The sequence below is a fragment of the Puma concolor genome, chromosome A2, assembly GCF_028749965.1.
Source record: "Puma concolor isolate L17-30 chromosome A2, mPumCon1.1.hap2, whole genome shotgun sequence".
Lineage (NCBI taxonomy): Eukaryota > Metazoa > Chordata > Mammalia > Carnivora > Felidae > Puma > Puma concolor.
This window is the reverse complement of record NC_141668.1, coordinates 155,674,561-155,745,379: the sequence shown is the minus strand read 5'-3', so window position 1 is coordinate 155,745,379 and position 70,819 is coordinate 155,674,561. Positions and strand designations below refer to the sequence as shown.

Sequence of the window (70,819 nt, the reverse complement as noted above, 5' to 3'; positions counted from 1 at the left end):
CATTTTGACTTCAAAACCTTGAGGACTTCACAGGCTCAGACTTTGGATTGCTGGTATAAGGGATGCCCCAGCACTGGAGCCACCTCAGGCTGGTGGCCCCCACGGTCTCAATGCTGCCACGGGGTTTCCTGCAGGGGGCCGTAGCATGCTCACTCAGCATCTCTCTCCACCAGCGGGGTGTGGCACATCCTGGGGCACACAGCCCGAGGCGTGGCAGCAGGGGGGATCCCCGTTGTCCTCACTCACAACTTGGGGCTCTGTCCCTAGAAGGGCTGAGGCTCTATTCCCTGGAAGTAAATCCAGCCAACCCAGAAGAGGGGTGGAGGGACCAAACCAAATCTCACCTCCTGGAGGGGGGTGGGAATCTCTACATATGTTCCTGGGAATTCTTCTGTAAAGATTGGTCTTTCGCTCGTATTTTTAATCCGCCCAATCATCTATTTCTATCAGTGTGAATTCATGTATGTTTATGTTATACTTTGGGTTATCATCCAATACTATGCTACTTTGTGGCTGAGATCGTCCCAGCTTTGGCCTTCGGGAGCTCAGTCAGGTTGGTCCCCACCGTGCATCATCTTTCTGGTTTTTAAGCCCTTCCTTACTTTCGGGCACTACACGATGCTCCGGGCTCATCTTGTATTATGCATTTCCTACCACCTCACCAAGGAGCCGCCATTCTTTTACTAGACAATGGTATTAAAAACCAAGTTGTGAGCACTGGGTGTGCTTGCTGCTTCCAGAACCTTCCGCAGACCGGGCTGGGTGGATGCGTGCATGGCTAACAAACGCAAGTCTGGACACAGACATACGTCCCCTGTTTCTGCATCTACCCATCTGAGCACACACTGAGCTCCCTGGGACCGTCTCCAGTCCAATCCAGCCCTCAGGATTCATCCCAGCCTTCTTCCAGCCTCCCTCTCCTACAGTGCGAACAACCTGGCCCCCACCTCTGTCGTCCGTGTACTTACTTGTGTGTTGCCCCCGCCCCCACCCCCACCCCGCACGCCTATGAAGCAACTTCAGAATGCTCCCCTCGGGGAACCACACTCAGCAATTAGATGCGATACCTGCAGACCCTTTCAGCTTGAGCCCGACCATGCCCGGGCAAAAACCTACTTTCCAAACTCAGTTGAATGGGCACTTTTTCCTCCAGGGGCTTCGGGGAGGTTCTGTCACGCATTTGTAGAGAGTTTGGGTCAGTCCTAAAGGAAGGCTCCCACCTCTGAACACACCCTTCAGCGTCCTTTGGAGGGAGCGCGATCACCTTCGAGTAAGCTTTCTCGGTAGAGGGCGCTGGAGGGACACGGCAGGAGGAAACCCTTCAGCCATCTCCAGAGTGGAGGGGGGCGGGGGGGAGGGCGGATGTGAGGACTGGCCTCGGGGCTGCCACTTTACAGCCTGGGTCGGGTGCTAACCCAGCAGCCCTCGCAACTCAGAGCTTGGAGCCCCGTTCGACTTGTGTGCCCCGCAGGCCTGCCGAGCGCTGGCACACAGCCCCCCCCCCCCCCCCAGGAAGTTCCGTGTGGCCTGCACGCAGTGACCTGTGGCCCCAAGGGTCACAGGCTCACCTGCAGCCCCCCCCCCCCCCCCCCCCGTACAAGCCTCCACGTGGCCCAGGCACCCAGAAGACCTCCTGTCCCCGCAGGTGCCCAGTGAACCACACCTTCTCCAAAGACACCTGACCCCTTCCGAATATGTCCTTGCTTGAAAGTCTCCTCCCGGGGCGCCTGGGTGGCGCAGTCGGTTAAGCGTCCGACTTCAGCCAGGTCACGATCTCGCGGTCCGTGAGTTCGAGCCCCGCGTCGGGCTCTGGGCTGATGGCTCAGAGCCTGGAGCCTGTTTCCGATTCTGTGTCTCCCTCTCTCTCTGCCCCTCCCCCGTTCATGCTCTGTCTCTCTCTGTCCCAAAAATAAATAAACATTGAAGAAAAAAAAAAAAAAAAAAAAAAGAAAGTCTCCTCCCGCTCCGCAGTGCCATAGAGAGTGGCCCTCTACCTATGGTTAGTCTTGTGGTATAGTTTATGTTTCTGTATCAACTTCTCTACTACCCTAGGGGCATCCCCCCCCCCCCCCCCCCCCGGAGAGAAGGTGGGTCTTGGGCTCAGAGGAAGCATCCTAATTTAATAAAGCTGCCCAAGTATGGCACCCACCCTTAGGTTGTATGAATTTCCTTATGTTTTAGTGCAAGTGATTCCCTACACGACATAGACTACCCTGCTGTGGGGTTCTGTTCTTCCTTAAGGGGTATCATACTGTATCTATTTTCAGCAACTTGAATTCTTTGCTCCACACTACGATTGGGAGATAGGTCCACGTTGATATACGTAGCTCTAGTTCAGAGGTCAGCAGTAAACGGCCAGGTAATAGGTATTTTTCGCTGTATGAAAGAGGCAAAATGGAGGGTATTATGTATGTGTTGATGTAACAAAAGGGAAACCAGATTTCTACAAAACTTTTCTTGATGCAATTCAAAAGGTAATAATAGTTGAATAAAAATTGTAATATGGGTCTAATAACAAGAAGACTGAAATTCTCTTCTTTTTTTTTTTTTTTTTTTGAGCCACCCAGGCACCCTGGTATTTTTTATTAAACTTTTAATGTCCATCATAATAAATCTGTAGCGATGATGTCCCCACTTTCATTTCTAATATGAGTAATTTGTGTCCTCTCTCTCTCTCCTTTTTTTTTTTTGCTCTGACATAATCGTATATTTCCACCTTTGATTACAAAATAAATGAGCATATGCTTAAAAACATCATTGCAAATCTTACAAACATTAAAAAGAGTATTAAGGTAATATCAACATCTTCGTGTTATCCTGATCCTGAAAACATATACACCAATTCTAAGGAGAAAACTATAATATTCCTTCACATAAATACAATAATTCTCAAAATATATTATCAAATCAAATTGGAAAAATGTAGAAAACTAATACCGAATTACCGGTAGCATTTATCCTGGAAAGAAATATTGGTTTTATATCCATTATATACTTCATTGGAATTTGCCACTTTATTTTATTTTTTTTAATTTAATTTAAATCCAAGTTAGTTAACATATTGAAATTCTTTTAGATTAACATCAAAGTTAATGTTCCCTATCTATTGCAATTGTTCATCTTTATAAACCATTCTTGGTTCTTGGGTTGTACAAAAACAGGTGATGGGTCAGATTTGGCTGCAGGTAGTAATTTGCTGACCCCTAGTTCATTCACTTGTACTGCTGTATAAAATTCCATTGGGTGACTCTAAAAAATGCATTCATTTATTCACAGGGAATGGAGGAGTTACAGTTGTTTGATATTAAAATGCTATTTCTACAAACAGTCTAGTTTGTATCTGTGCACTACATGTATAAGTGTTCTTCTGGGTAGCATACATAGAAATAGAACTGCCAATAGTTGAATAGGGCATGTGGATCTTTAATACTGAACTGCCTTCCAAGGTGGGTATAGTAATTTCTATTAAGTCAGCAGTGTATATGTATACGTGCTGGGCCACATGCGTATAAACACTTGGTATATTATCAGTGTTTTAGGTTTTCCAAATATGTGTATGATACTATGGCATTTTTACTTTAATTTTCATTTCTGGATTACAGGTGAGGTTGAATATCTTTTCAAATGCTCGTTGACCTTTCCTGCTTTCTCTTCTGTAAATGCCTGTTCATACCTTTTGCCCATTCTTCTATTGAGTTGTTTATATTTTTCTCATTGATTTGTGAAAGTTCTTCATACATCGATTAACCCCTTTTTAGTTCAAATGTGTTTGTGGCTCTGTGGCTTCTATTTTCCATGTTCAAGAGTGTCCTATGAGGGAAAAAGCTTAGTTAAGTGCATAGCTCTTCTTCTTGTGTCTTGTTTAAGCATGTACTTGAAAAGGTTTTGAAATTTTCCTTTTCATATTTAGGTTCTTAATCTACAGGAAATTAAGGTAGGGATCTAACTGAATTTATTGGATAGCACATTGTCCTGGATAAATGGATTGGTAGCTCCACCATTTCCTAATAATCTTTAGGGCTGTCTCTCTCATATATCACATCTCTACATATGGGTGGGTCTATTCTGGGCTGTCTATTCTGTTTCATTAGACAGTTGGTGAACACTGCTTTGATTTACTAGTTGTGTGTGTTTTAATTAAATGTTGATACCTAATAAGGAGAATTCCTGCCCCAACTTGATCGTCTTTAAAATGGTCTTAGTTACTTCTGTACAAATTTTAGAATCAAACTTGTCAAGTTCTATGAAAAATCTTGTTAGATTTTTTACTGAAACTGCATTGAGCTTTTAGATTAATTTGGGAAATCATGACATTTTTATGCAGACTTACCTAACCTGTTCATATGTCATAGTTCTCCTTTGGGAAATATTTGGGTCTTTCTAAAATGTCTTTTATAAAATTATAGAATTTTTCCATAAAATTTTCAACATCCTTTGTTAGATTTATTCCTAGGTCCCTTAATTTTTTATTGTTACTGCTGTTGTAAATGTCACTTTAAAAAAATCTTTTTTTTTTTAAAGAGCCTCTATAGAAATGCACATAATTTGGGTCTGTGCACCCTATATGTAGAAACCTTGTTGAACTCTTAATAATTCTTATCATTTATCTATAAATTCCTTGGGGATTTTTTTCCCTATGTAAACAATCATACTGTCTGTGAATAATGGCAGGTTTTCTTTCTCTCTTCCTAATCCCTATAACCATTTTGTTAACAACTTATTGGGCTGCCTAGGGCCTCTATTACAATGTGGAATAGAATTTCACATGTTAAATGATGGCTGGTACCCTTGTCTCATTTCTGATCTTTAAGGGTAAACTTCTATTGTTTCATACGTGTCACACACGTAGCTGAAAAAGAACGGATATGGAAGATATATATATATATATATATATTTTTTTAATTCCAACAAACCAACAAAATAAAGTTAAACCACTCAGTTTTCAAAATGAAGTAAAAGAGGAACCTGGGTGGCTCAGTTGGTTAAGTACCTGATTCTTGATATCGGCTCAGGTGATGATCTCATGGTTGGTGAAATCAAGCCCCATGTCTGATTCTGCACTGTCACCTCAGACAGAGCTGTTGGTACAGCACCTGCTTAAGACACTCTGCTTAAGATTCTCTCTCTCCCTCTCTCTCTGCCCCTCCTCTGTTTGCTCCCTTTCTCTCTCTCTCAAAGTAAGCAAACATTTAAAAAGAGTTTTAAATTAAAAAAAAAAAAAATGAAGAAAAGACTTGACCAAGTGGTTCAGAATGAGAATATCCAAATTGTCCATCAACATTATGAAAAGATACTCGATTTTCAACAATAATCAGGCAAACATAAATTTAAATCATAGTGAGATATTTCTCCATAACCGCTAGAAATGTCACATTTAAAAATAATAACAATATCAGGGGCGCCTGGGTGGCCCAGTCAGTTAAGCGTCCAACTTCGGCTCAGGTCATGATCTCAACATGTGTGAGTCCGAGCCCTGCGTCGGGCTCTGTGCTGACAGCCCAGAGCCTGGAGCCTGCTTCGGATTCTGTGTCCCTCCTCTCTCTCTGCCCCTTCCCCACTCACTCTCTGTCTCGCGCCGTCTCTCATAAAATAAATGTGAAAAACAATCTTTTTTAATAATAACAATATCAAGTGTTGTTGAGTACTGACACAATTGAAATATTCATAAACTTTCCAAAACTGTCGTATCTACTGAGGGTTCACATATGCATACTTTATAACCAAGGATTTCCACTCTTCGTTGTATACCCACCAAAAAGGCATAAAAAGGCACAAAAAAGATATGTCTAAATATATGGATAGTCTCATTATTCATAATAAGCAAAAACTGGAAACAAACCACACAGGCAACAACAGTAGTGTGGATAAATATATTGTCGTTTTCATTCAGTGGAATATACAGGGTTGAGAATGGAATGGAACAGCACGGATGAATCCCACAAATACACTATTTTGTACAAGAAGCATTGAAAGATAAACTGAGGTACACTAACATTTTTCAAGAATTTATTTCAGCCTATACCAATTCCAATCAGGCAGCCCACAGATGCAAAGTGGCTACAAGTGTGCTCCATCCACAGGAGCTAGGGGGGAGGTTTTTATAGAGAAGACTGAGAAGCCAAGCAAAGGAATTATTTGATTGGCTATAGCTTAAGCAGTGGCCTTATTTGGGAAAGTCTGGTTGGCTGTGCTACATAATTCTGAAGTTTCACTTTCTCAGATTCCAGGGCATTGACCCTGACTTAGGTTTCAGTTTGCTAATATATGCTACCAAAGCACTGAGCCACCTCAGTCTAATGGCCTCCTCATTTAATTAACAGAAGCAAAACAGGGCCCCTGGGTGGCTCAGTTGGTTGAGCCTGTGACTCTTGATTTCTGCTCAGGTCATGATGGCAGGGTCATGGGATCGAGCCCCGTATCAGGCTCGGTCATGAGCCTGGAACCTGCTTGGGATTCCCTCTCCTCTCTCTCTGCCCCTTCCTCTGGGTGCTCTTTCTCTCTCTCTCTCTCAAAACTAAAGAAACATTTTTTTAAAAGTTCACTGGTGGCCTCTCATTGACTATGCTTGCCATTTCTGGGCAGGAAGAGGATCTTCCTTCCTCTTGCTGGAACTAGGTAAGCTATGAGGAGTGGTAGTGCGTGAGAGCGCTCCCTTCATGGCTTCCTAACTCAATTTCGAGTAAGACCTCCTAATATTCTATTTTTTGAACTTGGTGGTATTTATACAAGTATTTGCTTTATAATTACTCATTATGCTCATATATATGTCTTGACCATTCTTCTTTTTTTTTTTTTAATTTTTTTTTTCAACGTTTATTTATTTTGGGACAGAGAGAGACAGAGCATGAACGGGGGAAGGGCAGAGAGAGAGGGAGACACAGAATCGGAAACAGGCTCCAGGCTCTGAGCCATCAGCCCAGAGCCCGACGCGGGGCTCGAACTCACGGACCGCGAGATCGTGACCTGGCTGAAGTCGGACGCTTAACCGACTGCGCCACCCAGGCGCCCCCTTGCCCATTCTTCTATTTCATACAACACTTTTGAAAAAAATAAAAGTCAAGATCTTAGAAGCCACAATGGACAGATATGAATGGCCTAAAGGTGGGTACTCACACCTATTTTCTTAAAATATGGTCACAATGGGGATATTCTAGCTGTATTTAGGACAACAGCGACTGCGGGCTCAAAAGATTTAAAGTAGGATGAATGAAATATATCAGAGATTAAACTGGACTGGCTTTCCAGGAGCCAACAGCAGGTGAACTGGGGGGTGTGGCGGTGAAGCGGTGGGCAGTCCCCAGTTCTCTAGCTGGGGACGAAACACAGTAAAATACCTTTCATTCTCTATGCAGTGTTTTATTCGCTCTTCAACCAGCCAAGGACATGGTTAAATCCTCTTCGCTTAATCCTAATAGTGCTGATTTTCATTTAAAAAATTTACTGTGAAAAAAATGTGTTATTTTGTGGAATATGCATATCTTCAGAATGTCCGTTCTACTTCAGGACAAGTTACTGCAACAGGTGAGGCTCCGCTTCCGGCGAGAGTGGGATGAATATCAAGGGGGCCTGTTAATCCAGAACTTCAGTCCCTTCAATCTGTAACCGGTGGGGACGCAGGTGGCGCGGGGGAGGGCCCGCCAGCCCTCCCCTGCAGGGGACCTGAACACTGCGTTTTCTTCCCAACGCCGCGAGGCTTGAAGTCTGTTTTGTGGGGTGAGAGGGCACAAACCCTAAGACTTGAATAATCTGAAAAATTACGTGTTCTTTGTTCCTTTACGTAGATTCTGGACCTCAACTCATCGGCGTACAGTTCAGATGGAAGGGTCCTGGCTTTTCTCCCTTGTCTGAGTCGGTCTCCAATGAGGGTCCTTGGCCCAGAGGGCCAAGCAGCGCCCTCCAGCAGCTACTACACGCCGCCCTCCGCTCCGCCCTCCGCTCCGCCCTCCGCTCCGCCCTCCGCTCCGCCCTCCGCTCCGCCCCCCTCCGCCAGGCCCCGCGCGCGCCCCAGCACACTTCCGGCCCGCCGTCCGCGCCCCCTCCATACTTCCGGCCCGCCCCCAGCCTCCTCCGCCTCTCGCGCGACTCCTAGCGAGCGCCCCGCCCCCCTCGTCCGCCGCCGCTGCCGCCCCCAGTGGTGGACCCGGATCTTTCCTAGGGTGACAGCGAGGGGCGCGAAGCCCCGCGACTACCGTCGCCCCATTTAGCAGCCCAAAGCCAGCACCAGGACCCCCGACTTAAATTCCAATTTCAGACCAGCAGCGAATCAACTATTAGTTGATTACACTAACTTTAGTGTAAAATTCGCTAAGAATATCATTCGTTGTTATTGAAATTGGAAGTTCAGATCCAGACCCTGTGTTTCACCTGGCAGCCCCACCTGGGATCGGCGGGACCAGCGCCCAAGGCTGCCTTGCTGCCTGCCTGGTGCTCCACTGAGGCCGCCCTGTCTCTACACTATTTGTGGGCGCCTGGGGGGTGAGGCGGGCGGGGAACTGCTGTGAGACCTGTTACTACCAACATATTTTAAAAATAATAATAATTATTATTGGTGTTTGGCTCCTTTTTTCGCCATTAACAACAGAAATAAACGTGTGTTTTGAATTTTAAAAATAAGAAACTTGAAGCCCAAAGATGCTCCAGGAGGGGACAAAGAGACTGAGCAGCGAGGACCACTGCCCACCCTGGGGGTCCCCGTCCTGTGGCCAGCGTAGGCCAGGAGCCGTGCGGAGTCAGAGGCCTCGCGGCCTCAAGCACCCCTGTACCCCAGCTATAGCCTGTACACCTTCTCGTCCAGCAGTTCCAGCGTGAGAGGCCTCTGCCTGGCGGGGGGGAGGAAGCAATTCCTGTGGCCCTGCCCAGGGTTCTGAAGTCACATGGTCTCACGCTGGTTCGGGTCTGTTCATTACCTAAGCCCCGGCCCGGGCTGTGAACCCAGGGGGGTGGGGAAGTTGTGTCAGTGAACAGATAATCAGTAATGGAAACTTTTATGCTATACCAGATAAGTCATCCTGTTGTCTTGAAGTCATGAATTCTCTGTTGAATAATAAAACCGGTGGTTCAAATGGAACTTTCAAAAGCCCCAAGAGTGAAATACAGGGATGAGGAGACTGATGAGGGTTTTCTCAATCTCTAGAGGAACTAAATTGTCTCTTAAACGTCTGTTTTGGTTTTATTTTCTCTCTTGCATTCAGCACAGGGACAGCGCAAAATCAAAGAAAAATAGTGGAAGTCATTTTAAACTTGACTTAGCAATTTCCTTGAGGAATGAGATCGCAGAAGCCAGAGTGGTCAGGTTTGAAAGAGAAGAGAGGCTTACTTTGACTATAAAAAGCTGGGACTGTAAAAGAAGGGCCTCACCCTTGAAAGCATTTTGTACTTATCCTAATGCAGTACCTACACGCCCGGGGGAAGTGGGGACAGATACTAGACAACATGGGACAGACTGTATGCCCAGGAGCCCAGGAAATTATTCAAGTTGGCCAATCTACGGTGAGCCCCTGAAACCTAGCTAAGCCCGCCCTGCTCGCCATATACAAACTGCCCCTTACAGCTCCAGCTTATTGTTACCTTGCCCCCCAGGGGTGCAGCCCTCTGGCAGCCTTCTGAACTGTAAATCGCAAAAAATTCTGCCTTTCATCTGAAGGTCCTCGTGTTGTACCATCAAAAGAAACTTTAAACCATATAAAACAGATCTCATCTCAAGATACTTAATCTAATTATATCTGCAAAGACCCTTTTTCCAAATACAGTCATATTCATAGGTGAACACTTGGGGGGGAACACAATTCAACCCCCACTCTACCCTCCTTGAGAAACTTTATATCTCATTTCTTGGATCATCCTCCTCTTCCCAGCTCTATACAATGGCGGGGGGGGGGGGGTGTCTCAGGACCGAGCCCTGTGACCTCTTCATCTCTCTGTGTCAGCACTCACTGCAGAGATAACCTCATCCACTCCCACGGCTTTAAGACTGTCTATATCTCAGTGACTCCCACGTTTGTATCTTCAGTCTTCCCGTAGCGGGGATTCCTACATCCAACCTCCTGCTTACTATTGCCACCCGGGTGTTTAATACACATCCCAAGCTTAGCATACCCCAAACCAAACATCTGATTTTCCCCTGCCCATCTGTTTTAATCCTTCAATGTCTGCAGCTCATCAAATGATACTTCCATTTCATTTTTCATTTCTGGCTCAGGCCAAAAGCCTTAAAGTATCCTAGACTCATCATGCTCTTAACATGCTACATCCAAATCATCAACATACCTATAGGTCTTACATCCAAAATGCATCTGGATGACCATGACCTCTGGTCATCTCCCCCATGACCGCTCTGGTATACATCTCTGTGGCATCTCACCTGTCCCCCTGCGGCAGCTTCCTGGGAAGGGGGGGGGTCTCCCTACTTTGTCCTTGACCCACTAGGCAAGTCCATTCCGTCCTCAGCTCAATGAGGAGACAGCAGAGAGCCTGAGTGCACAGGTCAGACAGCAAAGATTGCCACGGGAAGTCAGGCCTTATCGCCCTCCTCCCCAAAACTCTTCAGTGCACTCCCGTCACGCGTGGAATAAAATCCTGCAAGTCCCTGCTACCCTCAGCCGTGTCTCCAAACTCATGTGCGCCTTGTCTGCTCGCTTGATTCTGCCCACGCTTGTTTTCCTGCTCCTGCACAGACACACCAGGCTCACTTCTACCTCAGGGCCTTGACACTGGCTATCCCCTCTGATCTGAATGTGCCTCCCCCACATATATGCTTGGCCCAGTCCTTCACTTCCCACAGGTCTCGGTTCAAATGTCATCTCACGTGGCAGCCTTCTAGCACTGCCCCCTTTGAGCAGCCATCCCTCCTGCCACCCAGTCCACGCTCTTCCTCTTTCTAGCCCCTCACCCTGCTCTTTTCCTCCATAGCACTCACGGCTGCCTGACACGACCTTGCACATTTGGCTCACTGTCTGTCTCTGTGATGGCAGTCTTAGTTTTCTTTGCCACTGTACCCGTGGGGTCTAGAACACAGAAACTGACACTAATATATTTGGAACAACGGAGGAACACTCTAATGACGTCTGTTGGTGTCTTTTCATCTACCACATAGTGGACAAATGAGGGAGGCTCCTAGGGTGTCTGTCAGCACCTTGTGACATCACACAGAGGATTTCTTTCTTTTTTTTTTTTTTAATGTTTATTTATGAGAGACAGAGAGAGGCAGAGTGCAAGCAGGGGAGGGGCAGAGAGAGAGGGAGACACAGAATCCGAAGCAGGCGTCAGGCCCTGAGCTGTCAGCACAGAGCCCGACGTGGGGCTCGAACTCACAAACCGCGAGATCATGACCTGAGCCGAAGTCGGACGCTTAACCGACTGAGCCACCCAGGCGCCCCACATAGATGATTTCTTGGGGGATTGAGCAGAGGTTACAGAACGCTCTGCTGTTTGGGGAGAGAGCAGAGAGCGCCGCAGGGGAAATGATGATACAAGGAACCGCCAGAAGTGGCCGGACGGCCTTTGGCACAGGGCTTGGAAAGCCCTAAGCTGAGGATGGAGAGGACTTGCTTTCCTGGAATATATAAACCACCGCTACCCCCCACCACCCCCCAGATTCCAGGCAATTTGGTACACTGGAGTAAAAAGAAATTGCAGTCTGAAACGGCTAGATTCAGAGTTCCTGGTGCATTCGATCAGTTATAGCCAAAGCGAGGGGTGCACCTTCGGTTAACCACCGGTTCAGAAGCCTGGCTGGTAAGAAAGGGGCACTTGGGTCTCTGGGCCTCAGACTCAGGACAGGAGCCAGCAGAGGGCCTGGAGATCCGGCAGGGGCTAATACTAGAGCTAACTGCACGCGTCGTCAGCAACTTTCTGGACAAAAGCTGGGTACCAAGGGAGGGCAAGGCTCGGAAGTGATTTCGTCTCCCCAAAGCAGCTCCCCCGGTAGAAGGGTGGGAGGGAAGACAAACCACGGGGTGGACAAAGAAAATGCAGCCCTTCTCGCGATTTGCTGCAGTCATAGTCCGTAAAGGTGCCCAAAACACTGGAATAGCAAATGCTGAACCATCGCTCCCAGGGGAAATACAGACTTAGGTTCCCGCCAGCGTCTAGTACCGTTGTGTTCAACTGCTCAATACAGAACCTTATGTTGCTTCTGTCTAAAGACACCTTAGATAGCAAATATTGTTAATTTATTGACGCTGAACTCGCGGCCGTCGGCACGAGAACGCGTGCCCGAATGGAGCTTATCTAACACGCACATTCTCTCCGTGAGGCGCATCCCAGCCTGCTCGCGCTTAGTGCACTTGAACTCAGGGGCACCAGACAGAGCTTGGGCACTACGCCTCGTGGCCACTTCAAACCATGAAACCACCAACCCCAAACCACAAAACTCTGGAAAACATGGCACTAGTAGACCACGAAAAGGACATTTGTGTTCAGCGCGAGAGCTGGTGCAAGAAGGCAGAGGGTCGTCTTGTTTGTTCAAGGTCAGCGGGGCACATCCCAAGCTTTCCGACATGGCGGCCCCCTCCCAGCAGCAGAGCCAGGGCCCAGCTGACGGTCAGAAAGAGTGACAGCAACGGTCCCTGACCTTTGGGACCTTGGGAGGAGAACGGCCTCTGGGTTAGAAGCTGGGTGTGAGGAGGGACGTGCCCCAGCCATTGCCCACGAGGAAGGGAGGGACAGAACCCTTGCCAGGCAGAGTCAGTGAGATGAGCTCCTGTTTATACACTTAAACCCCCGTTTCCAGAGTGGAGGGGTTTCCGTGAGAGTCACCGGCCCAAGCGAAGTCCTGGGAATTGGTTTTGTAAAGCTTCAGGGACCAGCGGTGGCTGCCTTCTGGGCCCTTCTCTGCACCAGGCATGCCTAGTATCCCTCCTCATAAAAGCCCAAAGTGACTTGTCCACCGTCACACAGCCTGTCGGAGCCCCAGACCAAAGACCTGACCACCAGCGCGATTCTGTCCCCTGTCCCCTCACCTGCTTTATAAATCTTCTCTCCAGCTGCAGTGAGGCCAGGAAGGAGGTTGCCAAAGTGGCTTCAGCAAACCCCTCCTGCCTCGCCCCTCCTACCTTTCCTTTTCCTCCTTCCCTCCCCTTCCTCTCTCCCACCCCACCCCTGCCTCCTCCCCACAGCTCAGACTGCCAGCGACCCCGCTGGTGGATGCAACCAGGCGGTCTTAGGCAGTTTTAGGCTGTCTTAGGCCTGGCTGATTCAGGCACAGCACTGGGCAGGGGCGCAGGGATGGGGAAAATCTCTGCCTCTGAGTCTGCGATTGCTGGCCAGGACCTGCCCGCGTTGTCTTTCCCTTCAGCCTCCCTGTCTCCACCATAACCAGGCCTTGGAATCGCTTGAGGAGTTTTCAGAAATCTGAGGCCCAGACCAGTTCAATGAGAACTTCGGGGCTGGTCCGAGGAATGTGAATCTCTGGCTGTCTTCAGGCCTGCTCAGTTTATGTGCCTCTTCCTAGGCCTTGACACCCCGCTCCTGTCCCAAACACCCAGAATTCTCTGGAAGATCAGGTAAATGACGTTACTCACGATAGTTAGAGGGAAGACATTTAGCCTATGTTAACGTAAATGTGACAAACTTTCTCACATCATTAAATGCCTGTGTTCAAATACTTATATCATTTAAGAATTCAGAATTTTCCAGTTAGAATGTTCTTATTGATGAGGCGCTGGGTAGTTCAGTGGGTTAAGCATCTGACTTCGGTTCAGGTCATGATCTCACGATTCAGGAGTACGAGCCCTGCATCGGGCTCTGCACTGACAGTGAGGAGCCTGCTTGGGGTTCTCTCTCTCCTTCTCTCTCTGCCCTTCCCCTGCTTGCGCTCTCTCTAACAGGATAAATAAAAAGAACATTAAAAAAAAAAATTTTTTTAATTTTTTTTTTTCAACGTTTATTTATTTTCGGGACAGAGAGAGACAGAGCATGAACGGGGGAGGGGCAGAGAGAGAGGGAGACACAGAATCGGAAACAGGCTCCAGGCCCTGAGCCATCAGCCCAGAGCCTGACATGGGGCTCGAACTCACGGACCGCGAGATCGTGACCTGGCTGAAGTCGGACGCTTAACCGACTGCGCCACCCAGGCGCCCCTAAAAAAATTTTTTTTAATAAAATAAAATAAACACATAAATAGAATATTCTTAGTAGAGCAAGACGCCAAAGGTAATCTTCATAGGACATAGAAACACCGAGCCATCTAGGGATCTTCAAGGTCTCCTTGCACACTGGCTTTCAAGGGTAGTTTTAACAACACAGAACCACCTATGACATTTTCACACAAGACCTCATACCAGACCCAAAAGTTAAGACAGGCCATTGTCTCAATACCCTCTGGTCTCCACCTCCCTCTGAATCACCTCTGTGATGCAGAAAAGCATCTGCATTTATACAACTATCCATGGGTGAGATTTCTTTCTTGGGTGCAGCTAGGATGCTGGTGTGGGACCTGGGGGTGGGGGGAGGGAAGAGGCGTGGAACACGGAGGATGCTCTATTGGGCCCCGGAACTGGACCTGGGGCAGGAGCCACGTCAGCGAAGGCAGGTGCTCTGCGTGGGGCGAACGTGAGCACAGGACGCGGGGCTGGGTGGCACGGAGTGAGGGGCTGTGGCTTAGGGTGTGGGGGTGGATATGCGCTTGGGAGAGGATGGGCTGGGCAGGGCCAAGGGTGGCCTGTGAGGGCTTCAGAGGCCATGCTGAAGTGCACTGTGCGCGTGGGGCCTTCCACTCCTCCCCCAGCTGCAATGCGGAGAGTGGCTGGAGCTGCACAGAGGCACCCGGGGGGGACACCAGGACAGAGGCTCTTGTGCCACGAGAGGCTGAGGCCGAGGCCACGCTGGAGGATGGCCAAGGGCGGGGCTTTTCTTTTGGAAAGGAGAAAGTGACGCAGGTCAACACCAGGCTGGCCGGGGAGGGGGTCGTCCCCAGAATCTCGCCCACCCTCCCTGGGCTGTTGCCTGCCCCCTGCTCCTCTGTCCTTCCTTTTCAAGCCTCTCCTCCAGGAAGTGGGGTTGGGTGTGGCCACTGGCCTCTCACCCCCTTGGGGACCTCGCAGCCTCATCTGGACACACAGCTTTGTTTGCGTCAGCTTTGTTTTCTAATGGGGAGGAAGACGAGCCTCAGGAGTCTCCTTGGACAGCTTGGGGGCCGTGAAATCTGGTCCTATGAACGGGAAGCAAAGAGCACAGAGCAGGGATGCAGGGAGCCGGGGAGGGACACGATGGCCACGGCCCTCTTCTTTGCGGCTCTCCTCCCCAGTCGGGAGCAGAGCAGCCCAACGGATAAGGACTTTCAAGTGCTAGAACCAGAAAGAGCCCGGGGAAGCCTCTATCCATTCCAGATGAAGGGGCAGGTGCTCAGAGCCAGAGTGAGTCCACTTCTCCCAACCCAGGGTCCCGACCTTGCCTTTGGTAATATTTTGTTGGCCGGAACCATGCACGCCGCGTCTTTCGAAATTCCCTGTGGAGGCTAGCACTGTTCTCGGAACTCGGAGCCAGACTCGACTGACCTTTGACCTTGAGGCAAAGAGCTGGTCCACGGGCCCAGTTCAGGTCCACAAAGGGAGAGCGGGCCCCAGCCCTTGCTCTGTAAAGCTGGAAACCTCATGTCCTGCTTCCAGATCCAGGAGAGTCCAGGAGATCCTGACGCACCCGACTCTCCACAGCAGTGGCGATGGGTGAGGACGTGGAGGTATGGAAGCAGGTGTTCCAGGAATTAATTCAGGAGCTGAAACCATGGCACAAATGGACCTTGACACTAGACAAAGACCTTCTTCCCAACACCCTGCAGCCAGGGTGGTCACAGTACCAGCAGTGGGCCTTCGCCAGGTGAGTGGGGAACGGGAGGGGACGTATTCCAGAACATTCTTGTTTATTCGTTGCTGTGTATACTTGCTACTTTTCTTTCTTATTTATTTTTTTTAATGTTTATTTATTTCTGAGAGAGAGAGTCAGAGACAGAGTAAGAGCAGGGGAGGGGCAGAGAGAAAGGGAGACACAGAATCCAAAGCAGGCTCCAGGCTCTGAGCGGTCAGCACAGAGCCCGACGCGGGGCTCGAACACACGACCCGTTAAATCACGACCTGAGCCGAAGTCGGACGCTTAACCCACTGAGCCACCCAGGTGCCCCTACTTGCTACTTTTCTCATTCCATTCTGTGCTTGCAAATTGAGCGCTACAGGAAGTAAGATGCCCATCACCCAAGAAGCTTTAGCTTCGGTGAAGGCTTTTTCCTTACTACAGTGAACCTCACACCGTAGCAGGACTGGGCACTGGTGTAGGCAGACGCCTTGATGCAGAGAAATCGGGGGAGGGGATAGCAGTGAGGAAAACTGAGAGAGGTACGTTCCCTGCATACGCTCCCTGCCTCGGGGGACCTGGGGCTCACGACGGAGCCTAGGAGGGAGAGGCCTGAGGAGCCCCTCTGGGAGAGGACAGAGGATAGGGGTAGCTGAGGAATATGCATCTTGTCCCCTCTGCTCCAGGCTGATGGATCCTTCTAAACTAAGACCCTCAGGAGTCCATCCAAAGCCCCACCCTTTTATCCGGGTGGGAAGGCAGAGCTCCAAGGTCAGGTGGGTGGGGTTGCCCACCTGCCAGAGGGTGGGAGCCCGGGACTCTCTCCTAGGACTGGGGCAGGGGCTCAGTCCCTGCCCACTGCCCTCCTCTCCGGGGCAGGGTCTGGGCAGAGGAAACAGAGCTCTCCTCTCCTGGTGGCCCACGGCTTCCCAAGCCAGGAGCACCCGAGCAAAATCTCAGCTCATTTCTTCTTTCTTCCTTCCTTCCTTCCTTCCTTCTTTCCTTTCTTTCCTTGAACTCTGAGCTGGCACATGAGCAGAGCAGCATGACCCAGAGGGAGGGACAAGGGACAGCAGCCAGAAGAGCAGAGCCCAGCGCCCCACCCCCCACCCCCCACCCCCCGAACCACGAACTGTCAGTGATTTGACCTAACACATGGTCCCAGGGTCACCGAGGCGGAGGAAGAAGAGTGAAGCGTTTTCCAAGAGCTTCTGCACCAGATTTGGAAGTAGCCCATGTCACTGCCCACCTCCCATTGGGCAACCGGTCACATTGCCCAACCTAACTGGGCTGCGAAGCAGGAGAGAGCACACAGGCAAGCTGATCAGCATGAGACAGCCCTGCCACCCTGCAGCTTCTGTGTCTCCCATGATGCCCATCGTGGGGGCAGCCATGTGCTTCCCTGCCTCCTTCCCCTCTCTCCATCTCTCCTGCCGTGCGTGTCCAAATATCTGAGCTCAGGAAATTGCCCTCTTCCCTGTGGAGATGAGGTGTCATTCTCTTGTACCCTGAGACCAGGCACACACAGAACCCAACTGGGTTGGAGGGGCGTAAAAGGAGAGACAGCTGGACACTGTGATCATCAGGGACCCTGGGCAACAGGGCAGAGCAATGTTTTTCTTAGGACACTAGACCCTCCCTGATCTGTGGGGCTATGACTTATTGCCTTAGTCTGTTTGGGCAGCTATAAAAAAACAAAGAAAAACAAAAAAACAGAACAGAGCAAAACAGAGGCACCTGGGTGGCTCAGTCAGTTGAACATCTGGCTCAGGTCATGATCTCTTGGTTCATGGGCTCGAGCCCCGTGTCGGTCTCTGTGCTGACAGGTCAGAGCCTGGAGCCTGCTTCAGATCCTGTGTCTCCCTCTCTCTCTGCCCCTCCCCTGCTCACGCTCTGCCTCTCTCTGTCTCTCAAAAATAAATAAATATTTAAAAAATTTAAAAAAGAAAAAACAGACTGGGCAACTTATATGCAACAGACATGATTGCTCATGGTTCTAGGGGCCGGAAGTCCAAGGTCAGGGTGCTAGCTGGTCAGGTGAGAGCCCTCTTCTGGGTTGCTTCTGGGTTGACTTCTGTTGTATCCTCACGTGGTGGGAGGAGCTGGGGAGTTCTATGGGATCTTTTTGATAAGAGCACTAATCCCATTCGCATGGGCTCCCCCCATGACCTAATCACATCCCAAAGGCCTTCTAACATCGTCCATCACCTTTGAAGGGTAGGATTCGGCATGTGAATTGCGGGGAGGCATAAACTTTCAGATGGTAACACTTAACCAACACCCATTTGTACCATTGGTGGATTTTAGTTCAGGGTTCTTGGGGGCTGATTTAATGGCTGCTGTTGCACCTGTAGCTTTTTGACTCACTTCTGTCTACATTTGAAGAAGCCTTGGTTTGGGGCCAGGAGCCTGGAGGTCTAGTCCTGCTTCTTACGCCCACTGAGTCTCTGCACACGATTAGTTCCAACACGTGCCTCATCTCCAGCGTGATCGAGTTGGACTTAGAAAATCCCCTCCAGCGCAGACACCTTGTGATTAGCTATTTTCATGACAGACACCTGTGGGTCCCAGGGCATGTTGGCAACACCATGGAGGCAGGAGTGAGGGGCTCGCTGAGTTCTTTCCCCACTCACCGCAGCCCCGGTCAAACCACATCTATGTGTTATTGGGTCTCCTTTCTTCCCTCTGGCCCAGCCCCCAACTCAGCCTTCCTGGGCCAAGCTGAGGGCCTCATCTTCTGTCTCCGCAGGTTCCAGTGCTCCCTGTGCTCTCGTCGTTGGGCCTCTTCCCAAGTTCAGGTCCTTTTCCACATGCACAAGAATAAGGGGGAACCCCAGGGCAAGGTGAAGATGAGGGTCTTTGCCCAGAGATGTCGGAAGTGCTTTCAGTCTCCATTTGAGGTTCCCGAGTTCACCACAGAGAACATCTCAAGGATCCTGAATAACTTGGTGTTCCGAATTCTGAAGAAATGCTACAGAGAAGGATTTAAGTCGATGGAGGAGCTTCCTATGATCAAGGAAATCTCTCTTGAGGGGCCGCATGACAGTAACAACTGTGAGGCATGTCTACAGGGCTTTTGTGCTCAGAGTGGGGTGGGTCCAGCCGTGCAGGCACCGGTGTCCCCGGCACTTGCCTCCATAAGCTCACCTACCTTCGGGACCATCATTCCCATGCCCTCTCACGCAGGGAGTGGCACCACAGTGGACGCGGTGAACACCCAGGCCAACAAGGGAAAGCCTTTACCCAGACCCTCATATGCAGGGCCCACGCAGGCTGCCAGCCTCCCCACCCACTGGAGCCCGAGAGCAAACACCTACCACCACGTGGAGAGGCGAGTTCAGGTCACCCGCTGGCGTGAGGGACTCTGTTCCCACAGAGCCCCAAATCCCAGGTGCAGGTATGGGAATGTTTGCTGTTTTTGCCTTGTCCTAGTCATCGTGGTGGTGATTATCGTAGAGACTATTCGGTGGATCTCAACGTGACGCCAAGTTCAAAGTCATGTAGTATGATCCCAAGGATAAGAAATTTCCAGAATAGGTAAATACAGAGACAGGGAGCAGATTGGTGACTGCCAGGGGCTGCGGGGAAGGGGATTAATCTGTACGGGGGCTTTTTTTGGGTGGGGGGAGGTGGTGAGTGGTGATGAAAATGTTTGGCTCAAGATGGAGGAGGTGGTTGTACAGCACTGTGAATGCAGTAAAGGCCATTGAATTGTTCATTTTTAAATGGTTGATTTCATGTGAGCTTTAACGGTTAATTTCATGTTAATTTCACCTCCATTCAATGTTATTTAAAAGACACTGAAATCCTGCTCATTCTCTGTAGACTGAAACCATTATAGCCCACAGAACCATCTGGAAATCTCAGGAGACCCGTGGGTCCTCTCACCAGAGAAGCTTGCCCAGACCCTGTGACATCAGTCTGTGGAGGCACTTTCTGTGGTTTTCATTAGGCTGAAAACCTGGGTCTCAAAGCAGTGGTCTCCACAGCAGGGTCCACACAGCTCAGGGGGGACCAAGGCAGGACCACCTGTGTGGTCAAGGTAGGACCATCTACCCAGGTTGGGGATAGAACCTTCAAACTCCATTTTTTGTTTCTTTCTCCTTTACTATTTCTTGTTGTGTGGCTTATAATGTATGTTGATGTATGAGTAGAATGGTATTGTGACACAATGTGTAAATAAACAAATATACACCCACTTGGAGCGCGTGCTCAGCTTGTCACTGACTTCTTCATTTTCAGAACTCTGTACCCATTAGACGACAACTCGCGTTTTCTCCCTCCCTCAGTCCTTGCTAACCACCATTCTTCTTTCTGTCTCTGTGAATGTGATTTCCCTGAGGACCTTATATAGGCAGACTCATACAGCGTTTGTCTTCTTGTCACTGGTTTATTTCACTTAGCGTAATATCCTCATGTTTCCTCCACGTTGTAGCATGGGAAGGATTTCCTTCCTTTCTAAGGCTGAATTATATTCCATGGTTTGTATATACCGCATTCTGTTTATCCATCTGTAGAATCCGGGTGGCTCCCACCTCTCGGCTGTTGTAAGTAGTGCTGCTAAGAATGCAAGTGTATCAATAGCTCTTTGAGACCCTCCTTTCAACTCGTTTGGATACACACTCAGAAGTGGAAATGGTAGAACATACAGTAATTCTATTTTTAAGTGTTTGAGGAATTGCCATGCTATTTTCCCTAGTGATTCCACCATTTTACACTCTCACCAACAGGGACAAGGGTTCCAACTTCTCCACATCCTCACCAACACTTTATTTTCTGGGTTTTTTTTTCTTTATAATAGCTATACCAATGGGTGTGCTAAATTTCTAGAAAATGCAATTTTTTTTTACAATGGAAGTTTTCTTTTAAGGAAAGATATTTTTTATTGTTTTTTTTAATGTTTATTTTTTATTTTTGAGAGAGAGAGCATGTGTAAACAGGGGAAGGGCAGAGAGGGAGGGAGACACAGAATCCGAAGCAGGCTCCAGGCTCCGAGCTGTCAGCACAGAGCCCAACGCGGGGCTTGAACTCACAAACCGTGAGATCATGACCTGAGCCAAAGTTGGATGCTTAAGTGACTGAGCCACCCAGGCGCCCCAGCAAGCTTACTCTTTCAAGGCAATATCAGAAATAATATTTGTACATCTCAGCACAGACAGAAGTATTGGGAACACAAAAGAAATGTGTAGGCAAATTCTTCTGGGGCTTGCTATTTGTTTTCAAATATTTGAGCCCAGTCTGTATACCTATTCAGCAAACTCCAGAAACTTAAAATGTGATAGTGGACAAGACAGTTACAAACACATGTCTAAGGAACAAGCGTACCTAGTAGCCCCATAAACAGCTGGCAGCTGAGTGACCAGTGAGGTAGGAAGGACATGGTGGGTCGTTAATACAAAAAGGGGTTCTGGGGCACCTGGGTAGCTCAGTTGGTTAAACATCTAACTCTCGGTTTCGGCTCAGGTCATGATCTCACGGTTTTGTGAGTTCGAGCCCTGCATCAGGCTCTGTGCTGACACTGCAGAGCCTGCTTGGGATTCTCTCTCTCTCTCTCTCTCTCTCTCTCTCCCCCCCCCACCTCCAGTCATGTTGTCACTGTCTCTCTCAAAATAAACTTTAAAAAAAATTTTTTTTTAATTTTTAGTGGAAGGCAAGTCATAAAATGTTTAAGATGGAATCAGCCTTAGAAATTGTCTTCTCGGGGCACCTGGGTGGCTTAATCAGTTAAGCATCCAGCTTCAGCTCAGGTCACGATCTCGCAGTTTGTGGATTTGAGCCCCGCATCAGGCTCTCCGCTGTCAGCACAGAACCTGCTTCAGATCCTCTGTCCCCCCTCTCGCTGCCCCTCCCCCACTTGCTCATGTTCTCTCTCTCTCTCTCCCTCTCTAAAATAAATAAAACTTAAAAAAATAAAGATTTATTTTACTTTTTACTTCTTGAGAGAGTCCTGGATCCCTGAGTCCCGGTGGTGACCAGACTGCAGAAGAGCCTGGAACGGGCACGTGCGTGTGAGTCCACGTTTGCACAATAAAGAGATTGCAGATACAGGGAGGTGGGAAACACGTGCCGATATCCCTCCCAGAAAGACTCTACTGTATCCAAGGATAGGCGGGATGGGTGGAATGATTTAGTGTATGTCAATAAGGAAAACAAACTAGAGCACGGTAGAAAACTTAGATAATGGGGACATTAAGGGAAGCGGATGTTGAACAACTTGTAAGCTCACTGAAGACTAGAGTCAAGAACTTTCATTTCAAGAAAGAATTGGAAAGTACGTTAAAATCCTAAGAAGTGTTGTTACATGATCAAAAGTTACCCTGATACCAAATATTGCTACTGACAAGTAAGGTGGGGAAAACTATTTGCTGTCCCTGTGCATCAGGAATGGAGCAGACTTAGGACACGGGAAATTAGAACCGAGTAAACCTACACCCACCACAAAACAACACCTCGAAGTACGTTTTCCCTCCCGCTCAGGAGTAGTGAGAGATTCAAGAGACACATTGAGGTGGGAAGGAAAGGGTACAGAGAAGGAAAGACAGTAACTGATTTCTGGACCTTTCTGTTTGCCATTGTCACGAAGTTACCCTAAATTGGAGTTTGGCAAGCACGCCAACCGGTCGTTCTAGAAAGCTCCAGTCAAGAAATGTGATGCGGACCTTGCTAGTAAGTAAAATGCACTACCGAATGATTTCACCTAAGTGTCTTTGTCCCTTTAACGTCCAATGTATGAAAACGGGTATACTAATAAGCTTTTGGAACCAGAGCATTTTTCTTCTAAGAAGTACATCTTATTCCTTTATTCATATAGCTTTAGTGCTCATACATGTGCCCCACAATGGAAATTCCTTTTCCAAATTATGAATCAGTTCATACGCATCACATCAAATTTTCAAATCTCTAGGGTATTTCCACTAAAATACATATTCTGTGCTATAATCTGGCTGCATTTTTATACATATATGAATAGATTAAGTGGTGTCCTACAAACGTCATATTCAAACAATATATTTGGTTTGGGATATTATGTACCATGAGATAATTATATATCGGTGCAGTACTTTTTCCCTTATATGTAACACCAACACAAGGTTTTCGCACAAAAGACTGGTTTTATTGAAATAAATTTTACATAAGTCATGGACAATTTTCATGAAAGCCCCATTTGCCCCCCTTTATGATTTATTTTCTATTTGACTATCTACAACATATACCTTGGCATGAAACAAAGTCTCAAACTTATTCAAGTAGTTCAATTAATAAATTTCAGTCCCATTTTTAAGGAGTTAAAAAGAAAAATATAATTGTTTGCTGTTCACTTGAAGTGATTTCTCATTTTCCTATTCTTTTCATCTCTTAACCTACTTCTCAGAGTTTGTTTCTAACTTGAGGCAATCCTCCGCTGAAGTATTACCATGTGATTCTAGAATGCTCTGCCTGTTTTGCATCTGTTGAGGATAAAATACTTGGAATTTTGATTCAGTCTACCAAGACAAAATATGGGGGGTGTCATAGTAGCCCTTCTGATAAGAGAAAATAAAAATAACCCTTCGTTTCTTCCCTCAAAATCCAACTGGCTAGACGTGCGTGTTCAATATGGTAGCCACCTGTGGCAATCTAAAATTAAATTTAATTAAAAATTCTAAATTAATTAAAAATTCCTCAGTTATGCCAGTCATTGTTCAAGTGGTCAAAAAGCACATGTATCTGGGGGTCACTACATTTGGACAGCACAGATATAGAACATTTCCATCACCGCAGAAAATTCTACTTAACAGCACTGAACTAGACCATGTAGGAGTTGATTCATATATAAATATGTGAAATATGCACTTTTTCCTTCTTAGTCACGAGAGCTACTTGTTAAAGCTTATCTTCAACCCACAATCCTGTTGATTTTAGCTCAAGACAATGGTATAAAAATAGATATTTGTACAATTTCTCCAAATCATACGATGTGTTGTAAGAGTCCAAAGCCCTAAAATGAATCCCATCTTTGCCACCATAAAACAGTCTCATGAGCTCCCCGCAGACCACAGCATTATGGCCATGGGCAGAGTTCTCCTGTGGCATCTGCAAGGAAGCCTTGCTGGGGGCTCCTCACCAGTGTGGACTAGCCATCCCTGCTACCCTGTGCAGCCACCTTGGAGGAGGAGTCCCTAAAGGTACTACCTCTGCTCCCTGCTCTAAGGTGGGTCCCAGGACCCCCAAGGTTCCCACTCAGGGCAGGGGGACCATCCATGCAGCCCACGTAAGGCTTCCCAGGACCGGCCAGACCCCGACTCTGTTAGGGCCCCCAGTGCACCCTCTGAATGTCCTGTGCCCAATGCACGGGCAGACAATCCAGCCCTTCTTTCTACAGTCAATGCCCAAATTATGCCCAAAGTCTCTCCCAAGACCCTACACTTACAAAACATCATTGAAACATATGAAAATAGCAGTTTGTATAAGCCCAAGGAAAACTCCACTCAGTAAAAGAAATCACACATTAAAACTCCTTCAAAATAGGGGTGCCTGGGTGGCTCAGTTGCTTAAGCGTCCGACTTCAGCTCAGGTCATGATCTCACGGCCCGTGTGTTCGAGCCCCATGTCAGGCTCTGTGCTGACAGCTCAGAGCCTGGAGCCTACTTCAGATTCTGTGTCTCTCTTCCTCTCTCTGCCCCTCCCCCATTTGCACACTCTCTCTCTCTGTCTCTCAAAAATAAATAAAACGTTAAAAAAATTTTTTAATAAAAAAATAAAGGTAAATAAAATAAAATCTCATTTGACTAACCCAATACAAATGTTCTTTTTACCACCCCTTTCTTTATTCCTGGATTCTTAAAATCAGTGCGATCAACTTCCTAATTTGGTCTTTGAGTTATAATTTTTAAAACAAACGCATTTTCTAAAATATTAAAGGTGGATTGTTTGGAAATAAGTATATGCCAATGAACCCTTACATATTACTTCTATAAACCCGTTTATCAACTCTCCAGCCCCCAGAGAGAAGTATTCACAAATGTGAAATTTGAAAACCATTTTTCCTAACTATGACCGTGGTGTCTAGACTTTGTCCTTACGCACAAACCGTTATTCCACAACACGAAGATTGCTGGCTCCACGGGACAGGGAGATTCTGCAGTCTTCTGATGGATGCTATTAAAGCTGAAGACTGAAAGATACTTTGGTGGTATAGCTGGGAACAGATTCTGTAACAAGAAGAACAAGTCGATTCAAGCAGTCCCCATTTTATCACCAACTGTAGCTACAAGCCATGGCTTAGGTCACCACACAAGTTACTACTTCATATGTTAAGGGTAGAGATAAATGCACTCTCCTGTCCCCATTAAGGGTGACATTTGCCTTCACCAATCCTAGTCGTGCATTAGAAAACATTTACATCTAGAAGAGAATTCTTAACCCTCATTCTTTTGCAATCTCTCCAACAGACTCACACAGCTGCATCAGGATCTGGGAACCTTTATGAGCCTAAAATAATACCAACTGACAAAAGAGAAATCAAAGGCCAAGGACCTGAGACCGTGGACACCAGGTAGAAGGGAAGACGGTTCGGGAGCAAAGTTGGGGCCATTCCTAAGCCAAGTAGGATCTTAGGAAGTATGCCTTTTCTTAGTCTTGCTGTTGATACAGGTTACTGCCCACTCTGTCTTCACAGCCAAATTCTGTCAAAGGATGGTCTAGACCAATGGCTCTCCAGGTGAGGCTCCCGGACCCAAGGCATCAACATCACCTGGGAACTTGTTAGAAATGCACGTTCTAGGCCCTACCCCGGACCTGGCGAGTCAAAATCTCTGAGGGCGGGGCCTGCAGGTGATTTTTTAGGTTCACTAATGCTTGAGGACCAGTGAGGAGTTTCACTTCCTCATCATGCTTGAATCACATGACGTTGGAGGGTCGCATGTCTCACTAAAGCTACCCTTTTTCCTTACAGCTTTGGACTCTGGGTCTGACTCAGATGTTAGAGTGAAGGGGAAGAAGAGAAAAGAGGGAAGACACCACGATGAAGAAAAGCAAACAAACTTTAAGAATATGCCCAACCACATATAGGTTGAACTGTTAAGAAACTGTCATTTTTGGGGATGCCTGGGTGGCTCGGACAGTTAAGCATCCAACTTCAGCTCAGGTCATGATCTCACGGTTCATGGGTTTGAACCCCACATCGGACTCTGTGCTGACAGCTCAGAGCCTAGAGCCTGTTTCAGATTCTGTCTCTCTCTCTTTCTCTCTCTCTCTCTGCCTCTCCCCCACTTGCACACTCTCTCTCTCTCTCTCTCTCTCTCTTAAAAATAAACTTTAGGGGCGCCTGGGTGGCGCAGTCGGTTAAGCGTCCGACTTCAGCCAGGTCACGATCTCGCGGTCCGGGAGTTCGAGCCCCGCGTCAGGCTCTGGGCTGATGGCTCGGAGCCTGGAGCCTGTTTCCGATTCTGTGTCTCCCTCTCTCTCTGCCCCTCCCCCGTTCATGCTCTGTCTCTCTCTGTCGCAAAAATAAATAAACGTTGAAAATAAATAAATAAATAAATAAACTTTAAAAAAATGTAAAACAAAGAAATTGTCATTTTTACAGGTAAAAACCAGCTGAATATTGGCAATGTCCTGTGAACCAACATGAACATATGAAGGATGGAATGATTATAATTATTTAGAAATAAATGAATGAGTTCAAAAGCTATCATCACTAGAGGAGCCTGAGTGGCTCAGCTAGTTAAGCGTCTGACTTCGGGCTCAGGTTCTGATCTCAGGGTTCATAAGTTCAAGCCCCACGTCAGGCTCTGTGCTGACAGCCCAGAGACTGGAGCCTGCTTTGGATTCTAGGTCTCTCTCTGTCTCTGCCCCTCCCCCACTCATACTCTGTCTCTCAAAAATAAATAAACATTAAAAAAATTAAAATGAAAAAAGCTATCAACACTAAAGTTAAATTTTAAAAGCAAATTATGTTATCGTTGACCAACAGATCCAAAGCTAAATACCTGTGTTCTCTAATTCTTTCTTGCATTTTTAAACAATAACTCCAAAATGTAACTATGAACAAATCAACAAAATACAACAATGAAGGTTTACCCAAGAGGAAAATTATACAACCCAAAGATAAATTTTGACAAAATAAATGGTTCTCTATTTGTTTCATGTTTCACACAAATTTCTAATTTATTTCACAATATTTGGTTTTCTCAAAGATTTTTTAGTGTTTATTTTTGAGAGAGAGAGAGAGAGAGAGAGCAAGTGGGAGAGGGGCAGAGAGAGAGGGAGACAGAGGATCCGAAGTCGGCTCTGTGCTGAGAGCAGAGAGACCATTGTGGGGCTCAAACTCATGAACCGTGAGATCGTGACCTGAGCTGAGGTTGGACATTCAACCGACCAAGCCACCCAGGCGCTCCTATCTCATAATATTTCAACATCCAAGATTAGGGATGACCGAATAGATCGGAGATAAAAGTTTTAATTTGACAAATAAATGATGTCTTTCAGTGCTGTCATGAAACCCCTGAATAGCTACATGTGACCAATCATCTTTAGTCCATGAATGGGGGGTGGGGGGCGGGCAGCAAGCCCACATGCAAATTTTCTGAGGGTGACCGAGGTGCACATTTTCAAAGCTCTGGGGGCCAGGGCCACCTCCTCCCTAAATCCACCTGTGGGACATCTTTCTGGCAGGTCCCTACCTAACTCACAAAAACAAGGACCTGGAAAAGTAAGAGAGAACTCTCAGGCATCCATACCCAGGAAGCAGGTGGCAATTAGAAAAACAAAGAGTGACTTATGCTTTTTTCCTGTGTTTGTGTGCTTGTGGCAGAAAGAAGGGCTTCTGACATTCCGGAAAAGTCTTTGGAAAACAGCCACTGGGGAAAAGGCTTCCCGCCCTTTCCTGAGGTCCTGTGACCACCTGTGCTCCTCTGTAATATCACCACCCGTGGGAAAACCAGAGCTAACCCAACCTAGGTACCAGTCTGCCACCTCGCGTTTCTCCTTGTGATTTTTATATATAAGTGGACCTTGATTTATGTAACCCAACTTTTCTAAAGTTGAACTTAAATGGACTTCGAAATGGAATCTTACCTTCCCATTAACTAGGATAGCCTTTTGTCAATGTCATTTAGTTAAAAACTCATATACAGTCAGTGATGCCACGTCTGAAGTGTATGCTCCTTGTCCTGTTAAATAGTTGATGACAAGTACACTAGAAAATGTTAGTATTTTAGAGAAACTGTAGATATTTGGTACGTGGAAAAATAACCAATTAGCATGTTGTCGATGTGACTCGTGTCAAATGTGTCGCATGAGCGCACAGAATCCTGTATATTCATTTCAAAGAACTTTAAAAGTGATTAACGTACCTCTTTCTTTAAGATCTTCAATATAGGCTTTCAAAAATTCTTTATCAAAGTGTTGACGATCTTGTTCACTTTCCACCACTTCCACACCGTCTTCACACTGGGTATTATCAATAGGATTGTCCATAAGGCTTACAAATCTATTCGAGAAAATATGGACAGTATCACATTTTCACCTGTGCATTTTTTTTTTTAATTTTTTTTTCAACGTTTATTTATTTTTGGGACAGAGAGAGACAGAGCATGAACGGGCGAGGGGCAGAGAGAGAGGGAGACACAGAATCGGAAACAGGCTCCAGGCTCTGAGCCATCAGCCCAGAGCCCGACGCGGGGCTCGAACTCCCGGACCGCGAGATCGTGACCTGGCTGAAGTCGGACGCTTAACCGACTGCGCCACCCAGGCGCCCCCACCTGTGCATTTTTAACCGCAACATTCCTCTCACATGAAGTGAAGTTTTGTGGTACCGAATCGCAAGTTCTTGGTTATCCTTGAAGGTCACAGCCGGCCACATAATATTAGCGTCACCAGTGGAACTGCCCTGTGGAAAAATCTAACAGGATTATGGGAGCAGTCCTGCCTGCTCAAGGCCTGCTGGGAAAATGAGAGCTACTTAGATGCAAAGGACAGTGGACAGGAGGCCCTGAGACAGACGCTAACACTTGCTCACAGTCAGGCCCTTTAAACTGGGTGATGTCCAATGGAATAGAATAGAAACCCCAGAACTAGACCCACAAACGTATGGCCAGCTAATCTTTGACAAAGCAGGAAAGAACATCCAATGGAAAAAAGACAGTCTCTTTAACAAATGGTGCTGGGAGAACTGGACAGCAACATGCAGAAGGTTGAAACTAGACCACTTTCTCACACCATTCACAAAAATAAACTCAAAATGGATAAAGGACCTAAATGTGAGACAGGAAACCATCAAAACCCTAGAGGAGAAAGCAGGAAAAGACCTCTCTGACCTCAGCCGTAGCAATCTCTTACTCGACACATCCCCAAAGGCAAGGGAATTGAAAGCAAAAATGAACTATTGGGACCTCATGAAGATAAAAAGCTTCTGCACAGCAAAGGAAACAATCAGCAAAACTAAAAGGCAACCAACGGAATGGGAAAAGATATTTGCAAATGACATATGGGACAAAGGGCTAGTATCCAAAATCTATCTATAAAGAGCTCACTCAACTCCACACCCAAAAAACAAATAATCCAGTGAAGAAATGGGCAGAAAACATGAATAGACACTTCTCTAAACAAGACATCCAGATGGCCAACAGGCACATGAAAAGATGCTCAATGTCACTTCTCATCAGGGAAATACAAAATCAAAACCACACTCAGATATCACCTCACGCCAGTCAGAGTGGCCAAAATGAACAAATCAGGAGACTATAGATGCTGGAAAGGATGTGGAAAAACGGGAACCCTCTTGCACTGTTGGTGGGAATGCAAATTGGTGCAGCCGCTCTGGAAAACAGTGTGGAGGTTCCTCAAAAAATTAAAGATAGACCTACCCTATGAACCAGCAATAGCACCGCTAGGAATTTACCCAAGGGATACAGGAGTGCTGATGCATAGGGGCACTTGTACCCCAATGTTTATAGCAGCACTCTCAACAATAGCCAAATTATGGAAAGAGCCTAAATGTCCATCAACTGATGAATGGATAAAGAAATTGTAGTTTATATACACAATGGAGTACTACGTGGCAATGAGAAAGAATGAAATATGGCCCTTTGTAGCAACGTGGATGGAACTGGAGAGTGTGATGCTAAGTGAAATAAGCCATACAGAGAAAGACAGATACCATATGGTTTCACTCTTATGTGGATCCTGAGAAACTTAACAGAAACCCATGGGGGAGGGGAAGGAAAAAAAAAAAAGAGGTTAGAGTGGGAGAGAGCCAAAGCATAAGAGACTCTTAAAAACTGAGAACAAACTGAGGGTTGATGGGGGGTGGGAGGAAGGGGAGGGTGGGTGATGGGTATTGAGGAGGGCACCTTTTGGGATGAGCACTGGGTGTTGTATGGAAACCAATTGGACGGGGCGCCTGGGTGGCGCAGTCGGTTAAGCATCTGACTTCGGCTCAGGTCATGATCTCACCGTTCATGGGTTCAAGCCCCGCGTCAGGCTCTGTGCTGACAGCTGGGAGCCCGGCACCTGCTTGGGATTCTGTGTTTCCCTCTCTCTCTGCCCCTCCCCCACTTGCACACACACTCTCTCTCTCTCAAAAATAAATAAATGTTAAAAAACAATTTTTTTAATAAAAAGAAAAAAAAAGGAAATCCCTCAAAAAGTCTGGTCTGTGGGCCCGGCCGGCTTGGGCAGTAGCTGTTCTCATTGGTTTGTAGAAGTTCTATATACATGGAAGATAAAGCCACCCATCTGTCCTATTTCAGTACACATATTCCTTAGTTCATTTCCCTTTTAACTTTATTTAATGTCTAACGTGGAGAGAGCAACAAAGTTGTAATTTCCTTTGCAAGCTTTTTCATTGAATTAATTTTATCACCCTGCGCTATCCAGGAAAAAAAAAAAAAAAGCCTGTAGGTTATCATTCTTCAATGTTCTATCCAAGTAATCGCTGTCTGTATTTTTTTTTTCTGTTTATTTATTCATTTTGAGAGACAAAGAGAACGAGAGCAGAGGGGGAGAGAGAGAGAGAGAGAGAGAGAAAGAGAGAAAGGGAGAGAGAGGGAATCCCAAGAAGGCTCTAGTCCATCAGCTCAGAGCCCGACACAGGGCCTGGATCCCGTGAACTGTGAGATCATGACCTGAGCTGAAATCAAGAGTTAGATGCTTCGTCGACTGAACCACCCAAGCGCCCCTGTATGTATTTTAAAATTTGATAGGCACAAGGATACTTTTTATTGAAAGCCATGGTCTCTAACCCTGCCTCTGTCTCTCAGATCCCAGAGGCGAGCCCTTTCATCTGTGAATCATTATTTTTACTTAACCTGCCGGAAATCTCTTTTACGCAGGACAAATACTTCAATGTTGTTACATCAAGTGGAGGCATCCTTTCTCTTCCCTTCAGTTGCCCGACCCTCCCACCTCCCAGTTTTTACGATCCATACTTTTACTTTTTCAACATCCTAGTATGAAATTTTTCCAACGTTCAAAAGGGTCGAAAAAATTTTACAGTGAACACCCCATACCCACCACCTAGGTTCCATACGTAAGATTTTATGGCTTTTGCCTTATCACACACCCAGCCGCCCTCCCTCCATCCACTCGTCAGGCCGTCTTATTTTTTGATGCATTCAAAGCACATCGCAGACATCACGTACTTAGCACATCGCAGGCAGACATCACATACTTTTTACTTTTGCATTAACACCAACGCTGTCCGCATTCTGATCCAAAACCGTATTTAACTTTTCTATCTTGCCTGAAGTTTGATTCTAAAGTTGAAAATTTTGTATTCTTGGGACAATTATCTGGGAAGGCTTGGTGATGCCTTCCCCCTGGGGAGGCTCCAAACACAGAACTCCGGGGTCTTTCCCCCAGGGCCACCCTAGAGGAAACCTCAGGCTTTTGGTCAGTGGGCCAGACTGTGGGGGGTGAGTGGTCTGCCGGGTGGAATCGAGGAGGAGATTGGAAGGTGGGGGGGGTCATCTGTTTACATGAGATTTTCCTTTATTTTTAGCACCATGTCTCAGGCTGCACCAACACATGCCTGGAATTTCTGACCTCGAGCTTCTTCGGAGTTCTCCAGGGCAAATGGGCTCAGTTTCTTGGTTTCTAAACTTGAGGCTACTCCGTACAATTTTTATCAGTCACCACTGTTCTGTCTGCCGTTTGTCTCCCAAAGTTGTGTTATTGTCTCTCATTCTGGGAAAGCCTTCTCCCGCTTTCCTGATCATTGCCGATTGTAGGTTTTATTATTTTCCTCGTCTCAGCGGGGTCTCCAGAAGGATAGGTGTTAAATACATGGTCAATCTACCATAATTAACATCTTATTCCTTTTATAGTTTTCTTTTTATATTTAATCTGTGGCTTTCTCTATATGTCTTCCTACATGCTATATACGATATACAGCACATACGTGGCTATGTGCCGTAAGCCGTCTTATGCTATAAAGTGACGAACAGACTTTGTCTTTCCCTGAGTAGCCAACTTCCTTAATGGCGTATTAAGTCACTCATACCTTCCCCACTGGTTTATGAAAATCCCTGTATCATATACTAGGGTTAATTTCAGTACTAGCTATTCTGTTCTAATAATTCACCTACGAATCATTGCCTAACACGACTTCATTTTAATTATTACACGCCAGTTTTTTTGTTTTTAGTTTATTTATTTAATTTGAGAGAGAGAGAAAGAGAGAGAGTGAGTGTGGGAGGGACAGAGAGAGAGAGAGAGAGAGAGAGAGAGAGAGAATCCCAAGCAGGCTCTACATTGTCAGCATGGAGCCCGATGCGGGGTTCGAACTCACAAACTGTGAGGTCATGACCTGAGCTGAAACCAAGAGTCGGACACTTAACCCAAATGAGCCACACAGGTGCCCCGTTATTCTACCTTTTAAACCCATCATAATTCTCAGTAAGGCAAATTCTGCCCCGTCACTCTTGTTTTCCAAAGTTATCATTGCTGTTCTTAGCTTTTTGCCTTTTAGGTATACTTTCACATCAGCTTTTCAAGTTCCAAAAAAAAGAAATTCCACTGGAGTTATGGTTGGGATCATATTATACACTTAAGTATAATTTTTGGAAGAAATCATATGTTTATAGTCTTTTCATTCAGAAAAGACAGTATGTCTTTCCAAATATTCAAGACCTCTTCGATAGGCTTTGGGAGCACTTTTTAGTTTCTTAGAAAGAGCTATTTTGCTAGCATTTTGTCTAGATTTCTTTTTTAGGTTTTTATATTTTTGGCTAATACTATTACTGTCATTATTCCCTTCCACTATTTTTCTATAGGTTATTTATAGAAGTCTTAATGCAAACTTATATCTAGGGTTTTTTTTATTAAACTTTTAGGGGCGCCTGGGGGGCTCAGTCGATTGAACGTCCGACTTCGGCTCAGGTCACGATCTCACACTTCATGGGTTCAAGCCCCTTGTCAGACTCTGTGCTGACAGTTCAGAGCCTGAAGCCTATTTCGGATTCTGTGTCTTCCTCTCTGTCTCTGTCCCTCCCCCACTTGTGCTCTGTTTCTCTCTCTCAAAAATAAATAAACATTAAAAAAAATTTACACTTTTATTAATTCAAAGAGCTTCCATCTGATTCTTTGAGATTTCCAAGTCCTACAATTATTATCGTTTGACATGACTTTAGTTGCCTGCACACAGGTCAGTTTTACCCTGAGCGGAAGTCTCCTGACCAGAAGTCTCCCTCCTCCCGTGCATCCTTGGTTGAGAAGCTGTCACGCCTGCTCCCAGCTGGCTGAATGTGGAAGGGGCTTAAGGGTGGGTCCTGCCAGCCCTCTCACCAGGGGCCCCTTCTCATCCAGAAGACATTCCTGGGACAGCCAAGGACAGGGGAGGACCCATTCCAGTGGAAAGAGTATGGTGGGGCAGTGGGGAGATGTCATACCCCATTCATCTTGTGATTACACAGTGATGGATGTAGTCTCTCTCTTTGCAGTTGTCAACTTCTTTATTTCTGTCTGCTAGGCATCTTATTGCCAGGATTGGAAGACGAGGAAGATTTATGCTGATAGTGAGCATTTACCACTGGAAGAATTGGGCGCCCCTGGGAAAGAGCCCCTTGAATGATGGTCTTAGCCAACAACTGGTACTCAAGGCAGGTGGACACTCTGGACACAGTGATGAAATGGCTGTCACTGGAGTGGCCTCGTGTAAAGCTTCCTGGAATGGGTCAAAAGGGCTCAGGAGAGAGGTGATGGGGGGACCCCCAAAGCCTCAAATTCTGGCAGCCAGGAGCCGAGGGGATGTGCCCTGGGGTCAGCTTCAGGAGAGGGTGGAGCGGGGGCTTTTCAAGTCCACTGCCAAGGTAAGAAAGACCGTTCAGTGTCTCACGCCAGATTGGAATCTGTTTGTGTCACATTTGCATGGATGGTTTTTCTGAGTTTGGGGTGGTTTACACATACCTTTAAGGAAACCAGAGAGCGAGGCCACCAGGAAACATTCAAAGCTACTGACCCTCCAGGCTCAACAACAGACCAGGGAGCCCTGGACAACTGCCCTGTCACGCTTCAAACAGCGGTAGCATTTGCCCAGAAATCCTCTGAGTTCTACCTCCCCGTGCCAGTGGCCAAAACCTTCAAAATCCTGTAAAAAGGCATCGGAACCTCTGTGAACCTCTGTGAACAGGGATCAGGTCCTCAGAGCACAAGAACCACCTCATCTGGTTCCTGAAACAGGCGGGCGCCCAGGCTCCAGGCTCCAGGCACTCCTTACCTTGTGTCTGACTGTCTCTACTGGGATCTACTCACTTTAAAGGTGTGGACGAGTCACACAGGGCCGTGGGGAGCTCCACCAAATGGTCCCCACTGACGACTAACAAGGCCAGCTTCTTTAGGTTAAGCAAGGCGTACGGAAGGTAGGTCAGCCTGTTCTTATACAAGATAAAGGTCTGCAGCTCTTCTAGCCTAAGAAGGAGCAAAAGGCAATAAAATCAGGACTGACTTCACAGCTGAAAAACCAAAGCGAATGACACATCAATTCTGGTATGAAATCCCTACGCAGTTTATCTTGTATAGGCGACCCCTGCGAGAATAAGCTGACTTCAAAATGTAAATAGAGTCAGGTGACATGAATTTTAAGTTTTCGCTGGCTTAATTGGCAGCCGAAGGTCCAAAGAGAGCAGCGGGATAAGCAAACTGCACAATGTGCACGAGGCCGAGAGGGGGCCTGACACCCGGTCATCCCTCCAAGGAGCCGTCGCATTCCCCGGGGTCAGCGGGGCGTGGGAAAGGACCCGCCCTGGAGCTGGGCTGAGAACGAACAGATTTGGGCAACATATTGCCTTGTGCACATCTGGAAAGCACAGTATTCCTCCCCCGTCTTATTTCTTATCTTTGAAATGGAAAAGCAACCCGCAGAATGAACAGGAAACGAGCGAACTACGCTCCAGCTGTGTTTCACTTCTTTCCCATTTTATTCTAACTCAGTGACACCCCCCCCCAGCTTTTTCTTGCATTCACTTGCAAAACCTTGACTGATCCCACAAATATTTCACAGAGTTCCCCTTGTGTTTCAAAGTAGAGCAGTTCCCACTTAGTCTCACAACCTGGAAAGCACCGATGCATTACAGGTGCCAAGAGTACAGAAAGGTCATATGAGTGACCTTCAGAACTGAGCCAGTTTTGGCCTCTGTGTCATAACAGCTTACTTATTATTATATACTTTAAGTATACTTAGAGTAGTATTACTTACTTATTACTATATTGTTATAATGAAGACTGTGGATTTAAAACCATGTTAAACTCTGGACCAACCATGCAGGAGCCTAATATTATTGGTGGAATGAATGAATGAATGAATGAATCTTACATGATCCAGTGTAATTTTTTTTTTTTTTTTTTAAGTAAGCTCTACACTCAACGTGGGGCTTGAACTACGACCCTGAGATCAGGACTCCCATATTCTACTGACTGAGCCAGCCAGGCACCCCAGTGTGATTATTTTTTTAAAAAATGACAGGGGCGCCTGGGTGGCGCAGTCGGTTAAGCGTCCGACTTCAGCCAGGTCACGATCTCGCGGTCCGGGAGTTCGAGCCCCGCGTCAGGCTCTGGGCTGATGGCTCAGAGCCTGGAGCCTGTTTCCGATTCTGTGTCTCCCTCTCTCTCTGCCCCTCCCCCGTTCATGCTCTGTCTCTCTCTGTCCCAAAAATAAATAAACGTTGAAAAAAAAATTTAAAAAAAAATGACATACAAGTATATAATTGGAAAAAACTTACTAACCGTATCAATTTCGTTTGAAAGATTTGGTACAATAAACCAATAAATGAAACCAATAAAAATGATCCTTACTGATACTATAAACAGAGTGGTAATATGTATAAAAACACAGAGTGACAGGTTTCTATTCCATAGATAATAAGCATGCTTTTCCGTTTCTGCGGAATAAAAGAAAGCTTTCTATTGAGGACAGAAGTAAATTAAAGTTCACCAAGACCATGAAGGTGTGTTCAAATGCACATCTATGTGCACACACACGTATGACACAGACTGGAAGTTGTCTTATTATTTCGCACAGACACATCTCCCAGAAACAACAAACTCTTGGGAAGATTCGTTGATTTTGAAGACCATTCATGGGTTACACATGTTTAAAGTGGCGACGGTGTTTAAGGCGTTAGTCACTAATGCACACACACCTCACCTTCAGAACTCGAGTAGCTACCTGTCTATATCTTGGGGCAGGTCGGTCAGGCTATTGTTGCTGATATCCAACCACTGCAAATTCGACATCCTCAGGACACAGATCGGGACACTGGCAAACTTGTTTGCCGCGATATCTACGAATGTCACTTGCTTCAAGTTACTTAACTAGAAAGGAATAACAACAGGTATACTCTAATTACTTTTCTAGAATGAAGTTCGACTAATAATTTCTAGGTGATGTTTCTTCTCAAAGGCACCTCTAGAAATCTACGCAACACGGACCCATATAACATGAATTTTGGAGCACCTACGGATGTGCTCCATGCTGGGGGTACTAAGATCGACGGCACATAGAGGGCTGCCCTCAAGGAGTTCACACTTTCCAAAATAAGCAATGCAATTTTTATAGCAAGAACTAACGTGAAGAAGGTTTCAACTGGCAGTGTTCGGTAACACAGACATAAGTGGCTAATACGCCAACGTCAAGGTGGAGTAAGGGTCAGGGGTCAGGAAAGACTTCATGGAGAATGGAGTATTTGCACTGGGTCCTGAGGTTCCTCAACAGGTGGGAAGACAGGGAAGACAACTCCAGGTGGGGAACAGCCTGTGCAAAGTCCCAGAAAACAAAAAAGCACAAGCTTTCAAGAATAGAATGACTTGAAGACAGCCAAAGGAGTTCCAACAAATCTTAAAAAGCCTCAGAAAGGGACAAGGCAAATGATCAGAGATCTCTACTATTTCAGGGTTTTTTTTTTTTTTTTAAATATAATTTCGATCTCTACTATTTATGTCTTATCTCCATAATCTGTGTTTTTAACATGGTGACGGAATCTGTAGGGGAATATACTTTTTTCAGTTTATTTATTTATTCTGGGAGAGAAAGTACGAGTGGGGGAGGGGCAGAGAGAGAGAGGAAAAGAGAGAGAATCCCAAGCAAGCCCCATGCTGTCCGTGCAGAGCCCAACACGGGATTCAAATCCACAACCATGAGATCATGACCTGAGCTGAAATCAAGAGTCGGACGCCCAACTGACAGAGCCACCCAGGCGCCCTGGGAAATAGACTTTTTTTCTTTCAAATGCAAATCTATGAACAGCGAATAAAGCAGGAAAATGTCTCTCATGTTTGGATTTGGTTTTGTAAGTCAGGTCATGACTATGAAATACATAATAAGGAGCTACCTTTTACTGGCTTATTCTGAGAGTCCAGAAATAAAACCTGAGCTGCCTCTCAGAATACAATTTCAAAACGGTTCCACAATATGGAACCAACTGGACCAATAGGAGGAATTACTGAAAAGTAGAGAAGAAAGAAGCAGTAGGTTTATGCCTCTATTTACCTGAATATAATACCTAATTCCATATTGCCAAATTCGCCCAAGCGAGGCACAGTCCAGAGTGGTCCTATTGAATGGGCACATCTTAATTTTGCTCTTGTTTTGAATTTATAAAAAGAAATGCGAAGGGCCGCCTGGGTGTCTCAGTTGGTTGAGGGACTAACTCTTGATTTCAGCTCAGATCATGATCTCACAATTCATGAGTCTGAGCAGAGTCTGAGCTCTGCACTGACAGTGCGGAGGCTGCTTGGGATTCTCTCTCTCTCTCTCCCTCTCTCTGCCCCTCCTCCCCTTCTCTCGAAAAAATAAAATGTGCAAGGTATCAGAAAAGGATTTGGGGAACGCCTTAAAAAAATGAGCATGAAGACAGTAATGTGACAGTCAAAGAAGATGCTTTGGGTGCCCACGATTCAGTCTGAACTTCCTGACTGTGTGGCCAGGGTTATCAGATCAGCAGAAAAATCAAGACTGAACTATCCTCGGTCTCTCGTCTTTCTTCTTTTTACGATAAACGTAGAAAGTACATTTTTTGGACTGTAAAATAAATTACTGGGGATATTTAAAGGAAATAATGTAAGACATCTGTGAAAATTAGAATAAGGAAAATCACAGTGGTATTCAACTAGCAAGGAGACAGAAGGCCCAGTTCTAGCCATTCCCCACTAGCTACTTTCATCAAGGGCAAAGCAAAACACTCACAAACTCTTTTGAAAGGTAATTCTATTTGTCTGAAAATTCCAGTGTTGTCCAGATAAAAATCTGACGTTCAGTCATAATAAATACAACACGCATTTACACAGCAGTTTCATTATCTTTACCTTTGTCTCAAAATTCCTGACGGTTCCTTCCCGTAACTTTCTATACGTCATTTATTCTACTCGCTATTTGAATTTGAATTCAGGATTACGTCAATTATTTGTGAGAGAAGCATCCTCATGAAGACAGGGCACAACAATGTGACGGCATTGAACCCTACTGAACCATACACTTAAAAATGGTCATGATGGGGGCGCCTGGGTGGCTCAGTCAGTTAACCATCTGACTCTTGATTTCGGCTCAGGTCATGATCTCAGTTTGTGGGTTCCAGCCCCACGTCAGGCTCTATGCTGACAGCTCAGAGCCTGGGGCCTCTTCGGATTCTGTGTCTCCCTCTCTCTCTGCCCCTCCCCTGCTTGTGCTCGCTCACTCTCTCTCTCTCAAAAGTAAAAAATGAACATGAAAGAGAATTTTTTAAAAAATAATAAAAATGGTCATGATGGTAAACATAATGTTAGTTTTTTAACCAAAAAAAAAAAAATTTTTTTAACGCTAGCATTTGGATATGGCATCCGGGCAAACAGTGGTTTCCTGAGTTTGTAGACATCAGAACCTGGGGTGCTGTGTGCTTCCACTGGGTAAATACAAGTTGGACACGTGAGGCTGAGATGCCCTCACAGATGACACTCCCTTTAACATGACCGTGCAGCCTGTCTTCAGGTATATGGTTTTTCATCTATCCTGAATAAACCACAGTTTGAACAGATAGTTGACAATGATGGCCACTGAGAACCATTCAGGACTGAATTCGCGAAGTTATAGATAAGAAGAATCAGTGAACTATTAGAACGCAGCCAACTGGGGAAGCATAACAAATACTGTGCATTTATGGAATCCCATTCAAAGCAAAGAGCCTAAAAAATCTATATCCAGAGACCATTTGCTCCCGCGGGTGTCAATATAGTTTCGGTGAACCGGGTGAAAAACAACAACCCAAATGGTGATTGCCTGGTGCTGCCTGATAGTCCAGCTCATGGGGATTAACTGCGAGGAGGCAAGACAGAATTTCGAGGGCGAGATCGAAATATCCTACAAGTGAATTCGGTGGATCGTACACTTACAATGGCTGAATTGGGGGCCGTATGAATTATATTTCAACAAAGGGGGCAGGCGAAGAGAAGGGACAGAGAAGCAAGCCTAGGAGGCTAGGTCAGGTGATGGACAACACGGGCTTGGACTAGGGTGTTGGCGGCAAGGTGCTGGGCGGGAGTCAGATACAGAATATATTCTAAAGGGCATGCTCAACAGGACTTATTTACAGAGTGGTTACAGGGCGTGGGAGCAACAGAGGTCAAGGTGACTTGGCTTGCTTCCAGCCTGGACAACCGAGAGAAGACTGGGTCCCTTTCTTTCTTCCTTCCTTCCTTCCTTCGTTCCTTCCTTCCTTCCTTCCTTCCTTTCTTTTTTAATGTTTATTTATTTTTGAGAGAGACAACAGCACAAGTGGGGAGAGGGCAGAGACAGAGGGGAAGACGCAGAACCCGAAGCAGGCTCCAGGCTCTGAGCTGTCAGCACAGAGCCCGACGCGGGGCTCGAACTCACAAACCGTGAGATCATGACCTGAGCCGAAGTCGGACCTCAACCGACTGAGCCACCCAGGTGCCCAGAGCCATTTTCTAAACTAAGGAGGCTTGGGGAATGAGCAGTCTTCTGAAGGGGGTCACGCCCTTGGGGGGGCACCCCTCACCTGGACCACTGTCGGGCATTTCCTGGGGCGACAGTAGAAGCGACTACTTCCTCCCACCCCGAAGTTTCCAGGCAAGGACAATAACACCCCATCTAGGACTATAATCAGTGGGCGTTGGCAGGACCACATGAGCACTACTGTTTCCGGTGTGTTCATTACCAGTTCGTTACCATGAGATCCATATCTCCCTTCAGCATAAGAAGCCTGTTGAGTTTTATTTGGCAATAAACTCTGCTCCCTTTCAGCTGTTCCATTTTATCAGAATATGATGTTAAATCATGAGTGAATACAGACCAAAAGTAATGAACTTAATTCATTTGATTTCGATTAATGAACTTTTAAAATCCTATCTGTAAGACGATTTTTGTTACCTCTAAGTTTTGATGAATATATAAACTTTAAAAAAATCTTACCCCCTTTATTCCCATTTCTGATTTATTTCACCATTGCAGATAAGCATTACAGACAACAGGAATCTTACATTAAATAGGCATTAAATAAAAATATCCTGTGTGAAAATAGGACATTTTGCCTAGTTTTGTGTAGCTTTTTATTTGTTTTATTTCTTTTAAGTTTATTTATTTTTGAGAGAGAGACAGAGAGAGTGAGCAGGGGAGGGGCAGAGAGAGAGGGAGAGAGAGAACCCCAGCAGGCTCCACGCTGCCAGTGCAGAGCCCAATGTGGGGCTCAAACCCACAAACCGTGAGATCGTAACATGAACCGAAACCAAGAGTCGGACGCTTAACCAACCGAGCCACCCAGGCACCCCAGTGTTTGTTTTTGTTTTGTTTTGTTTTGTTTTGATAGCTTTTCCGAACTTAAATTCAGCTCCTGGTCTAGTGTAAGAACATTTTCAAGGACCTTCTAATTGCTGGTATAGTGATTGACATGCCAAGAAAGTGTGATATAACAAAGACAGATTTCATCTTGTAAAACATCTTACCCACGTTATAGATCATCCCACATCATAAGTCAAATAAAAGTAAATCATAGTGCAAACGTGATCGCTTTCTTACTTCAAAGGGGAGCTCAGTTAATTCCAGATTTCCGGAACAATCCAGTTTCTCGAGATTTTCGCAGTCCCCCAGCTCCGGAGGGATGCTCTTCAGATGGTTGAAACTCACATTGAGTTCTCTCAGGTTCTTCAAACGACCTGTCATCAGAACAAATGAACATCCATGGGGTAGATCCCTTATGGTTTTTTAACGGCAAAAGCAAAACAAAGATACAACACGTTTGTACAAATGGTGGGGGGGGGGGGGGGGAGACAGGAAACATGATTTTGTATTTGTTTTTTTAAGCACTTCACTAAGTGCCAGCTCGTCTTTCATCCTGAGCATGTTGGTCCTTGATCAGAGCGTTTTTTGCTTATTCTCTGTTTAATCCTTCATCCAACTAGGCAGCCGCAGACCTTTACCCCTCATACCCCAAGAGAAAGAGAAGCAGTAGTGGTCATCCGGTCTTCATTTTCAGCTACTGATGGAAATTTATCGAATGTTGATCAAAATGACCTACCAGGCTACACGAAACTCATCAACGGACTAATATCCGGGACCGACTATTGTAGTTTATGTTTACAGTGAACATGTCATTGCACGTTTGTCCTTCTAAAACTGAAAGAAAATAGACACGAAGCTCCCAAACACGGCACTGCTCACTTGTGACACTTCTAGCTTCTGCGCAACTGGCCCACGTCTGCCTGTGCCGAGTTCCGCAGGCAGGACGGTGGCGTCGCTGCCCCAAGGGGACACTGCAAGCAAGCCAGCGGCTCTGGGAACACAGGAAACAGCCCCGTCCAAGCAGCCTCCTGGAGGGCCATGCTGCCTGCCCGCCAGCTGCCCGCTTCCCAGACCAGAACACCGAAGGCTCCCGCTGGGGAACATACCAATTTCAGCCGGAAGATGGGAGATTTGGTTTTTTGGCAGATCCAGAATTCTCATCGCTTGAAACAGCTCGATATAGGTAGGAATGATTTGAATCAGGGTATTGCTGATGTGCCATTCTTTTAGGTGTGTCTGCTCCTTCAACGAATCCGGGAGCTCCTGAAACAAAATGAACGAAGTCAGTCACAACAAGTTCCTCAGCGTGTTGGGGCTGAGGGGCAGCGTGCACAAAGCCGCGTACATCGGGGCATCAATGTAGAAGACGAGAGAGCACGCGGGAGTGCGTCAGGCCTGACCTTCGCCAGCTCGACAGCCACTTCACGAAGCCACTTTTAAGACTGTGTAGGAGCGCCCGGGTGGCTCAGTCGGTTAAGCGTCCGACTCTTGATTTCGGCTCAGGTCACGATCTCACGGTTCGTGGGTTCGAGCCCCACGTCGGGCTCAGCCCTGACGGCGCAGAGCCTGCTTGGGGTTCTCTCTTTCCCTCTCTCTCTCTCTCTGCCCCTCCCCTGCTCTCTCACTTCCTTGCTCTGTCTCTCTCACAAAATAAATAAACATTAAAAAAAAAAGAAAAGAAAAGAAATCCAGACAGGTACCCAGTACCCACAGATCTCAATGATGGGGGCTCAGGAGAAAGAACACTAGAGGCCATACAGTGATCATCTCTCCCAGCATCAGAGGGCAGTGCAGCTAAGAAATCGGTGTCAGAAAATATCCACTCATTTGGTCGCCGCAATAGCCCTCGTGGGGGCCGACACAAGCATTAGCACCGTCTTACTGGGGGGACACAAAATATATAAAAGTGGGGTAAACTGCCCCAGGTCACATGGCCAATAAAGGACGGCCCCAGGATCACCCCCCAAAATTTAGTCTCTCGGCCCAGAGCCCCTTCAGCTAGAAGTTGGGGGGATAGAAAGAGATGAAGGGTAGGTCCCAGAGAGCCCTGTCCCCCAGAAAGGGACCACAGCCCAGGTTCACCTGCCCACAGCACAGCAGGTGCCGTTTCCATGGGTAAACCTCGGATCACGGGGCAAGCCCTGGAGATGCCTCTCCAAGCAAAGCAGCAGGTCAGGGGCGGAGGGAGCAGGAAGCCAATGTAAACACCGGAGGAAAGAAAGGGGGCATCTTTGTCCTGGCCTCAGAATCTCAGAGGAAAAGCAGCTAAAGGGTCTGCCGAAATTCCTTTACTGCTCTGCACACCCTGACACTTCAGCAAAGTCACCACCACCCTCTGGGAAGTGTTCGGTGAAAGTCACAGTTCATTTAAAAAAAAAAAAAAAAAAAAAAAAAAACAGAAACAAAAAAAGGCCGGAGCGCCTGGGTGGCTCAGTGGGCTAAGCGGCTAAGCCACTGACTCAGGTCGTGATCTCGTGATCTCGTGGTTTGAGCCCCAGAGATTGGCTCTGGGCTGACAGCTCAGAGCCTGGAGCCTGCTTGGGATTCGGTGTCGCCCTCTCTCTCTGACCCTCTTCCGCCTGCACTTTCTCTCTCTCTCAAAAATAAATAAACATTAAAAAAAAAATTTTTTTTAAAGGCAAAGTGATTTTAAAGTCTGGGGGAGAGACGGCAGGATTAAGCATTTAAAGGCTGCACCATTCTGGGGAGGGCCCACTCCCCCCTCCCCTCCCCCCCAGGTCCCAGCCCCTGCCAGCCTCGGAGGGATCCAAGGGGATCCTGCTGCCCCCTCCCGCAGGACGACAGGGTCTTACACAGAGGGAGGGATGTGAAAACCCGGTTCGGTTCCAAGCAGGCAACAGCCTCCTCCCCATCCAGGGGAAAGCTCTCTAGGGGCAGGAGCGCTCTCTGGGTCAGGGCCAAGGCCAAGGCCAACGCCCTGAGCTCAGCTCAGCAGCGCTCACCGGGCACCCCCTCGCTGCACACTCACCGTCCACTGCTCCCCCGAAAGTTCAAACACAAACGCACTGCTCCGTTTGTCTCTCTCCTTGGAAAGCAAACTCTGCCTGGTGAGAGAGTTCCTTTCGATCTTTTCCAGAAGCCTCACGCTGGTGTCTACGAAGCCATTCTTGCAGTACACAGCCTGGGGGATGCCTTTCCTCCTGCACTCGGCCACGAAATTCCACTCTTCCTTTATCCTAGACGGGCAGCAGAAGCCACAGTCACTCTCCTGGGGAACCGCCCTCACCTCCCCGGAGCAGCGGGCAGGTCAGCCTGGAGCTGGCACAGTCCCTCCCCGGGCCTGAGGCCCCAGCCCCCAGCCTAGGGGGACTTAAGTACCTGCCCAACTCTCAGTCCTCCCAGCTGAGCCTCCTCCCTCATTTCCTCTGCTGCGGGAACATAGGGGGACCTTAAACCCTCAGAGGGTTTTCCGTTTTTTTGTTTTTTGTTTTTTTTTTTTAACGCAGGGCGAAAAGAACATGCTGATCTTTCAAGGCCATCTGATTTGAACTACACAGGCAGCCCCGGTTCTCCAGATACCTGACAGGCTTTGACAACTCTGTAGAGACCGAGGTGAACTTGTAGAAAACCGACAGCAACACAAATACTTCCCGAGACGGCGGGCACACAAATCGACTCTGTCCGGTGGACGGACGGCCCTCCTCCACCTCCGGAGACAGTCTGTTCCGGGCGCGGGTGCGTTTCAATATTCCTGCCACCTAAATGTGTGTGTCCTCTGGGCTCCCCTTGGACCCGGTTGTAACACCTTACTGCTCGTCCTTTTGTGCAACCGTGAGAAAAAGGGGATTTTTAACACACATTCCTTTTATATCTATGGCAGCACGAGGGCTTCACCTTTTTTAAAAGGTGAACCTTTATCACAAGGTGGGTGTCCTCTGAGCGCTCGGGGTTTCAAAGGCTGGGCAGGGGTGCGGTGAGGCGAGAAGAGGAAGCCCAGACCCCTTGCCCTCATCCCTCCTCGGAATGGGACTGGCAGGGCCCAGAGAGTCGTGATCACCTCCTCATTTATGTAGTTTCAGCCGCTCTCTGTCCTGCCTGGCTTTTGTTTGACCCACCAGGCATTCTGTATTGGTTCTTTACTTCACACGATCCTAACTGCCCGCTCCTGACTAAATGCGATGTGCAGACCCGAGAGGATGAGCAAGCAGGGAAACCACGGGCAAAGCCGCGGGGACGGCGCTGAACTGGCAAAAGAGCCCTGACTCGGGGCTGGGACCACGCTTTTTAAGGAATCGCATGTGTTGAAATATCCTAGTAGGTGCTTCACAGACTCTTTCCTCCAGTCAAATGTTAGGAGTGTTAGCAGAGCTTGGTAGCAGGACTAGTGTGTCATTAAATGTCAGTAATCCCCGGGGCGCCTGGGTGGCTCAGTCAGTTAAGCGTCCAACTTTGGCTCAGGTCATGATCTCACTGGCTGTGGGTTCGAGCCCCGCATCGGGCTCTGTGCTGACAGCTCAGAGCCCGGAGCCTGCTTCAGATTCTGTGTCTCCCTCTCTCTGCCCCTCCCCAGCCTGTGCTCTGTGTCTCTCCCTCTCAAAAATAAATGAAAACATTAAAAAAAAAAAAAAAAAACCCTCAGCGTGATTAGCTTGAATGAAAGAATCCAGACCAAAAAAGGGAATGATTCCATTTATAGACAGTGATTCCATTTGTATGGAATATAATAAATGCAAAATAATCTTCCGTGGCAGGAAGGAGTGACTGCGTGGGCACTGGGGGCGGGGAGTGAGAGGAAGGAGTCACCAAGAGTGAGAAAGGGGCTTGTAAGGTGACGGATAGGATCCTATCTGGATTGCGGGGATGGTTTTACAGATGTATACCTGGGCCAGACTTTTCAAATTATCTACTTTAAATGCGTACAGTTTATTGGGTGTCGGGTATACTCAGCAATAAAGCTTTTATAAAATAAATGTCATGGGCCTCGTTTTAATCGCCTCCTGCATCCCTCCTCGACCCCCTTGCCCCTCTCTTGCTCCCTACTGTGCACTTGGACAAAGCTCAAACGGGTACCCGCTGCTCCCCTGCTCCGCGCCTACGCCCACCCAGTACTCGGGCACGGGGGAAAATTCGCGGCCTTGCAAACTGGCCTCGCTTCGACCCTCACTCCCTTCGGGGCTAAACCCAGCCCTCCAAGACTCAAGGACTTTCTGCAGGGGCTCTCTCTCTCCTCAGTGTTTCACTTTGGGAGACCATTCCCATCAGCGCATGAGCACGCGGTTACCTCTCCCAGCTTAAAGGGCACCCCCCCTCCACCCCCGCAACCTCACGTCTCCCATGGGGCCCGCTTCTCTGCTCCACCTTACAGTCAACCCTACGAAAGAGCTGTGCTGGCTCACACCCACAATCCTTCTTTCCCACTCCACCCCACCCCCGTTCTCTGTTGAACCCCCTTCACTCACCATCACGGTTCTCTAGAAACTATTCCCAAGGTCATCATGACCTCCATTTTGCCAGACCCAGCGGTCAAATCCAGTCCTCATCTTCGCGGACCCATCTGCAACATTTGACACAGCCCTTCCTCCCCCGTGAAGCCTGACTGTCACTTGGCTCCCAGGACCCCTCTCTCTGCTGACTCCACTCCTGCCTCTCCAGCGACTGGGCTGCCTCCCCCCGCCCCCCATCTCTTCCCAACCTCCAAATCCCCAAGGGCCCAACACCCAGCCCTCGGGCCTCTTCTCGTCTCTCTCTACACTCATTCTTTGGCTGTCTTTCAGTCTCATGGCTTTAAATATATGTGTATGCTATTGATGATCAGTTCTGTTTCTCTAGCCAAGACTTCCTCGCTGAATCCAGCCTCTTTGCTCCCCTGGAGCTTCACCTGAATGTCTAAAAGGCGTCCCGCGAACAACATGTTCCAGACCAAACTCCCGATCCTCACCCTAAAACCTGCCTCTGCCCCATTAAAGCCATAAAAGCCTTTCAGAGGCTCTGGCTACAAACCTCAGGCTCATCATTGGCTCTGTGCTTTTTTCATACCTCGTAGCAAATCCGTCGAGGGATGTGATCGGTTCTACGAGAATCCGCACGCCTCACCACCTTCCCTGCTTCCATTCTTGCCCTTGTCCCCATCATCTCCTTGCAGGCACCACTGTTGTCCCCCCTACGGTCCAAATGCACCCAGCGGTTCGAGTAAGCCCATCACAATGCCCTCGACTCCTAATCTCACACAGCAAAGCAATGTCCTACAGCAAAGCAATGTCCTACAGCACCGACAAGGCCCTGCAGGTCTGTGCCGTCACCTTGCCTGTCTGGCCACTGCACAGTCACTTGCTTTTTCTGGCCCGCACGCTGGCCCCCTTGCTCTCCCTTGAACACCCACACCAACGCATGCCTCAGTATTCACATTGCTGTTGTGTCTGCATTGGAACATTCGTTCCTGGATTTCTGCAGAGCTGGATCCCCAGGTTTCTGTGCAGACTTTTTGGTCTTTCAAAACTTTGAGTATCATTGGAGTTTCAAACTTGCCATTAAGCTGGGAGAAAGGGGAGTGTTTGAGAAAAGTATTTCGCCGATGGCCCTGGCTGGCCCAGCTGCCACCCTACCCAGGTCCTAGTCACTGAGCTGAGCTGAGGATAAGCACTCAGCAACCAAGTAGGTAGGGCTTCGGGTTCTACAAAGAAGTCTATACATAATGCAATAAAAGCAACAAACTTAAAAATACCCGCACATGGAGAGAGATGAATTTAATCCTGGGGGAAAGTGATGGGATTGGCTTGGCATTGTTACTTTTCATGATTAGCTCTTCTGCATAATGTAAATATTTTAATACCTGTGATAAAAAGAAATGCAAATACTTGCCCACAGATCTCGATCTGATTGTAGCAGTCAGGGATGTGGGCAGACCCTGGGTCTAAGACATGCTCCCTGAACGAATAGAAGAAATCGCCCGAATTGCCAACGAGCAATAGTACAGCCATCGCCAGGTCTTGGGTCCACCGAGTACTTTTCAGGCTAATGCCTCCAGCTTTTCTATCCTCATTTCTTAGACCAAACCTGAAGGGATGCCCTGCCAATGTAATGAAATGATGCCCATTAAGCCCTATAGAATACACCCTTCCTATATTACACGTTACAAACCGACGTAAGTAGCTCACATATTTTGGTACAGCCAACATAAAAAGGAGAAAAAAAGGATATCAGACAGATTTCATTAAAAATAATCATTTACCACGGGGTGCCTGGGTGGCTCAGTCGGTTAAGCATCCAGCTCTTGATTTCAGCTCAGGTCATGATCTCATGGTTTGTGAGTTCCAGCCCCGTGTCGGGCTCTGTGATGACAGTGGGGAGCCTGCTTGGGACTCTCTCTCTCGCTTGCTCTCTCTCTGTTCCTCCCCTGCTTGTGCACGCGCTCTCTCTCTCTCACTCTCAAAATAAATAAACAGACTTTAAAAAGTAAGCATATACCAAATGTTTTTTGGATTTCTTTTTTTTTAATTTTTTTAAATGTTTATTTATTTTTGAGAGAGAAAGAGAGAGATAATGCAAGCAGGGGAAGGGCAGAGAGAGAGAGGGAGACACAGAATCCAAAACAGGCTCCAGGCTCCGAGCCGTCAGCACAGAGCCCGATGCAGGGCTCGAACCCACGAACCGTGAGATCATGGCCTGACCCAAAGTCGGACACTTAACTGATTGAGCCACCCAGGTGCCCCATTTGGACTTCTTTTTAAATATTTTATGTCTCATTCCTTCCAAAACCTCATAAGAATATGAGCCCTTGTTTAGTGAGAGTCAAGGTGAACATACAAACTTTTTTTAATTCCATTCCCTTCCTTGAGAGTAATTCAAATAAGTAAGCTGTCGGGGCGCCTGGGTGGCGCAGTCGGTTAAGCGTCCGACTTCAGCCAGGTCACGATCTCGCCGTCCGTGAGTTCGAGCCCCGCGTCAGGCTCTGGGCTGATGGCTCAGAGCCTGGAGCGGGTTTCCGATTCTGTGTCTCCCTCTCTCTCTGCCCCTCCCCCGTTCATGCTCTGTCTTTCTCTGTCCCAAAAAATAAAATAAAAAACGTTGAAAAAAAAAAAAAAACAAGCTGTCTAGCATAATGTATAGAGTTGTCGAATCACTACGTCATACACCTGAAGCTAATGTGACATAGTGTGCCAGTTACACTTCAATAATAAAAAAAAAAAAATCCGATGGGGAAAAAAGATCAAATGAGATCAATAAACTGTCATTGTGTTTACACTTTATCACCCATATAATTGAATAACCTTCCCCTTGAATCAATTTTAATAGAACGTCAAATATGAGCCAAACACGTAAAACAATGCCCTTAGGGTCCTACTAATTAAATCGATCACGTGCAAACAAAACGTTGCAAGGAGCCTCGTTGGATGAGGAAATCATCCCTCGGACCCTGACAGCGACTCCTCTTTCTCTCCATCAGTGATTGGATTTCATTCAGGTAGGGATATTCTGTATTATGTCTCTACTTATAACTTCTAAGTTTTGATACATGCTTCATGGAACAAATTCAGTCTTACAAAATAAAGTACCACGAAGGGAGGTCACAGAGCAAGCCGCAGGGTTTGGCCTGTTTTCGTGAAATTAAATTAACCAGATAATTGCCTCTTACGATAAGGCATTCATCAGTTTTTCGACGTGTTAATGTCCTCGCAGGAAACAGATCTTGAGAGACTCAAGATAAACCTTCAGATAGTATTAATAATCACAGTATGAATCATATGATGGAAACTCAGCTACCTGCATAAAAAGGTAAATTTACTACCTGTTTTGCAGGTCTTGGGAAACCAAGAAGCTTCCTCCTTGAACACCTACGTTCCTCCCCCCACCATCACCACTTCCCCCTCACCTGCCCAGCCAGTTGGATGGCTCTTTTTCTTATCTTGAGCTAGAAAAGCCTAACAAATCCCTAAAAGGTTTTCTGTTCTTAGGACAAGATAGGACACAGCACAAGCCCAATGACCCCAAGCCCAATTCAAGGCCTACCTGGGGCACAAGAGACATGCGCACCTGTTCATGAAGGCATTTAGCACCACAATGAACGACAGAGTCCAAGAGGCAAACACCACTCCAAAGCAACTGGGAGAAGAGTCTGTGGACCCCAGCTCTCTGCAGATGGTTCCTGCTCCCTTAGAATCCTTGGGGGGTTACATCAGCTACAGACACTTTCCCCAAAACCCCCAGGGCTTGGGTCCCCATTCAGCAAGTTGTCCTACCCTAGGGTAACCCCAGATGCTAGGAGGGAGGAGGAGGGAGGAGAGGAACAGAGCTGAGAGTCACTCTGGGCTCACAGGCCCCTCGTGTAATTAATTCGTGCTAGTGTAGATAATTCGTGCTAGTGTAGATCGCTCAGACCCATTGATGCCTACTCTGAGGTTCTCATTCTTAAATTCAAGATTCACATCATATTGGATAACCTCAGACGAGTGCAAGTGAAAAGAACATCCCAACTCTCTGGGATTACAGCACGATGCAGGGGGAAGAGCTGGGCCAAATCCTCCCCTTACCAGCTGTATCAACTCGGGCAAAGTCACTCAGGCCCCAACCACCTTGTCTTCAGACTGGGGATAATGATATCCCCCTGGGACAGCGGTGAGGCTTACAGCCACAGCGGAATTATCAAGCATGGTCAGAACAGGTATTTGTTGCATCCAAATAGTTCAGAAAAATGGAGAGCCCAGGATAGAGAGACATTGACACCTTACGCATTTTGTTTTTTAGCTTCAAGCATAGAAATAGGTCACCAGCTGCCAACTTGAGACAGGGTCATGGACCTCCCCCGAAAATGGGTCTGCCAGTCGGAATCCCATTCTGCCTTTCTTAGGTAAGTCACATCCTTAACGCATCAGCCAGGAGCACCGGTTTGGGTTCCTCCGTGGGAAATAAAAAGTACAGACATGCAAATCCACCCCCATGTGCAACCTTTCCAGCTTGTCATATTCAGACTTGCGCAGTGCAGAGTCCTTTGTGTGGCTCATATTTTTTGTAAATGTAGTTTCTTCCAAAGCACTCGACTTAATTTCATAGACAAGTAACTCTCTTTTCCTCAGATTTCATGAATCGACACGAATAGTTAGTCCAATCACATCATCTCAATTGGAGTAAAAAATGCATTGATACAGGGACTCTTATGCAGCCTTCAGTCCAATAGGTGAGGGCTGAAATGCATGACGGGGAGTGGCCTTGAGCTGCCCCGGGGCACGGTCACAGGGGCCGCCCAGGTGTGGAGAGCATCAGATGGCCTAGTGAGGCCAGCCTGGCAGCCTTCCACCAAGTTCCCTGTGGCGTCCTGGTGCCCAGTACCGCGCCTGGAAGGTATGTGGGTCCTTACGACACTGGGGGTGACTGTTACAGGAATCGAACGTTCACTAGCCAGGCAACAGCGTGACAGCTCTGAGGTCCCGTGAGCAAGAGTCACTGACTGAGAAATCCCAGAAGAAAGGCATCCCCCTCCACTATGCTGCCTGCCAAGCCCCCGTGTCCCCGAGAAGCCACAGGCAAGTACAGAAAACACATACTTTTCCAAAGCGCTTTTCTCAAGCCTTTCTGCCTCCTTCTTCTGCCAGGCTTTGTGCTTCTTGACACGAGTTTCCCACAAGGCTCTGACGACAGAAATGTCGAATACGACCACTTTGTGTCCCATTTCGGGCGTGTGAAATTACCTATTTAAGAAACATACGTTATGTCAGCTTTGTACACACACAGAGAAGAAAACAGTTATAGCACGAACTTTAAAATGAAACATGAGGGGTGCCTGGGTGGCTCCGTCGGTCGAGCGTCCAACTCTGGATTTCAGCCCAGGTTATGATCCCAGGGTCATGGGATTGAGCCCCACATTGGATGTGGAGTCCGCTTGAGATTCCCTGTCTCTGTCTGTCTCTGTCTCTCTTGTCTCCCTCTGTCCCTCTCCCCCGTTCACACACACACAGTCTCTCTAAAATTAAAAAAAAATTTTTTTTAATGAATGAATCAATTCTCTTAAGCAATGATGAAATGCCTGTTACTTCCAGGATGGCAGTTTGCTAAAGTTCTTAAAGCCTGATCGTACTCTGGGGAAGTCAAGTTCAACATCACCCTTCAAGCATCTATTCTAGAAGTTCACACTTCTGCCCTTGCCTCTCAGCTGAATTGTGGGTTCCCAGAGCCCCCTGGGCATTCCTTCCTGAAGCCTCATGGTTCTGCCTTCTATTGAATTTCTAGCAACTAATCTTCCCACAGGTTGGAACATACTCAGAGGGAAGTTCGTAAGTTAATCAGAACACACACACACACACACACACACACACACACACACAGCGTGTCAGCTGGCCAATAGCAGGGCTGTTGAATACTCTCTGCTCCAGTTCCAGATGCTTCTAAATGGCAGTCAGTGGGGATACAAAACCAAATATTTAATCTTCTGACTCAGCTGTGTCCTCGCCATAAACGGCCTGCCAGTCCGAGGGGGGGACGCAGCTTTCGTCTGTGCAGCCGAGCGCTGAGGAGCCGTAATTTCCGTCTAACGAGCTGAAAATGCTGGCCCCAATTTATTTCCGTCTTTCCCTTCATTTCTGGCATCTGGGACTGTCTTTGGTCTCCCTTAAAACTCTTTTACCTACAGGAGATTTCTGATTCAGGTGCAAACGGTGCACGTCTTTGTACGGACATGTTTTCGGTTCTCTTGGGTAACTAAGTGGGAGCAGCTTTTGGAGGGTCGTCTGATAACTAACTGTGTGTTTAACCTTTTTAGGAACCGCGGGACTCTTTTCCAAAGCAGCTTCATCATCTTACGGCCCCAGCAGCCTTGCCTGGGGCTCCAGCGTCTCCACATCCTCTCCACACTCGTTCTTCTGTTTTCTTCCATCAGAGCCGTCCCAGTGGATGGGAAGTGCTATCTAATTGTTTTGATTTGCATTTGCCTGACAGCTGATGATGTTGATCGAACACCTTTCTATGTGCCTGTTGGCCCTCGTTATACCTTCCTGGGTATTCAGATCCTTTGCCAATTTTTCAATTGGGCCATTTGTCTTTTTATTGTTGACTTGTCATAAATACTTCTTTATATAGTCTAAACACAGGTCCTTCGTCACATAGATGATCTGCAAAACTTTTCTCCTGTGTTCGGAGTTGTTTTTTCACTTTCTCAATTCCATCCGTTTACTTTTAACCTAAGTACGTATACGGTTATATTTGATGTGAGATTTTGTAGCTAGAATCTTTTGTTTTTGTTTTTTGTTTTTTGTTGGTAGGCTCCATACCCAATGTGGGGCTCGAACTCACAACCCTGAGATCAAGAGTCGCATGCTCCACCGACTGAGCCAGCCAGGCTCCCCTGTAGACAGAATCTTGTCGGATCATTTATTTAGACACACTCCAACAGTGGCTTTTAATTGGTGTGTTTGGGCAATTTACATTTAATATAATGCCTGATACTTTGCGTTTAGGTCTACATTCGTTTATTACCCGGTTTCTGCATGACCCCTCCTTCGTTTTCCTCTGCCTTCTTGTGTGTTTCACGCCTTCTAGTATTCAATTTAGCTTCTCTACTATGTTTTTGACTATGTTTCTCTGTGTCCTTCCTCTTCGTTTTCATGGCTGCCCTCCGGAGGATCAACTCTGGCTTCACTTCTTATCTCGGTCTATGAGAAACAACATTTCACCACTGATAGTGAGCCATAGACACCTGACTCCCACCAAGGTTCCCCTAGGCTCTCTCGCCTTTGTGCTGCGGTTTTCCCAGGCACCGAACCTGTCAGTGTTCTATTTTTGGCTTCCAATCATGAATCTTATGTTAAAGAATGCACTAGGAGGACGCGAGCCCATCACGTCTACCCTGATATGTACCATATCTGTTGTTCCTCCCACATTCCTGTGGTCCCATGTCCCCTCAGACAGGGGATGTCTGCTGATAAATGTTCTGTCCTCCCCCATCTGAATATCTCGTTTTCACCTTTACCCTGAAGATTGTGTTGGCTGCCTCTGGAACCCTGAGATAATGCTTTTTCTTCAACACCGTATAGACACTGTGCCTGTGTCTTCCGGCCTCCATGGTTTCCCAGGAGACGCGTGCAGTTGTCGGAACCATAATTCTCACCAAGGTGACACATCATCATTCTCTCACAACTTTTCTAGAGCTTTCCCTTGTCTTGGGTTTTCCTCGGTTTAATTATGATTAATCCGGGCATGGATTTCGTTGAGTTTATCCCGTGTGGGATTTGCCTTGCTCCTCTGGTCAGGAGGTTTGATCTGTTGCCAAACTGGGGGATTTTCAGATCTGTCCCAAACTGGGGGATCTGTTGCCAAACTGGGGGAAAATCTTCAAAGATTTTCTTCTGCCCTGCCCTCTTTCTCCCCTCCTTCTGAGACTCCAGCAACACAAATATGAGCCCTTTCACTATCGTTTCGTGGATTCTTGAGGCTGTTCATTCTTTATAAATCTCTTTCCCCCTTTTTTCTCAGGTTGGTATTATCCAGCAACCCATCTTCAAACGTCCCACTCTTCCCTATATCATATCATCTCCAATTACGTTTGTGAGCCTATCCAAGGAATATTTTATTTCAGTGATGGCCTATTTTATTTCTCAAGGTTCCATTTGGTTCTCTATAACTTCTGTGTCTTTGCTGATACTTCCTACCTCTCCATGCACACCAGAGGGCAGAGGGAGAGTACCCCAGAAAGGGCAAAACTTGGAAGGGCTTCAGACCTCGCTTTCGTTGTCGAAAGCAAGGAAAGTTTTCTCCACCCTCTGGGGCCTGTAACTCCTCTGATGAGAATGGAAGGATCCCCTTTCTCCAAGCTTTGGGTGACCGAGGTCCTCTGCTATCAACCTTCCCTGTCCCTCCTGTTACCGCAGAATCCTTTGGGGGCTGAAATGTGACAGGATGGGAAAAAGAAGAACAGGGATTTGCCCCCACTCTCTGAGCACTAGGAGTCCCCTTTTCTATTCCTGGAGCACGACTAGGAACCGTTGTGCCCAATTCTGGGCTCCAGGCTGTCTTGGGTCCAGGCTGCGGAACACTGGAGGGGAAAATGGGAAACACACCTCAGGTTCCTGGTACTTGGAATTCTGGTGTCTTTCTCTGATTCTCTTGCAACCAGTTACTTTTCAGAGTCTTCATATTCCATGTATTCTGACTGGGTTTTATGGAGCTGCCTTTGGTGGGAGAGACACAGCAGAGTATGCCTAACTCCGTCTCACCCAGAACCAGAAACTGCTGCATTTAATTTGTCTTCTATCAGTTTCCTTACTGTCATCTTCAGGTCCGGAGCGCCTAAGCTACCAAGGGCTTAAGGTTTTGGTTTTTGACAAAAGAAAAAAAAAAAAAGTTTCCATTAAAACATGCGAGGCACCAGCCTACAAACGAGAGCAAAGGCCCCCTCCTGAAATGGAGAAAAATTCAAAAGAGAGAAAGAACCAGATAGACTAATTGCTTTGAGGCGATCTCTACACATAAACCAAGTCTACACGGAAAAACAAAGCAAAAAGGGGGCGCCTGGGTGGCTCAGTCAGCTGAACGTCCAACTTCGGCTCAGGTCATGCTCTCAGTCTATGAGTTCGAGCCCCGCGTTGGCCTCTGTGCTGACAGCTCCGAGCCTGGAGCCTGCTTCGGATTCTGTGCCTCCCTCTCTCTCCGCTCCTTCCCCGCTCATGCCCTATCTCTGTCTCAAAACTAAAAATAAAACATTAAAAAAATACACTAAAAGCAAAGCAAAAACTAAAGTAAAGGGAACTTTCTGAGCAGCGTGGACAGCCCAGGCAGTCAAGGGTACTTAAAGCTGAAGGACAGCCTGTGTGCTCTAGATCAACCAGCCGTGACTCGGCCTCTATTGCTGAGTGTCTGTCATTTTCTTAGACCAGCAAATCCTTGGGGAGTAGCCAGATCTGTACCTTAATTGCCCATGCATTAAAACACAAAACCAAAAACCATTGCTCATTAGTTTCCATGCATTCATTTGGAGAAATATGATTCAAGTTTGCTTCTTAGAGGAATGGTCTCTTCTTGATGCCTTTGGGTTCTATTTTTAAATGGTTGTAAATCAGTGTTAGTGTCAGTGTTTTGGTGGGAAAGAGTATATCCTGTCTGCCATCCAACCACGTTCCCCATTTCCCCTGCGTCTTGCAAAGCAGTGAAGGAGGTTCTAGTCTTCAGTTAAGAGGGTTTTGAATGTGCTGGGATTTTAAGTCAAGGTCTTGCCGGTGAGACGTTCTGTTTGCAAACGTGTGTGACAAAATGTGGAAGCTCTAAGAACAGTAAGAGATGACCACATTCGCTAGGGGTCTACACATAATGTGAAATCCAGGGAAGCTAAGAAATACCAACGCCTGAAGGCCATGTCCAGCCCAGCCCCTGGTGTCCTGTGCGGGCCAGGGCAGCATGGAGGCCTCCCTAAACAACCGGTCAGGTTCAAAGTTAACCCTTCAGAGAGTAGCTCTACGGATGTGTGCCAGATCCGAGAAGCGGTTTTACAACAAAGCCCATGAGTCATTGAAGGACAGGTAGGAGACCCATCCAGGGACAAAGCCACTTTGGGGCAAGCAGAAAGCAGGCAGATGTCAGGGACCCATGCAAGTGACAGTCACTCAAGAGGTTCAGGAAAGAAAGCCGGTCTCAGGAAAGAGAGACAAAGCTAATCTCTTCTTTGTAGCATGAGTTCTAGTCAACACAACCTTTCCTGCAAATACGCAAAATGTAATTTCCTGAGCATTAACTTTCTCCAGAACTATAGAAATAGCACCATGGTAGACTCTACCAAAGCTGGAGTACAGAGAAAAATTCACCTCTACAGGATCCAGTCTGAGAGACCCTCGTTTCAAAGAAAGCAATATCCTCCTAGAGAAAACTCCACATCCGAGTAGACTGTCCTGAGGCACCGTAAGAAATGCAGGGCTTTGGCGTGAGCCCTCACTGAGTTTTACAGCAAAGATCACGAATCTAAGAAGACGCCTGATCCCAGTTCCCTGCTGGAGATCTGGCTTTGCACGGTTACAGCAGAATCATAAAGGAACACAGATCCCTAGATTTGGGCTACATGGTCCGCAGCCACAGGGCATCTTCCCGACAAGAAACCACATGGGACTGGAAGAGAGCAGAGGATAAGCGTGACGTCACTCATGGCAACAGAAAGGACACTGGGACAGAGTGTCATCAGGCTCATTTGTGTACCTCTCTTGGTGTCCCGGGTCCTGAGCGAAAACGTCAACAATCAGAGACTCTCCAAGTTTGGATTCCTAGTGGAAAGGAAAATTCCTCCTGGAAAAATCTTTCGCTTTACTCTAGGGGTCAGCAAACCTTTTCAGGAAAGGGCAAGAGAATAAATGCTGTAGGCTTTGCGGGCCAACCTGCAAAATGGAAGATATTATGTAGGCGCTTACATAACAAAAGAGAAAGCTCCTGGCCTGCCCCTCCCGGCTGACTTGGCCATGGGTTGCCCCAGCCTTGAGCTTGCCTCCGTGTTTTGTGATCAGTTGCCACCTGCTGGAGACATACTCAGGACAAGAGCCACTGGCCCAAGAGGGAAAGGCCCCGGCAGGCCAGCACGCGGAAGGATGGGGAACGGGGACCTGCTGTGCTCAGTTTCCCTCCCGGCCCCTGTGACGCCCAGATGCTGGTCTGTCCTCTCCTCTGTGTCAGCTCAGGTTGGGTAGCTGGCTGGAGGCTAGGAGGACTTGCTAAGTCACCAGCCCCTGAGCAGAGATTCCATGCTTGGTGCCCGGCATTTGCAACTACAGCGAAATCTCCAACATGTAGGTGGCAACCAGCGTGGGCTTCGGGCAGCCGCGAGATACAGCGGGCCAGGCAGACAGGCACTGAGAATGAAGGGGAATAGGGGGAGGCAGGGGGCGGGGGGCGGGGGGACTCCAGCTCGGTCTCCATGGCTCGCAGCACCAGCCCCCTCCAGCAGTGCCCGAACGCCATACAAAAACGTGTGCCAGCCCTGTTTGTGCTTCCCGGCTTCGGTGAACAATAAAATGTATTTTGTTTTGTGGATGTGATGGCTTGCAATTGTACCCACAAATTCCTTGACATTCTTTCCTTTAGATGGGTGGAGCTTGGGGCGCCTGGGTGGCTCAGTCGGTTGAGTGTCCGACTTCAGCTCAGGTCACGATCTCGAGGTCTGTGAGTTTGAGCCCCGCGTCGGGCTCTGGGCCGACGGCTCGGAGCCTGGGGCCTGCTTCGGATTCTGTGTCTCCCTGTCTCTCTGCCCCTCCCCTGCTTGTGTTCTGTCTCTGTCTCTGTCTCTCTCTCAAAAATAAAAAATAAACATGAAAAAAATATTTTAAAGGGTAGGGTTTGGGGCCCCTGGGTGGCTCAGTCCATCTGACTGTTGATCTCAGCTCAGGTTGTGATCTCATGGTTCGTGAGTTCAAGCCGCATATCGGGCTCTGCACTGATAGCATGGAGCCTGCTTGGGATTCTTTCTCTCTCTCTCTGCCCCTCCCCTGCTTGCACTCCCTCTTGCTCTCTAAAAAGGGGGGTAGAGTTTCATTCCTCCCCCCGCCCCCCGAGCATGGGTTGGATTGTGACTCATTTCTAATGAATAAAATGTGGTCAAAGTGATGGCGTGCAGCTTCTGAGACTAAGTCCCACCAGGCACTGCTCTCTCTATCTCTTGGGTCATGCGCTCTGGGGGAAGTCAGCCGCCATGTTATGAGGATGTTGAAGCGGCTGAATAGAGAAGCTTCCTACGGGAAGGAGTAGAGGCCCCTTGCCAGCAGCCATGTGAGCAGAAGCTGTCTAAAAGCAGGTCCACCACCCCAGTTGAGCCATCAGATAGCAGCAGCCCCAGAAGACATCTTAAGTGCAACTTCACGACAGACCCTGAGCCAGGACCGCTCAGCTAAGCCATTCCTCACCCTCTGAGAGAGAGATAATACGTTTTTTGTACTAAGCTGTTAAGTGTCGGGGCGATTTCTTATGCGGCGATAAATAATGAATACAGCGGACAGTGAAATAAGAGCCACTTAAAAGAACCGGTCTCGATCTACAGCGACCTCTAGGGCCTGGATCGCACCGCTTCCTTGACATATCCACCTGGATGTCTCCCACATTTCTCGAAGAAACACAAGAGTTACTCACTTGGAATCTATCCGTCCCCAGCCGCCTTAATTCCTCACCTTGACTCCACCGTTACCTGGAGGTCACTCCTTTACACCTTCTGTGTCCTCACCCCTCCCGCCATGTGGGCATGAACTCATACACAAACACACACGTTCATTCACACATCCGATCTATCACCCAAGTCTTAGAGGGCAGGCATTTCTCACCACCGATTAGTGTCACAGCTGGCCCCGGTCGTGCAAAATCCTTACAGCTGGCGCCCCGACTTCCCACTCACCCACGTCCAATCCATTTGTCACCCAACAGTGAGAGCCATTTTCCGACGAGGGTGAGATCACGCGGCCACCTGGCTCAAGTGCTCCAGAGACTTCCCTTTGGGATGAAGGGGACATCCCAGCCCCTCACAGGGCCCTGGCATGTCCACCCTCGACTGCTCTCCTCCTCAGTGCCTCGGCCTGGACCCCTTCCCTCGTCCACAGGGCTCCCCTGCACCCCATACCCTGAACTCAGTGTTCTCTCCTTGGCGTGGCCTCTTCCTCTAAGCCAGAGCCCCCTGTTACTTTCTCCCTCAGACTGTTGCTTGTTTACCTCACAGCACACAAGGCAAGTTGAGTTGCCCGCTGGTTGGTTGAAGTTCGCTTTGTCCGTAGACCGCGCTGAGAAGGGCCCCGGTTTGCTGACGGGAGCAGCCCCCGGAGAGGCCCCAGAGGTGGGCTCCAAGTCAGGCGCGTGCCCCGAGAGGTCACCGGGTGAATGATGGTAGCCCTGGAGGGGGGGTGCAGCCAGGGTCCGGCTCCTTGACCTCAACACAGAAACCCTGCGTATTGGCCCAGCTCCCTTGCTGTGCATTTCTGTCCTTTGATTCCTGGGAACCCCAAGTAACTGACATTTGGGAGCACTCATCAAATGCAGAAGGGTGAATGTCCCTGCATCAGAGCTCTCCCCCTGGAGAGGGGAACAGAGGCTCAGAGAGACGGATTTGGCGTGGGGATTTGACAAGGGAGGCTGGATAGACGCTGTGGAGGCGGGTTAGGAGGGAGGCCCTCAAGTGTGTGTGGAGAGTGGGGCTCAGGGCAGCGCCACGGGACCCTGAGGAAGGGGAAGGGGACTATCCGTGCAGGTTTGCTTGAGTAATTGTCCACGCTCCCTCTGCAAGCCAGGCACATGAGAATCACTTCGCAGAACCACCCACCGTCCGAGCCAGAGGGCATGACTGGAAAAAACACGTCCCCTAGCAGCAGAGCACGAGTCCCCACTCAGAAGACGTATGCCAGCGTTCCAGGCGGGAGGGGGGTACTTTCTGGTCACCTAGTCCTCTCCCTTCTTGTCAAACAGCAATCTGGACAGAGAGGGGGCAGGGGGTTGGGTAGAGGGCTCCCATCTCTGAGAATCTAAGGTGCAGAGGCCCCGGGGGAAGAGACCCCACAAAGCCCACAGTGCAGGTGCCCAGCCATTCTGGGTGCCAGGCTGGGGGAGGGACAGCGGCAAGTGCGGGGAGGTGGGGAGACAGGGACAGAGCTGAGGTCAGGAGGTCACCTGAACAGCCATGGGGAGAGGGGCCCGGCCCCTCACCCCGACCTACTCTTCAGAACCCCCGGGCCCCCTCTTTCCCTTGGGCAGACCAGCTCCAGACCCTCCACAGCATTCTTCCCAGTGTATCTACCTCGGGAAAAAGACACCCACCTCAGCCTCACCGGAGCTCAGGGAACAGCCACAACCAGTGGGAATTCTTGGCGACCCCAACGCACAGAAGAGGCAGTAACGTGGCCAACAAGGGGCTTCAGCGTCTCACAAATCCCGTTCTAGCCTCACGGAAGACTACTGCCTGGACCCCAGAGCTGGCACCCAGAGTGAGTTTTCGGCTAGAAACAGTAGGGTTATGAAGGGCTAAGTGCTCAAGTGAGGTCAGTACCGTCAGGATAGTTCAGCCAAATTCTGAATTAAATGACATCTTACGTCACAGGGTCAGAGTTTCCCTGGGAGCACCCATTGCTTTCCTGGTAACTTGTTAAACCAGAAAATCCAAGCAGGGAGGCAGAGGCCACCGGGCATGGGATTAAGAGGAGTCAGCCTGCTTGGGCTGGAGTCCCGCCTCCTCCGTTTATGGCTGTGCGCCCCTGAGACAGTCACCTAACCCCTCTGCACCCCGGTGTACTTCTCTGAACATGGGTTGACAGGGGCACCCAGCTCACGGGACTGGCGACTGGAGCGCGTGTGATCATTTCAGTCAAGTGCGTAAGAGAGTATTTGGCACCCAGTAAAGCTCCAAAAATGTCAGTGATTTAAAGGAAAAAAAGAGAAGAGTTGAAGACGGACATCATCACTTATTAAACGTAAGACACAAACCAGGGGTCCGTGAGCACCCTTGGATTCTTGTGCCCAGGGCATGGTCAGCGGAGGTTTTCTGGGAGACGGCCCCAGCCCCTGAGTTTCCGGAGAGGATTTGGTGGAGAAGAGCCGCCAGCACAGCTGAGCCGCTCACAAAGCCAGATGGTTTTCCTCTGGGTCTCCGATCCCTTTCCCACCCTCGCCCTCTCTCTCTGGAGAGCGGGGAGACAATCCCCAGAAGGAAAGTGTCCCCCCCGCCCCCAGATGTCAATCATCCCTTTCAGGGCACCGAAGACACAAACAAAGTTGATTTATCTCCCCTTAGACAGCACTTTGGACCGGAACATTTTGAGCTCAGCCGCGGGCACCAGGGCAGTTTCCTGGGAAAGACTCACAAACCAGGAGCAGGAATCTTGGGGACCCCCGCTACAGCGGCAGCCTTTCTGGGCACCTCCCACCTCTGCCACAGTCTCTCCTTCTCCATTCAGTTCCATTTCTTGCCCTAAAACGCAGATAAATTGCTAATCCACCCCCCCCACCATGTTCCACTGGGGATGTTTGCCAGGGTCCTGCCATGCACGGCACAGTGGGAAAGATATAAACAAAGAGGCACTGCCCCCCAGGCTCCCACCAGCAGGTGCACAAGCCTCCTCATTCCCATTTCCCCCCACGCCCCCACACCCACGACGGCCACCTACCCGTGAGAGCACCGCAGTCCCGGCCCCTGCCCGCTGCCTGCCAGGTGGAATCCGGGCTGTGGAGTATTGTTGACACCCACAGCAGCCACACACACTGGAGCCTCCGGCCTGTGCGCTAACGGGCTATATTTGTCAGTCGAGAATATGATCTGTAGGACATGTGCTGATAAACTATCTATCTATTCTATGTGACTCAGCCCGGCATGAGACAAAACACAGTTCAGAGGGGAGGGCTTGGCCCAGAGCAAACGACGAGCCGGCCAATTCGAGCCCTGTTACCCAGGATTACCGCACCTCCCGTACAGACCGCACGGCCCTTTGTACGCTAGCCATCCTGGAGTGCATCGAGCCCAACAGGCCAGAGAAACAGGGAAGGGGCCCCATGCTCTTAGCACTCCAAGCTAAGAACCGAACAAAACGGGGGATCAGAAAGGGATAGGACCCAGGGAAGGTAAAACTGTTTTCCGTGTTTGAAGCCACAGATATCAGAGATCTGGATTTCCCCTTTCTTTCTTTTAAATTTCCTAAAACAGGGGTGCCTCAGTGGCTCAGTCAGTTAAGCGCCCGAGTCTTGGTTTCGGCTCAGGTCATGATCGTACGATTCGTGAGTTCAAGCCCCGTGTTGGGCTCCATGTTGATGGTGTGGAGCCTGCTTGGGATTCCCTCTCTCTCTCTCTCTCTCTCTCTCTCTCTCTCTCCCCCTCTCTCTCCCGCTCTCTCTGCCCCTCCCTTGCTCGTGCACTCTCTCTCTCAAAATAAATAAACTTAAAAAAATAAATAAATAAATTTCCTAAAACATATGCGAATTTGGGTTCTCTTTGGTGATCTTACTAATTGGACAAAGATGCTTTGCTAAGAACCAACACTGTGACAATTTGACGATCAGTTCATCAGGAATTGCTCTCACCTCACTGCATCCCCCAACCCCCACATCCCCCACCTAGCCCCTATGCCTGCCCGTTCCAAGAGGTCCATATAACCCCCACTTCGTGGCCACAGACTCCTCATACACTTTCATCCGAAACAGAAAAACACCTTTTGCCTACTATAGACAAGATAACTCTAATTACAAAATAGTTGGGTTTTGAAAGGACTATTTTCTGTGTGCAATATCTTCTATTTGTTGGCATTTATAATTAAATTATCATTTTATTGGGGTGCCTGGGTGGCTTAGTCGGTTAAGGGTCCGACTTCAGCTCAGGTCATGGTCTCACAGTTTGTGAGTTTGAGCCCCGCATCAGGCTCTGTGCTGACAGCTCGGAGCCTGGAACCTGCTTCGGATTCTGTGTCTCCCTCTCTCTGCCCCTCCCCTGCTCACGCCCTGTCTCTCTCTCAAAAACAAATAAACATTAAATAATTTGTAATTATCATTTTATTAATGCAATCCCTATCCAAATACCAACAGCATTTTTCACAGAATGAGAGCAAACAATCTTAAAATGTGTACGGAAACACAAAAGACCCCAAATAGCCAAAGCAATCTTGACAATGAAAACCAAAGCTGGAGGCATCACAATTCCAGACTTCAAGTTATCGTACAAAGCTATGGTCATCGAAACAGTATGGTGCTGACACAAAAGCAGACACCTAGATCAATGGAACAGAATAGAAAGACCAGAAACAAGCCCCCAGTTATATGGGCAGTTATATTAATCTTCGACAGAGCAGGAAAGAATATGCCATGGGAAAAACACGGTGTCGTCAACAAGTGGGGCTGGAAAACTGGACAGCGACGTGCAGGAGAATGAACCCGGACCACTTGCTACACCGTATACAAAAATAAACTCAAAATGGGTTCAAGACCTACATGCGAGGCCTGAAACCATAAAAATCCTAGAGGACAGCACAGGCAGTAATTTCTCTGACATCAGCCCTGGCAACATTTTTCTAGAAAAGGAAGGGAAGGGAAACAAGGGAGGCAAGGGCAACAAAAGCAAAAATAAACTATGGGCACCTCATCAAAATAAAAGCTTCTTGGGGCGCCTGGGTGGCGCAGTCGGTTAAGCGTCTGACTTCAGCCAGGTCACGATCTCGCGGTCCGGGAGTTTGAGCCCCGCGTCGGGCTCTGGGCTGATGGCTCGGAGCCTGGAGCCTGTTTCCGGTTCTGTGTCTCCCTCTCTCTCTGCCCCTCCCCCGTTCATGCTCTGTCTCTCTCTGTCCCAAAAATAAATGTTGAAAAAAAAAATTTTTTTTTAAATAATAATAAAAAAAAAAAAATAAAAGCTTCTACACCGTGAAGGAAATGATCAAAAAACTAAAAGGCAACCTAGGAAATGGGAGAAAATATTTGCAAATGACATATCCAATAATGGGTCAGTATTCAAAAGATATAAAGAACTCGTACAACTCAACACCTCCGAAAACCAAATAATCCAATTAAAAACGGGCAGAAGACACGAACAGACATTTTCCAAAGAAGACAACCAGATGGCCAACAGACACATGAAAAGATGCTCAACATCACTGATCATCAGGGAAATACAAACCAAAGCCACAGTGAGACACCACCTCACACCTGTCTTAATGGCTAAAATCTAAAACACAGAAAAAACAAGGAGCGTTGGTGAGGATGCAAAGAAAAGGGAACCCTCATGCGCTGTTGGTGGGAATGCAAACTGGTGCAGCCACCCTGGAGAACAGTGTGGAGGTTCCTCAAAGTATTAACAGTAGAACTACCCTACGGTCCAGTAATCACACTACTGGGTATCTACCCAAAAAATACAAAAACACGAATTCAAAGGGATACATGCACCCGCTATGTTCACAGCAGCATTATTTACAATAGCCAAATTATGGAAGCAGCCCAAGTATCCCTGGAGAGATGAATAAACAAAGAAGCAGTGACATATACATATATATATATATATATATATATATATATATATATATATATGATGGAATATTATTTAGCCATAAAAAAGAATGGAATCTTGCCATTTGCAATGACATGGAAAGAGCTAGAGAGTATCACGCAAAGAGAAGCCAGTCAACCAGAGAAAGACAAATAGCATTATCATTTCACTCATATGTGGAATTTAAGAAACAAAACAAATGAGCAAAGGGAAGAGAGAGAGAGAGAGAGAGAGAGAGAGAGAGAAACCAAGAAACAGACTCTTGTCACTGGAATCTACTCCTGAAATCATTATTGCACTATATGCTAACTAACTTGGATGTAAATTAAAATATAAATAAATAAATAAATAAATAAATAAATAAATAAAATTTTTACACGTGATCTTAGCCAAAAGGCTGAGAAGCAATAATAAATAAAATTTTTTAAAAAAGAAATAGACTCTTAACGATAGAGAACACACTGATGGTTAACCAGAGGGGAGGTACATGGAGGGGATGGGTGAAATAGGTGATAGGGATTATGAGGACACTTATGGGACGCCTGGGTGGCTCAGTCGGTTGAGCGTCGGACTTTGGTTCAGGTCATGATCTCGCGGTTTGTGAGTCTGAGCCCCGCGTCGGGCTCTGTGCTGACAGCTCAGAGCCTGGAGCCTGCTTCCGATTCTGTGTCTCCCTCCCTCTCTGCCCCTACCCCACTTGTGCTCTCTCTCTCTCAAAATAAATAAACATTTAAAAATTAAAAAAAAAAGAGTACACTTATGATGAGCACTGAGTAATGGTGTAGAGAATTGTTGAATCACTCTATTGCACATCTGAAACTAATATAACACCACATGTTACCTATATTGGAATTAAAATATTTTAAGTTTTTTTATTTTACTAGGCAAAAAAAATCTTAATAAATTATCATTAAAAATGTTTTTATTGGTTATTTTTGAGAGAGAGAGAGAGAGAGAGAGAGAGAGAGAGTGGGGGAGGGGCACAGAGAGAGGGAGACACAGAATCCCAAGCAGGTTCCAGGCTCTGAGCTGTCAGCAGAGTCCGTCTCGGGGCTCAAACCTAAGAACTCTGAGATCATGACCTGAGCCAAAGTCAGACACTTAACTGACTGAGCCACCCAGGTGCCCCAATAAATTATCCTTTTAAATTGTATACCAAGTTGATGAGAATCAGATAAATTTTTGCAACAATATACTTTTTTAATGTTTTATTTGTTTTTGAGAGAGAGAGCAGGTGAACAAGGGAGGGGCAGAGAAAGAGGGAGACAGAGGATCTAAAGTGGGCTCTGGGCTGACAGCAGAGAACCCAGTTCAGGGCTGGAACCCACAAACCATGAGATCATGACCTGAGCCAAAGTCAGACGCTTAACCAACTGAGCCACCCAGGTGCCCCAAATCCTTGCGACAATATTAAATCATACCAATCACGTGTTGGATGTGCTTCTCATTACTTAGAATTTGTACGGTATCTTTCTCCTTTGATACATAATGTAAGTTACCTATTTAGTAATGGTTTCATTTGGTTTTTTGTTTTGTTTATGATATTCTGAACCAAAGAATATAAATTGAAAAAGGTAGTTGCAGTTCAAACACTGCTTAAATACTTTTTCAATTTATAAGAGGGCTACATATTCAAAAGCTCGATCATATTTAAAGGGGAAAATATTGCCCCCACCCCCAAACACATTCAAATACAATGGGCTTCCTTTATGATGCCAGGGTTAGAGAAGCAGGCCACTGTTTAGCCCAGGCTCCTTAGTCTATAATGTGCACCCAACTAGAACTCAGGAATTTAGCAAATAAAAATACTTCCAAGTTACGTTTGAATTTTGGACAAACCACAAGTCATTTTTTAATATGAGTATGTTTCTAATGTTGCATGAGTCATACTTAAAAAGTATTTGTGGTGTATCTGAAATTTAAATATGACTGGGTGTCCTGTATTTTATCTGGCAACCCTCCACCCAAACCACCTAGGATCTTACCGAAACGCGGAGTCTGACGCAGGAGGCCAGAGAGGGGCCGAGAGTCCGTCTCTCTAATAAGCCGCAGGCGATGCCAAAGCTGCTGGTCTGGGAGGACCACACCACAAGTGGCCCTAAGGACGTGGAATTAGCACAGTCTGGTGCAGTGGTACCTGGGACTGGCTCGTTGGGGGCTTGGCCTGGGTGGACTCCTCCCCGCTGGGAGGTTCTGACTCAGTAAGTCTGGGGTGAGGTCCAGTGGTCCATATTCCAGCATGTTCCACAGAGACTCTCATTCACAGGTAGCGATATGAATCAGGAAGTATTTTAAAGCACAAAATGCACTTCTGTTAATACAAGGAATTATTATTGTATTGCACTCACCGTGTGCAGATGGCCACATCTCTCGGCTGTGTCCAGAAAGCATTTCCAGCTTCTGAGCTTCCCGGGGGCAGCACGTAAGACTGTGGCCTGCGGTCTTCACCCGCCAGTGTCCCCCTGAGTCCCTGACTCTCGCATGGCCTTTGTTTTGGTTTTTTTAAATGTCTTTTATTTATTTTTGAGACAGAGACAGAGCGTGAGCGGGGGAGGGGCAGAGAGAGAGGGAGACACAGAATCCGAAACAGGCTCCAGGCTCTGAGCTGTCAGTACAGAGCCCCACGTGGGGCTCGAACTCACGGACCGTGAGATCATGACCTGAGCAAAGTTGGACGTTTAACCGACTGAGCCACCCAGGCACCCCAAGTTTTCTTTTTTTTAATGTTTATTTATTTTTGAGAGAGAGTGAGAGAGTGAGTGAGGGAGGGGCAGAGAGAGAGACACACACACAGAATCCGAAGCAGGCTCCAGGCTCTGAGCTGTCAGCACAGAGCCTGACCCGGGGCTTGAACCCATGAACCAAGAGATTATGACCTGAGCTGATGTCAAAAGCTCAACCAACTGAGCCGCCAGACGCTTGTTTGTGCAATTCAGCCCCCGGGGGCCTGGGAGCCTCTCACGACATCCACAGACCGCAGCTTCAGCGTCTCCGGGGGAGGCTTACATCTCTGCCTCGTGTGTGAGGGCGTCCCACACGCAAGCACACCCAGGCACCCCCAGGGACCAACTCCATTCCTCACCTCCATTCTGTGGGGACACTGAGTCACACGTACCGCAAAGCCTTCTTCCAAGGAAACCTCTGGTGTCACAAGCCTGTCATTCCCGTTTCGTGACACAATGATAGAAGGATGAAAAACCCCAAATGCTATAAACTGTTTCATTCTACTTCGGCGACCGTTGCAAAATGCTTCCCACTGACGTAGGGGCGCGCGGTGAGGGCCCAATTCACCTGCCCCGGCCCTAGAAGCCTCAAGCACAGCGCCCCCGGCTGAGGAAGGCTTCCCTGGCCCTCGTCTTATAGTAAATCATACTAACTACGTGATCAAATGCTACTCTCTGGGATCAATTGGGCTAAATTAAAATATATTATGGAAGATAATTTTTTTAATGTGTATTTATTTTGAGAGACAGAGAGAGAGAGAACGAGCGAGGGAGGGAGGGGCAGAAAGAGAGGGAGAGAGAGAGTCCCAAGCCGGCTCTGCGCTGACAGCGGGGCTCGATCTCACGAAACATGAGGGCATGGCTTGAGCTGAAATCAAGAGTCGGATGCTCAACCGACTGAGCCACCCAGGCTCCCCATGAAAGTTAATTTTACCCATTCTCTGCACTTTGCCGAGGTGGCTAGCCAGAAAAGTGAAAATCCCACGTGAGGCTGGCGTGGCATTTCTATTGGGCTGCACGCCCCAAAGAACAGAGCCTAGACCCGGGTGACCGCAGCGGGCCATCCTGACGGCCGCTCCCCTCACCACCAGCATGGGCCACAGAGAGCGCTGAGAACCCAGGATCGGAAAGCGGCACCCTCTCGAAGACTTTCACGGGGTTAGTGTTCCTCTGGGAGGAGGCCAAACCTCTTCACAAATACAATTATTCAACGGCAAGAGGCCAGAACTCAGATCTGTGCCAGGTCCACCGCAGGGAGTCGCGTCATCTGTCATCTGTACGTCGGACGAGAACAAACAGCCCTGTGGTCCACCGGTAGTCAGTGTTGCTGACCAGCGCCCCCTGGAGGAGAACTTTGCCAATGCATCGGCTCTCTAGAAACTCAGGGATGCTTTGGTGGTTCCCACTCAGCCAATCTGTAATTGTCAAGAACGCCAGGGGCGCCTGGGTGGCTCAGTCGGTTAAGCGGCCGACTTCAGCTCAGGTCATGATCTCACGGTCTGTGAGTTCGAGCCCCGCGTCAGGCTCTGTGCTGACAGCTCAGAGCCTTGAGCCTGTTTCAGATTCTGTGTCTCCCTCCCTCTCTGACCCTCCCCCGTTCATGCTCTGTCTCTCTCTGTCTCAAAAATAAATAAATGTTAAAAAAAAAAAAGAGGAAACACACAAAGTCAAGACAAAATGACAAAACACACACAAATAATTGCTCACACTCTTTGGGTGCCTACTATAGGCCAGGCACACACAAATAATTGAGTTTTGGGTGCCTACTATAGGCCAGGCACAGTTCTAGGTGCTTTATAACATATCTAACCTTGGAAAATACCAAAACAAAACAGGAAATAAAATGTACTGCTGTCCTTAATGTGGCAGAAACAGTTCTAGGTGCTTTATAACATATCTAACCTTGGAAAATACCAAAAACAAAACAGGAGATAAAATGTACTGCTGTCCTTAACGTGGCAGAAATGACATTCAGCGTTTTCTGTTCTCTGGTCACATGCTGGCCACGAGACACTGGCAAAGAAGCACTACTCCGTTCATTTCGCTGACCAAGCTCCGAGGCCCAAGGATTCCCTGTTCTCAGGTGGACATGGGCCCCGGTCTCAGGCCTGTGATGCACAACGCCAGTGACCTTTCTGACATACTGTATGGTGTCCAGAAGCCTGTTTGTGCTTATTTTATACACGAATCTCTTTTTTCTTAAGGTTATTTATTTATATTTGGGAGAGAGAGCGGGGGAGGGGCAGAGAGAGAGAGAGAGAGAGAGAAGCCCAAGCAGGCTCTGCATTGTGAGCATGGAGCCCGATGAGAGGCTCGAACTCACAAACCATGAGATCATGACCTGAGCTGAAATCAAGAGTCAGACGCTTAACTGACTGAGCCACTCAGGTGCCCTGAATCTCTTTTTCCTATGTGCTTAAAATGCATGACCACTCCCTCCCCGACCCCATGGAATCCCGGCAGACCCTGCAGACTCCACCTTCTCGCCCTCATCCATATCTGCCACTTTTCCAGGCGCACAGCTGAGCATCACTCGAGGCCTCTGCGTTTCCCGGCTGCTCTATTGCAACAGTCACCTGGAAGAACTTCTGTTACCAGCCTTAGGTCCCCCTGACGCCAAAGAGACCCCCCTAACCACGCAGACCAGCTCAGGTCACTCTCCTGCTTGATTCTTCATAGTGCTACATCGAAAGGCAGAATTCATGGGGTACCCGGTCTCTGGGACCCTCCCCCTGCTGGCCTCCCCCTGCCACTAACGTCACCGTCACCGGCCCCCATCACACTTCTCCAGCTCCGCCTGCCCTTCCAGCCTCCTCCTTCAGCCAGGCCGTCATGCTTCTGCGCCTTCGCTCTGCAAGTGCCTGTTCCCCTGTCCGACTCCTCCGCCCCCTAGAAAAGTGGCCCCTCACTTCTTCCTGCCACCGCAGCATCATTAACACGGACTCCCTAACGTTGATGAAACGTGCTTAATTACATGTCCATTTCCTCTTGACTGTGACGGCCTGAGGATGGAAACCATCGTTTGTTTGAATCCTGAAAGGCATCACGCCTCGCTCGTTACCTGGCACACGGTAGGAGTGAAGAGTGAATGAATGTGGGACCATCGGTCCACCTGCCTCAGGAGGGAGAGAGAGATAGAAAGGCAGTGACATATGTCAAGTGCCTACATAT

The 70,819-nt window shown here is 47.7% G+C and overlaps 2 protein-coding genes across 5 annotated transcripts; one reads left to right on the top strand and one right to left on the bottom strand.

Annotated features, from left to right (window-relative positions):
• Positions 1–13,132: 13,132 nt before the first annotated feature.
• Positions 13,133–19,981, top strand: RTP3 (receptor transporter protein 3). Of its 3 annotated transcripts, none has more exons than XM_086698413.1 (3): positions 13,133–13,502; positions 15,606–15,813; positions 18,533–19,981. In XM_086698413.1, exons 2-3 carry the CDS (start codon positions 15,659–15,661, stop codon positions 19,263–19,265), a joined length of 888 nt encoding a protein of 295 aa, XP_086554539.1. In that variant the 5' UTR covers positions 13,133–13,502; positions 15,606–15,658; the 3' UTR covers positions 19,266–19,981. The 3 variants fall into 3 exon arrangements, with proteins under 3 accessions (XP_086554539.1, XP_086554540.1, XP_086554538.1); XM_086698414.1 differs by having other exon boundaries at positions 13,133–13,524; positions 15,617–15,813; XM_086698412.1 differs by lacking the exon at positions 13,133–13,502 and having other exon boundaries at positions 14,883–15,813.
• A 2,894-nt stretch (positions 19,982–22,875) lies between these two features.
• Positions 22,876–62,230, bottom strand: LRRC2 (leucine rich repeat containing 2). Of its 2 annotated transcripts, none has more exons than XM_025916522.2 (9): positions 62,074–62,230; positions 51,526–51,669; positions 44,016–44,223; positions 42,133–42,289; positions 41,264–41,400; positions 36,428–36,573; positions 34,516–34,671; positions 28,119–28,255; positions 22,876–24,974 (listed from the first exon to the last, which is right to left on the bottom strand). In XM_025916522.2, the coding sequence occupies exons 2-9, from the start codon at positions 51,648–51,650 to the stop codon at positions 24,925–24,927; spliced, it is 1,116 nt and encodes a 371-aa protein (XP_025772307.1). In that variant the 5' UTR covers positions 51,651–51,669; positions 62,074–62,230; the 3' UTR covers positions 22,876–24,924. The 2 variants fall into 2 exon arrangements, with proteins under 2 accessions (XP_025772307.1, XP_086554537.1); XM_086698411.1 differs by lacking the exon at positions 62,074–62,230 and adding an exon at positions 60,731–61,604.
• Positions 62,231–70,819: the final 8,589 nt, after the last annotated feature.

Coding starts and splice junctions, on each gene's coding strand:
- RTP3 (XM_086698413.1), top strand. CDS start 15,659: ATGGGTGAGGACGTGGAGGTATGGAAGCAGGTGTTCCAGGAATTAATT. Junction 15,814..18,532: donor CAGCAGTGGGCCTTCGCCAG/GTGAGTGGGGAA, acceptor CTGTCTCCGCAG/GTTCCAGTGCTCCCTGTGCT.
- LRRC2 (XM_025916522.2), bottom strand. CDS start 51,650: ATGGGACACAAAGTGGTCGTATTCGACATTTCTGTCGTCAGAGCCTTG. Junction 28,256..34,515: donor GACTCGTCCACACCTTTAAA/GTGAGTAGATCC, acceptor TTTCTCGAATAG/ATTTGTAAGCCTTATGGACA. Junction 24,975..28,118: donor TGAAGATCTTAAAGAAAGAG/GTACGTTAATCA, acceptor TTCTTGTTACAG/AATCTGTTCCCAGCTATACC.